Genomic DNA, 71730 nt, shown 5'->3' with positions numbered 1-71730 from the left:
AACTTGTGTAGAAACAATGTCTGAAGAAATAGAAGTGAAAACTTTCCAAATTTTGTGAAATTCGTGTATTTAAAAACTTTAAAATCTCAGTGAATGCTGAGAGATAAACTGAATTTTACAAAAAAATCATACTCAAACTGATCAAAACCCAAATGAAGCAAATAAAAAAAAAATCTTGAAAATAGCCAAGGAGAAATGACATATGAGACATCGATTCCAATGATTGCAGATTTCTCTCCCAGTCCCATGGAGGCCTGGAGACAATGGAATAAGATCTCCAACATGCTAAAAAGAGTAGTCAATCAAGACTTCTGTGTCCATTTAATATGCTCCTCAAGAATAAAGGCAAAATAGAAACACTTTTAGATGAAAGGAAATAAGACATGGGAGAAGGCATCAGATCTGCTGGAACCTTGATCCTCAACTTCCCAGCCTTCAGAATAGTGTGAAATAGATTTCTGTTGTTTACAAGCTATCCGGTTTATGGTGGTTTTGTGATGGTAGCCTGAATGGATCAAGACTATTATCTGATGGTTTGCTTTAAAATAAATGCAAAGGAAAATTCCTTGGTCTGAAGGGATATGATATCAGAGAGAAACCTAGAACTTTAGGGACAAAGAAAAATAAGAGCCAACATTTAAAAAAATAGATTAAAATTATAGGCTATTTTTATTTTCTTCGATTATTTTAACTATGTAATATTATTGAAAGCAACAACTATAATTACATTGTGTGATAGAGTTTTCAATGTATATACTGAAATGCTGGATTATATAGTGGCAGGAATACAAATGACACAGCCATTGTAGAAAAGTATTTGACCATTTCTTATAAAGTTAAACTCACTATAAAATCTAATAATCTCACTCCTAATCTTTTACCCCAGAGAAATTAAATTTATGTTGACACAAAGCCTTATATGTAGATGATAATATCAGCTTTATTCCTAATCATCCCGAACTAGAAACAATCCAAATATTTTTTAACTGGTAAATGGATAAACTTTTGAACACCCATACAATAGATACTAGCCTGCAATTTATATGACATTCTGGGAAAGGAAAAACTACAGCAATGGAGAACAGTTTGCCAATGGTTAGGAGTAGAAGTACAAGTTGACCACAAAAGGGCAGCACATGGGAATTTGGGAAGGGCTGACACTGTCCTGTGCTTTGATGACTGTCGTGATTATATGACTAGGCAAGTCTCAAAACTCAGAACTGAAAAGCAAAAATTTAAATAATTGTAAAATTTTTTTCAAAGTTAGCAGTCTGCTCACTTTTCAATTTCATGTGTCTGTATACCCAGTACCTAAAAGCTGAATTAATAAATCGACCTTTTAGACTGGGGTTATGGCTCGGCAGTAGAGTGCTCGCCTCGCATGTTCAAGATCCTGGGTTCGACCCTCAGCACCACATAAAAATAAGTGAAATAAAGGTATTGTGTCCAAGTACAACTAAAAAATAAATATAAAAAATTCACCTTTTGTAAATTTAAATATTTAAAAATTCATCAAGGGAGCTCAATTTTTTTTAAAAAAAAATTCTTAGTATGAATTCTTCTTCAGAGTTTGTTAGTGCATCGGATATTCCTTATTATCCATGTAAACAGGAATTTTGGATTTCATCATCAGTGTAAAGTGAGATGCCATGGCCAGAAGCTAGGATCTGCCACTGACCTGTTTGCTGAAGGACCTGCCTGACCCTGTTTACTGAGGGACAGGTAGAATGGGGGCGAGTGCAGTACCTGATGGGCAAGACAACATTCCTAGGAAAAGTTTCCTAGGGGTCCTGTTCCTAGGACCTGCCATGGAGAAACCCAACATGCTTGACTCGATGAAGAGGCTACCTGAAATTGGGCCTAGGGAGTCCAGGTGTGCAGTGACTCACCCTTTTCTAGACTGTGCCCACAGGCAAAGGTCGTGGGGGCCTGAGCCCCAACAAGTCAGAGCATGGCCACATCCCTCCTCCCGCCCTGCCAGCCTCAGAACACCCTGATGTCCAATGCAAACAGCAACCCCATGAGAAGGAGGAAATCACATCTGTCTCAGCTCTGTGTTTAGTGACGGATGTCAGAGACGACACCTGTTCAGTAAGCCAGGTAAACTTTACTCTCCTTGTTCTTGGCTCCTCTCTAGCCCTGCAGTTAGCTCAGGTGCTACCTTCGGCCAATTTGCACATCCTGGTCACATTTCCTCAGGCCTCACTTTCCCAAGCTGCGTTTCAGGTTCAGTAGTCTTTCAAAAACTCAGAGGATTCTACCTTGGCCCCTCCTAGGAGGCTGTTCCTTGCTTTGCTTAGTAACTTCCTGAAAAAACAATGGATGCAAATCTCATTGTTACCAATCACGGAGCATAATAAATGCCTAAGGGAGTTCCTTATACAGCAAGCCCAGTGTGGTTCCTTCTACAAATTGAAGACTCCTTTTGTAAAGGAGCAAATCCAATCCAACCCCCTCCCAAGCCACATGCAGCTATGCACGCACACACTTGCCAATTTCTCTACCTACTAAATCCACGTTGGCACATCATGTTTTATTGTCTGGTAGACACTCTTAAAAAATAAATATAAATAAATTTCTTAAAATCCTTAAATTCCTCAAAATCACCTGTGCAGAGATTGCTGGATATCAGAATCACTTCTGGAAGCCCCGAGTTCCTGACAGGCATTTCGTCTTCTTTCTAAACCATATGCGGCCTCTGCTCTTCTCTCTCTCCCACCCAGATCTGCCCGCTGCCCAGCTCCCTCCAGTACTGCCCACTGACAGGATGCATCTTTCACAGAAGAAGAAAAGGGCCGTAATTCAACACGGAAGGTTGATAGACTCAAAATACGCATTTAGTAAATAAGACGATTTTTAGGTTGTAAGATGAATGTCCTCTCATATTGCCAGAATGCTGCGAGAGTTTTTCTTTTTCTAGGGATCTCACTGCAACTGGAAGGGATCAGTGGATACTGTTAAATGTTCCAAATAAAATTAAGTCAAATTTAAATATTAATGGCCTTACTTTGAAAAGCCAAGGATATCCACTTACAAGAAAGAGCCCAGGAACCCCAGGTCCTATCACTGCTGTCTCTTCAGGCTCCCTGCAATGGCCTGAATGTTTGCAAATTCATGTATTGACACCTAAACCACAGGTGAACGCATTAAGAGGTGGGGCTTTGGAAGGTGATTACATCCTGAGGGCAGAGTCCTCATGAATGGGATTAGTGCCCTTCCAAAGAGTCCTGAAAGAGACCCGTATGTGAGGATACAGGGAGGAATCACCATGTGTATGGCGCCTCACCAGACATAAGATCTGCTGGAACCTTGATCCTCAACTTCCCAGCCTTCAGAGTAGTGTGAAATAGATTTCTGTTGTTCACAAGCCATCCGGTTTAGGGTGGTTTTGTGATGGTAGCCTGAATGGATCAAGACTATTATCTCACATTTTCTACTGGCCTATGCAGAGAAACAGTTCAGGGGGACCAATATATTCCCCTTAGACTCACTCTCATCTGGTGGCTCATTCCTTAAGGATTTCAAAACACACCCGCCAAAGAAGCAGAGTTGTTTTCCTGAGGACCTCGTACTATGGGAGTCTGTATCTCAAATCAAATAAAAAAATTTTAAATTTAGTACATACACATTAAATATGATTTTTATGTGGCTATATGATAACCAGAAGCAATTATTTAATGGGTAGAATATTTCATAGACATTCAATATTAAATGTTCATGAATTTTTATTTTTTAAAATTCTCGTACTTTAAAACCAATCCATTTATTTTTGGTTTTCAGACTGTCCTCTGTGAAGTTGTCATACCTAAGGCACTGCATCTTCTAGTGCATAATGGGACAGTGGCCCTGCACAGAGGAGCACAGGAATGGTCCAAAGCCATGGCACATGCAGCTCATGACACTTTTGCCAGAAAGGCTCATGGAGAGAGGAATTCAGACTTTTGACACCCACCGTCACCACTCTGAGATCTTAGAGGACTTTCAAGCCAGCTTTCCTAGAAACAAGTGTAAACATTTTTTAGTTTGAGCTGCTCAAAAAAAAAAAAAAATCAAAAACAGAACCTGAATCAAGGACTTAAATGCATTGAATTTACTTGGAAGAGGCAGAAGTGAGGGAGAAGAGTCAACCAAGGATGCAGCCTAAGCTGGTTCCACCCTGAGCAACAGGGCCTCAACCCTATTGGGATCCTCCGAGGAATGTTCTTGGGAACAGCACCAGCTGGAGAAGGAGGCTGGGGCCTGTGGCCAAGGAGTCCTGACCCCATTGTTGGGTTGCCCTTGGAGGCTTTAACCTCTTTGTGCTTTCAGGTCACACCTGACACATTTGTGTATGTGACTTCTTCAGTGTGACACAACTTCTTCAGCTTCAGAGAAAGTCCCAAGGAGGCAAAGCTATGAGGATTGGTGAGGCCACCTCAAGCCACTGCAAGATCTGCTGTAGAGAGCATGCGTGTGCTTTCTCCTCAAAACTCCTGGAAGCATCTGTAGTGCAAAGATCGTAGAAGGAGAAAGAAAGAGAGATGCTGCGGGTTTCAACACAGATCAGCCTAAGTTGAGTGGAAACTCTGAGATAATTTGCTCTGGTTTCCTTGACTGATGGCATCTTCTCAGTCCCTAATCCCTAGCTCCACATTGAGAAATAAGACCCTCATACCAGGACCTGGAAGAAACATCTTTAAGGCAACAATCCAAGAGAGACAATACCTCTGTTTATGGTGCAGCAGCCATGTCCACCACCACGTTTGGGCTGTGATAATATTCAGAAAAAGTGGGGGGAAACTTGCCTTGTCCATCAGGTACTTCACTGACCCCCATTCTACCTGTCCTGCAGGAAACAGGGTCAGCCCAGAGGGCCAGGCCCACCTTGGGCATGTCAAGCCACTTAACCTTCCTGAGCCTCAGCTTCCCCATCTGACAAACAGAAACAGTAACTGTGCTGACTCCACAGGGACTCTGTGACATTAAAGAAGCTAGTGTTTGAAAAGACACTTTGTAAACTGTAAAGGCCCATTCAGATCCCAGCCATTATCATAGCAGGCCTGGCTCAGAGGCCGCCTGCCAGCCAGCAAGCCCTGCCGTGCCCAGCCTGATTGCTTCCTTCTCAGAAAGACTCCACTCATGTGCAAACCACCTGAAGGCTAATGTCCCATATTATTTGCCTAGTACGGTGTGTGCTTTGGGTGTCCCTCCTGACCACAGTGTCCTGCACTCTGCTCTTCTGCAGTCTGTTAGGATGGTTCTCAGCTCCCCCCTTGGAAAACAAGCATCAGGTCCAGAAGAGTACTTGACCTCAAGGTCCTACACAAGTGAGATCTGGCCGTGCCAGCAGAGACGGGACCCTGTCCTCCTGGCGTCCTCCAGTCTACTCGCGCTGCTCCCTGTCTCCCCCATGCAGTCTCTCCAAGTGGCAATGCCCTCCCCTCCTTGACTTTCTTCATCCAACTCACATCCCTCATTTTAGAGTTAGCTTCGCCACCCCCACCCCCATCTTGCTTGAAACCCTTTTCGGGCCCCTTCTCTGGTGTAGCACAATGGTATTTTTTTGAGCAGCTATTATGAACTGTACCGTGCAAAGTGCCAGGGGCACAATAATGAACCCATCCATCTTAATCCCTTCCTTTGCCAAACTAGACACTTTACTCATAATACTGTCTTGAACTCACACAGCTTGATTTGTGAACTCCTTTTATGGTTACTTCATGCATATACCTTGTATGTATAAACAACTTGAAAGCTAGACTTAGGAGGAGACTCCATGATAGGCATTTGTAAAAAATAGCACATGCCTGCATTCTGGCCTGTAAGGCAAAGAAATGCATGGGTGAAATTATGATAGATATTCAACACAATGATGGATTAAAAATATTGAAAATGTACAGATCTTGATACAGATACTGATTATCAAAATACAAGGCTCCTAAGTGTATATAAGTTAATACAATTCCATTTAGGAATTTTTCCATTTGTAAAAAAAATAAATCTGGTATAATAGGGTCTAGAAGGCTCGACAGATATGAATGAGCTTCCAGGTTGAGGGGCAAGAGTATGAGGTGTGCTGACTTGAGGATTAATGACAATCAGATGCCACCTTGTGGCCAGAAATAGAAATTCAGGGATTTAGCTGAGCAAAATCAAATGCAAAATTGCATTCCACAAGTAACACACCAGTCCAGTAGGGACAGTGTGTTCTCACATTAACCCTAGAGATATTTCTTAGCCCTAATCTATGACCTTACACCTTTAGTCCCCTATTCCTATACATACAACATTGATAAACCTCCTGTCACTTCCACTTAAATCAGTGTTGCTTTACCCCTGATAAACTCTCAGGGAAATTTTGCTCACGAAAGTGGAGATGTCATTGTAGATAATTTCAAGAAAATTAGATGAAACATAATTTTCTCTTAAAAACAAAAAGAGGCAAGGGAATGACCATTTTGCAAAAAGTTGACTATTTTGCAAAAAAGTAACTCTTTAACTGCCATTATACCTTCACATGTAAATGACCAATTTTGGTAGTAATGGAAAGTTCAGGAGTCCTCTCAATCCAAGAGCTATTCAATATAAAAGGTCAATATAAACATAATTATGCCTTACTGCATATTTTTTTAAAAGTTTAGATGTGCACCAATCCAAAGATAGAGATTGTCAGAACAAAACCCAGGACCTAATTATAGATTTTTTTTTTTTACAAGAAATCCACTTTAAATATAAAAATAGATGTAGATGAAAGCAAATGAATGAAGAAAAATATTCTATGGAAACACTAATCCAAAGGAAGAAGAAGCTATATTCATTTCATAAAGAGCTGAATTCAGAAGAAAGATATTAGAGATAAGTAGAGATAAGAAGAGATCACTCCTCCAAGAAGAAAACATAATCCTTAATGTGTACTCACACTTAATAACAGAGTATAAAGGTTTATAAGGCAAAAATGATAGAACTGCAAGGAGAAATCCACTGTACCTGGAGACATGGACAAGCAGAAAACCAATAAGAACACAGTTGAACTCAATAGCACAATCATTCAAGTGGACATAATGGTCACCTATAGATTACATCATCCAATGACAGCAGAGTACACATTTCTTGTCAAGCTCATAAGGAATATTCAGCAAGACCAACAATACTCTGAGCCTTAACATAAGCCTTAACAAATTCAAAAGAACAGAAATCAAACAATGTCTGCTCTCATACCACAATGGAATTAAACTAGAATTAAACGACAGAAACAACTGGAAAGTCTAAAATGCTTGGAGATTAAACAACACACCTCTAACTACAATATAGGTCAAAGAAGAAATCTCAAGAGAAATTTTAAAATAGAACTTAAACAAAAACTGAAAACAATTCATCCAAATTTGTGAAATGCAGCAAAAAATGATGCTTTAATACTAAAGAAAGAAATTGAAGAAAACCTCAGAAGGTGGAAAGATCTCCCATGCTCCTGGATAGGCAGAATTAATATTGTCAAAATGACCACACTACCAAAAGTGTTATACAGATTTAATGCAATTCCTATTAAACTCCCAATGGCATTCTTCACAGAAATAGAAAAAGCAATCATGAAATTTATCTGGAAAAATAAGAGACCCAGAATAGCTAAAGAAAGCCTTAGCTAGAAAAGCGAAGCAGGAAGCATCACAATACCAGACCTTAAACTATACTACAGAGCTATAGTAACAAAAACAGCATGGTATTGGCACCAAAATTGACTTGTAGACCAATGGTACAGAATAGAGGACACAGAGGCAAACCCACACAAATACAGTTATCTTGTACTCGACAAGGTTGCCAAAAACATTCCCTGGAGAGAAGATAGCCTATTCAACAAATGGTGCTGGCAAAACTGGAAATCCATACGTAGCAAAATGAAATTAAACCCCTATCTCTCACCCTCACAAAAATCAACTCAAAGTGGATCAAAGACTTAGGCACTAGAACAGAGACCCTGGGCCTAATGGAAGAAAAAATAGGCCCAAATCTTCACCGCGTCAGCCTAGGATCTGACTTCCTTAACAAGACCCCTAAAATGCAAGAAGTAAAATCAAGAATCAATAAATGGGATGGATTCAAATTAAAAAGCTTCTTCTCAGCAAAGGAAACAATAACGTGAGGAGAGAGACCACAGATTGGGAGAAAATCCTTACCACATGCACCTCTGATAAAGCATTAATCTCTAGGATATATAAAAACTCAACAAACTTAACAGCAAAAAAATACCCAATCAATAAATGGGCTAAGGAACTGAACAGACACTTCACAGAAGAAATACAATTGATCTACAAATACATGAAAAAGTGTGCAACATCTCTAGCAATTAGAGAAATGCAAATCAAAACTGCTCTAAGATTTCATCTCACTCCTGTCAGAATGGCAATCATCAAGAATACAGGCAACAATAAATGTTAGCGAGGATGTGGTAAAAAAGGTACACTGTGCAATACATTCCCCACAATTTGCTGGTGGGACTGTAAATTGGTAAACCACTATGGAAATCAGTGTGAAGATTCCTCAGAAAACGGGAATGGAAACCACCATTTGACCCAGCTTTCCCACTCCTGGGTTTATACCCAAAGGACTTAAAGTCAGCATACTACAGTGATGCAGCCACATCGATGTTTATAGCAGCTCCATTCACAATAGCTAAACTATGGAACCAATCTAGGTGTCCCTCAATAGATGAATGGATAAAGAAAATGTGGTATATATACTCAATGGAATATTACTCAGCTTTAAAGAAGAGTGAAATTATGGCATTTGCCAGTAAATGTTTGGAGTTGGAGAACATCATGCTAAGTGAAATAAACCAATCTCACAAAAACCAAAGGCCGAATGATTTTTCTAATATGCGGATGCTAATTCACAATAAGGAGCGGGGCACTAGGGAAGAACAGTGTTACCTTAGATTAGGTAGAAGGAAGTAATGGGAGGGGAGGGGAGGGGATGTGGGGATAGGAAAGATAGTAGAATGAAACAGACATTATTACTGTATGTATATATGTGACTACATGACCAATATGATTCTACAACATGTACACTCAGAAAAATGAGAAATTATATCCCATCTATGTGTGATCTATCAAAGTGCATAAATGCATTCTACTGTCATAACTAATTAAAGCAAATAAAAAATTCTAAGAATGATGCTTTAAGAGAAATTAATACCATTGGATACACATATTAAAAAAGAAGAAAGGTCTCAAATCAATCATTTAGCTTCCACCTTAAGAAACCAAAAAAAGAAAAGCAAGTTGAGTCCAGTTCAATAGAGGGTTTGGATAAAGATGACAGCAGGAATCAATGAAGTTGAAAAACAGAAATCAACAGAGAAAAATCAGTGAAACCAAAAGCTGATTGCTTAAAAACTGAGAAGCAGATAGCCAGTAAACTAAAAAAAAAAAAAAAAAAAAAAAAGAGGGAGCAGATAAATTACAAATATGAGAAATTTAAGAATGGCGATCACTCCAGATCCCATGGAAATTAAAAGGATAATAAAGGGCTGCTTTGAAAAACTGTATGCCCCAAAATGTGATAAATGGATGAGTACCTTGAAGACACAATCTACCAAAACTCACACAGGAAGAAACAGATAATAAATAGACCTCAGTCTAATAAAGAACTTGAGTCAATAATTAACCACCTTCTAAAATTGGAAGCACTAGGCCCTGAGGAATTCACTGGTGAATTCTACCAAATGTTTAAGGAAGAAGCTATATTAATTTTCTATAAAATCTTCCAGAAGTAGAAACAGAGGGAATACTTCCAATTACATTTATAAGGCCAGAATTACTCTAACACAAGAACCAGAACAAAAGAGAAAAAAAGAAGAAAACTACATTCCAATATGTTTCATAAACACAAGTGCAAAAACCCAAACAAACTATTAGCAAATGAAATGCAACATTGTATAAAATGGATACCTTGACCAAGCATGTAAGACTGCTCTCAAAAGTCATTAATGGAATCAAACACATCAAAGTCCAAAGAAAAAAAAAGCACATGATCACATCAAAAGATGCAGAAAATGCATTTGATAAAATCCAACAATTATTCATGATAAAAATTCTCATCAAACTAAGAATACAAGGTAGGTTCTTTAACTTGATAAAGAAAATACTCATAAAAAAGTTACAGCTAACATCATGCATAATGTTGGAAAACTAAAAGCTTTCCTGATAAGATCAAGAGAAAGGCAAGCACTTCCCCCTTTCTCTACTTCTTTTAGCATTCCACTGGAAGGACTCAGCTAATGCAACAAGATGAGAGAAGGAAACAAAAGCTACAGTGGGAAGAAAGACAAAACTGTTTTCATTTACAGATGACATGTAAAAAAAAATCCATAGATTTTTGTCTATGTGAAAAAATCCAAAAGAACTGAAAAAACATACTCAAAAAGACCGTCCTGGAACTAATAGCAAGGTTGCAGGATATAAGGCTAATATACAGAACTCAATCATCTTTCTATAAACCAGCAAAGAACAAGTGGAATTTGAAATTAAATACATGAGGAAATTTACATTAATTACATTTAGTTCATCCAAAATAAAATATTTAAATAAATAAAATACTTAGGTATAAGTCTATCAAAATACATATAAGATCTTGATGAGAAAAAACACAAAAATGTGAGTAAATAAATCAAAAAAGAACTAAGGGAAAAATTTAATGGAAAAAAATTAATAGAAAGCTATTCTATGTTCATGGATAAGAAGATCTAACATTGTCAAGATGTCAATTTATTTCCCACTTGAACTATAGAGTCAATGCAATCCCCCCAAAAATCCCAACAAATTATTTTGTTGATATGAACAAACTGACCCTTAAGTTTATTTGGAGTGAGAAAAGGTATAGAATATCCAACTCAATATTAAAGGGAAAAAATAAAGAGAACTGATACTACCTGACTCCAAGACTTACCATAAAGCAACAATAATCAGGACAGTGTGGTACTGGTAGAAGAAACAACAAATAGAATCAATGGAACAGAATAGAGAGTCCCACCATAGACCTGTATAAATTAGTCAATTGATCATTGACACAGGAGCAAGGCAATACAGTGGAAGAAAGATGATCTTTACAACAAATAATGGAACAACTGGACATACACACACACACACACACACAAAAAAAAAAAAACCAAGAATCTAGCACAGACCTTACAGCCTTTACAAAAACTAACCCAAAGTGGATCTAAGTCCTTAATGTAATATGCAAATTATAAAACAGCAAGAAAATAACATAGAAAATCTAAATGACCTTGGGTTTGGAAATAACATTTTAAATGTGACACCAAAGATACGATCCAAGTAAAAAAAAATAAGTTGGACTTCATTAAAGTTAGAATTTCTGCTGTGCGGAAGACATTGTCAAGAGATTGAATAGACAAAGCCACAAACGATTAAAACTCAACAAGATGAAAGTGAACAATTTTAAAATGGACTAGCACTTAAGAGACACCTTACCAAGAAGATCTACAGATCGCAATAGACACGTGGAAAAACGCTTTGCCTCATATGTCCTCAGGGAAATGCCAATTAAAACAACAGTGAGATACCACTACACGCCTCTTAGAGTGGCCCATGTCCAGAATGCTGGCGACATTGAATGCTTGTGAGGCTGTGAGGCAACAAGAATTCTCATCCATTGCTGGTGGTGATGAAAATAAATGGTGCACACTTTGGAAGATATTTTTCCAGTTTTTTACAAAACTAAACATACTCTCACCATCAAATCCAGCAATTGCACTCCCTGGTATTTACCAAAGAAATTAAAAACTTGTATCTACACAAAGAGCTGTACACAAATGTTTTCAGCAGCTTTATTTATAATCACTAGAACTCAGAAGCAACCAAGGTGTACTTCAGTAGGCAAATGGAGAAACTGTGATTACATCCAGACCAGGGAATGTTACACAGCTCTAAAAAGGAATGAGTCATCAGGCCACAAAAAGACATAGAGGCATCATCAATGAAAGAAGCCAATCTGAAAAGGCTGTCTACTGTAAGATTCCAATTATATAGTATTCTGGAAAGATAAAACTATGGAGAAAAAAAAAATCATCAGTGGTTGCTAGGGGTTGAGGGTTTGGAGGAAGAATAGATGGAGCATAGAGAATTTTTAGGACAGTGTTAGATATTCTGTGCAATACTATGACAGTGGATACCCGCAATTATACTCTTACATGAACTCTCAGAATGTACACCAAGAGTGAACACTAATGTAAACCATGCAATCTGGGTGACAATGATGTGTGGGTGTAGGTTCATTGATTGTAGTCAGTGTGCCAATCTTTTGGGGAATTTTGATAATGGGGGAGGCTACGCACATATGGGGACAGGAGTTGATGGGAAATCTCTGTGCCTTCCTCTCAATTTTGCTGTGAACAAAACTGCTCCAAAAGAGAAAAGTACATATATTGTAAAGTTTAGACGTGTGGATCTGTGTTAGCTTAGCATTGCTGTGAACAAAATATCCGACTTAACAACAGAAAAAAAGTCTATTGGGGGCTCACGGTTTCAGAGGTCTCAGTCCGTAGACGGCCAGCTCCATTGCTCTGGGCCTGAGGCAAGGCAGAACATCATGGCAGGAGGGTGTGGTGGAGGGAAGCTGCTCTACTGAGGGCAGCCAGCAAGCAGGGGTTGGGGAGGAAGAGGCCACAGGGAAGATGCACCCTTCCAGGGCAGCCCCCAGTCACCCCCACCTCCCTCCCTCCCCACAGTTACCACCCAGTGGGGCCATTCAAACTAGACGGACTGATTGGGTGGTAACTAGATGAACCTAACCAGGTTACAGTTCTCTCAATCCAATCATTTCACATTCCTGCATTAGCAGGAGATTTGGGAGGACACCTCAAATCCAAACCACAGTAAGATTCTATGATAAAAAGTTGCCATGGAGAAAAGAAATTGTCTTCCTTTAATAACAGACTACGTGAACATGAGAGCATGGCATTCCTCAAGCTGCAGAAATGAGCTTGGCCCGTCCTGCTCTGGTGCTGTTCTTGAGGGCCTCAAGTGCACAGGACAGCAATGGTTCCCATTCTGAATTCAGACAGAAGCACAGGCAAATTAATGAATTATAATTGCACACAGGAGTGGAGCAATTAGGAACATATGAAAGAGGAGGCTCTGAAACACATCCACCACCTTCCTATGCCAAGTTCATGGATTTTTCTATTTGTAGAATAGTCTGAGAAGTAAGGAGTAAAGCAAAATGATAATGTGTGATTCTTTATGGCAGGTAGGCTAAAAGGCCTGCAGGACTTTCCTTCTAATCTCATATAGAAAGCATATAATCACACTGTAATTACAGACTTAGGCTGGATAGAGCCTGCATTATCTGGACATTATCATAGCCTGTGGCAGCTGGAGGAGCTAATACCTGTCATCTGGCCCAACCCTTTCATTTTGTAGATAAGGAAACTGGAGACCAGAGAGGTTAAATGATACACCCAAGGTCATTCAGGACCGCCCAGTCAGTGACCTCCAGGACTAGCTCCCAGGCCTCTGAACCTAGTGACCCATCCCATGTGCTCAATGGTTAAAATGGGCCACAGCATATAAATATCCTCATTTTATCAAAAAATGAAAGTCTTCCTGAATTGGAATTCACTAGCAGGTAATTGCATGGTTTTCAAAATTGGGTTTTAGAAACTTGCTGATCTTAAATACTAAAATTATAGCGGCAAGGTGGAAATTCAAGATAGTATCAATCAGCAAACATTGTGATCTAAATCAACCATCAAAATAATCTCTTCACGATAGGAAGTTGGATCAGTGAGGCATGACAGCAGGATCCAGGAACCCTCTGCCACAGGATGCTGTGCACCTCCCTGCTTCATGGGAGCACCAGGAGCCTAGGAATCCCGTGTTCTATTTAGTGTGAAGGAAGTTTTCCTACCAGCTCCAGGTTTGGTTCACTCTTCATCTGAAGATCATTCATTTCCTCCTGGCTGCTCTCCTCATGACACCCTGATTGGGCCATTTATCCACATTTCATGATGCCATAGGCCTGGGGGGACCCAGAAGAGGGAATCGTGTGTGACTGTTTGTCCTCAGACCCTCGGCCCTGCCTGAAGATGGCCAAATGATCACAAGGGTTTTGTGGTTACAAACACTGAACATAGATAAGATCGCTAGAACTGTTACATAATAAGAAGGACTACAGGAAATTTCTCACACTCAGGCACTACCAGTTTCCAGGCTGGCGATGTTTTTCTTGGACCAAGACCATTGAAGCAGGAGCTCCGCCTGCAGTCCTTGGGTATTTCTGCTGTCATCAAGGACCTTTAATGTTTGCGGAAAGCAACACCCTTGGAAACCTCAGGAAGCCCAGAGCTGTGGCAGAGGAGTGGTGGATAACCATAATCATTTTTATTAAAATCTGCACGATTTTATTTCAAACTTTACACAGGTACAGGCAGAGAAAGGGAGAGGATATGCTGCAATTTCTCAGCTGGTGACACTAGACTCCAATCATGATTTTGGGGATAGGTATTTATCACCTGGAGCCCAAGCTAAAGGCATCCACCAAGGGAGTATTTTCCCACATACACACCCACAAACAGGTGAGAACACCCTGGAACCACTTTCTACTTCTTCATTAACGGTGTCTCCCCTCATGAGGGCCAGAGTGACAGGGACAGGGAACCCAGGTGTCCACATTCCTTTCTGCAGCTCTGGGCTTCACCAGGTTTCCGAGGCTGCTGAGCCTCTTCAATCTGTGTCCTAACAGCAGAAATACACAAGGTCTCCTCAGCAACACCCAGGCTTCAACTGTCCCAGCTTGAAGACCGAGTGTCATCAGTGTGGTCTTGATGGACAGTTTTTCTTCTCACAGAGGAGTTTCCAATGACCGTGGACATAGGCTGAGCTGGCCCTGGTGTCCTCTCAGCTGCAGTGCTGGTGGCTCTTCCCAGAGGTACCACTCACTATGGAAAGTGACACCTTGTGACCACCATAGGTAAATAAGGAGACAGTGAAGGAGCCATCTTTTTAAAAAATATTTTTAAAATATTAAATATCTTTATTCTGCCTTTATTTATTTTTTTATGTGGTGCTGAGGATCGAACAGGGTCTCACACGTGAGAGGCGAGAGCCACAACCCCAGCCCCTGAAGGAGCCGTCTTAAAGGAGCCATGCCAACAGGAACCTGGAATTCCAGAATGTTCTATCCACGGCTCACAAGAGCGAGCTCAGGTGTTCCCCAGGGCAATGTTACCTTTAGGAGTCAAGGCTAGAGGAACAGGCAAGCTTGGACATATTCTCAAATTTGGTAAATGCATGAAGTCCAGATTTTAAACATGAAATCTGGCTGGAGACGCTGATGAAACTTCTTCCTTTCTGCGAAGTTCCAGGAGAGCTTTAACTTCTTGATAGATACCAAGTTTATTTTCCAGCTGTCCACTTTCAAGCCTGATATGGGCCTTCACGAGGACTTGCCCACTTACTCCCTTTGCGTGACTCCTAGAATCTCCTGTTGTGTTAGGAGGGTGCAGGAGGAAGGCCACTGAACTTGATGATGGTGGGATTTAAAAGGGAATTAAAAAAGAGAGAGAGAGAAAGAAAGCCAAGGACAAGGGGAGAAAACACAAACCAGGGACAGAACACAGCATCCAGGAGAGACAACCTAGGACTTTTAAAAAACAGCTCAAGTTTCTTTGACTTTCCACCCATGCCGATGGGACTGACACCACCTTCTCCATTAAGCCTCGGCCCCTGGCTTCCTTCACCATTCTCTGGCCTTTCTCTTCGCTACTAGGTGGAAGCATTCCACAAGGTTCTCTCTCTCTCCTGGGACTCTCACCTGTGCCCTGGCTTTACCCATTACACCCCAGAGAGAACGGCTAACCCTTAGGTGGGCCCCAGACTTTTCTTCTGAGCACCAACCTGACTTTCCTTTTAGGTACATGCACCTGCACATCCCACAGGGTTTCAGGAATTTTCTAAATACAATTAATGACTGTCGCCCTTATGCAGAGGGGGAGATGTTAAGCTGAGGAGGCTGAACCAAGTCGTCCCTTTCTTCACTGGGCAGACATTGTAGGTGGAAGGCAGCAAAACCGCAGAGAGGCCCCCACGCAAGGAGAACACATCTGGTGGGAGTCAGGAAGACGTGCCTTCCTCAGGGTGGCCTTGAAGACAGGACTTTGGTGGGCAGCCAGGGAAGATGGAGAGGAGGAAGGAGAGGGAGAAAGACATTCCAGTGAGAACAAAGGTCCAGAAGGAATGTGGCACTACCCACTCGGAAGACTCTGCACCTCTCCTGGTTTCTCTTCCCTTATGCAGGAAGCTGGGCGGCACCATGTGTAACAGAGCCTGTTCTTAAACTCAGTAAGCAATCGGAGCCCTTGAAGGTTTTGAGCAAGTGGATAACATGGTAGGTCTCGGCCAGCAAGGACAGGCACAGACTCTGGAATGTGGAGGACAAGTTTAAATCTGGGAGATCTCCTGCAGGCCACGGGGCACTTAGATGTGGTGCTTAGGAGAAGAGTGCGGGGTGCTACGTGCCCACATCTGAGAACCATCTCCCCAGAGGTGGGCAGATTGGCACCTAGAGGTTGTGGAGAGACAAGGCAAAACCTTTCCGAGCAGAGGAAGCAGCTGAAGCTAGAGGGGGACCAGAGAAAGTAGTCACAAAGGCAAGGATTGGGAGAAGGGCAGGGAATTGGAAGCCAAGAGTGAAGCAGCCCTCCAGCCTTGAGACGTGGGGCAGGGAAAGGAAGGAGACAGGTGCAGGGCATGAGATGGGCACCTGTCACCACCTGCTGGTCCTCCCACCAGGTCTTCCTCCCTCTCAAATGTGGATTCCAAGTCTACCCTCTCCTCTGTGCAGCCTCTCCCATTTGAACGGGTCTCCGTTGCTGTCTCCTAGTCATTCTTCAGGACAACCTCACCGTGACACCAAAGCAACCACCTCAGTCTCCCCTGGTGCTCCTCCCCCACAGGGTCCTGTGCGCCTCTGCTGGGTGACTTTTCCCAATCATGGTATGCTCTCATGAAAGACCCTGGATGACTCCCCATAATCGACGACTAAAAGGTCAGGCTTCTTATTATAAAGGCAGGCAAGGCTCTTACACAATTGCAGCTTCCTGTGAAAGTATCTCCCGCAAAACTCTTAGGGCTGCAAACAAGCTGTGTTCCTCAAACTGCACTGATTACTCTTAAGCCACTCCCTATATTCAGCCTTAGACCAGAGACACTGCTTTCTTCCCCCATAAGCAATAATCCTCCACCTTGGTTCCCCCCTACCGGTGTCTCTCCCTCTTCTACAACACTGCGGTTATTATATTCTTTCCAAGATGCTACTATTAAGGCCACTCCTATGGGCCAGAGGGAGGTCTTTCCTGAGAAGGGTGGCTAATCTACCACCGGCCCTGGGGACTCAGGACAGTAGGGAGAGATCGCCTTTATTCATGGATTTTCTAGGGCTGGAATTGAGTTTGAAGACTCTGAAGAGGGCTCCAGAGAGGAGGTGGCAGGCCGGGAACTAAGGGGGCAGCAGGAAGCAGGCTCCCAGGCTGAAGATGAGCTGCCACATCTGCTTCCCAGCAGACCTTCACTGAACACCTGGACACACCAAGCACTATGCAACGCCGTGTGGCTACTCTTAGAGAAGCAATGGCCTTGATTACTAGGTGCGCACCTGTTTCTGTGGTGTAAATATCCTCACTGTTGTCAATTTCAAGTCACCCATGTGACATTACCCAACGTGAAGCTGGGAAGAAATGCACACGGTCAGCACCAAAGAGCTGAGGCAGGGGCAGCTCCAGCCCCCAGCTGATGGGGATAAAGCAGTGACCTGGAGGACAAGGGGACCTAAAGGAGCCTGGGCCAACAGGCAGGATGCTGCTGTTTGAACTTCACTGCCAACTTGCGGGGAAGGGGCCAAGATGTGACTGTAAAGAAAAGCCGTGTAGGCGTCAGACAACCCCTCACCTCCACCAAGGGCTTCAGTGGCTGTGCTGACAGGAGGTCTCTGACCTTGACTGTTGACTTTTCTCCAAGGGGCTCCCCAACTCCTACCTCCAGTTTATATTTTCCAGCTTAAACTGTAATCTTTGGGGAACATGGCCTCTGGTTATTCTCAGGGACCACTCCGTACAGAGGGTCCTTACAATCTTTGCGGAGGGGTGTGCGAGAGAGGAAATGAGGCAACACAGGCATCTTGCCATACTCAGGCTCCCTCAAGAAAAGCCACCACCCTCCCAAGATGGGGAATGAGGTGAGCAGGAAGCTCCCAGCTGCTGCCCTGCTGGGACACCCCAAGTGCCCTGGTGCTGGCCAGTTGGGGCCCTGCTTCCGATCTGGGAAGAGGGCAGTTCCCATCCAACCTGGTGATGCCCGTCCTTCGTGAGTCAGATGGAACATGCACAAGCTCTGCCCACACCATCTCTCCTGGCCGCCTACCTCTGTCACCTCGCTATTCCCACTACAGAGCCCACAACACTTCCAGGATCAATGCTTTATTTTCTGTAGCTCCAGTGATACAACTGTAGCAGCATGTCAGCAACATTCCCATACATGAGTGCACATTTCTCCACTTCTTTAAAGAGTTGGCGGCAACTATGAAGCAGAGACCATCTTGACTGCCAAAGACACTTAAGTAACACCTTGTCCCCTCTTATCACATACACATACACCATGCATCTTGCAGGTAGGAAGCAGCAGTACATTTCTATTTCATAGACACAACCATCCTTAAATAAAAAAATAAAATCTCAAGGCATAACAATGTGTTGGAGATGCAGCTTTAGGGGCCATTGGAGGATGGCGGTTAGACCAAGACATCAAGCATCAGAAAACAAAGAAACAGAATAGCTAGATTCAATCCAAAGAAAAAAAAGTCCTGGATGGATGATTCTCCCATTTGGAAAAAAAAAAATGTTTTATTCTAAAACTCTGATGTACAAGTGATTGAACCTCCAATCAGGGTCTGAGCAACAGCTAATGCACGTGACACACACACACACACACACACACACAGTTAAAGTATGAGTACTGCACATTTTGCCAGGCTGCGACGTCACTCCAAAGATGCTCGTGACCAAGAATATGCCGTGAGGAAGGTGGTCACTGGGAGGGGGCAGCATTCTCCTATTTCACACTTTACTATGTCAATCACAATCAGCACATGGGCTACAGTCTGCATGGGCAAAAATAATAAACAATTTTCAAGCTTAGGGTAAGAGGGAAAAATTAATTGCTACAAAATTAACAAACACTTTTATCTGTTTAGTGCTTCATGACTTGAAAAGGCATCTACTCACTCCATGACGACCTGGTGGGGCAGGTGGGATAGGAGACTAACCTCTGACAACCCCCATCCACCATTACAGTCAGGGCAGGGCCAGGACAAGAGCCTTGGATCACCAACCCACAGAGAGTCAAGTCCCATTCCTGCCTCTCCCACCTACATCCCCTAAACAAAGAGGCTCTCTGGGAAGTCAAGAGCTTCTGTTGTCAATGTATCACTGAGAACAAAATCCTATAGGAAGTAGGGAGTACTTTGCAACAAGGTGGTGTACTGAGTGGATGAAAGGGGTGGTTGCAAGCATTTGTTAAGGATTTGATTTAAATTCTACTTTAGGATCTACCATCTGATTTCCTCCTTCACCTGCAGCACTGAGCACTACTTCACACTAACCCAAGGCAGCCCCAGAGGACAGATGTGCTCATTTCCGGCAGCAGCCCTATGAGCACAGAACACTGCTGCAAGGGGTTTCTATGGAGGTCAGGGGTGTCACCTCAAAGAGGGGGCAGGTCAGCAGCCAACGTGCTCATGGGCTACACATGGAAGGTCACCAAAGTGGCTGTCTCTCCTCCTTGATTTGAAAAAGGAAGTCAATTCTTGTATTATACAACTTCTCATAGCTACTGGGACAAAACCTACACCCAGAGGCACTATGTGCACGGTCCCAAGGTGACGCTTCTCCAAGTGCAACCTGATTCCCAGACAGTCACGCCACTCCAAAGGAGCCCAGGCAGAGCCTCCCCAGCGAGAGGCACCGCACTGGCCATTGCCAGAGCAGCAGGTGAAGACCTGGTCCTCCAAAATGAAGACACACATGCTTCTTGCTCACTTGTAGTCAGGCTGAAGAGTGCTAAAGAGAACCGCGAGGCCGTCTAGTCTTCCCATGAGAGTGGTCTGGAAGCATGTGGAGTGCTGTGGCCAGAGGAAACAGGCTTGTATTTTCTCTTAGCAACAATCTGACTCCATTTCAGAAAACAAGGTAGCAAGGCCTGGTGTTCTCAGGTGCCAGGAACCAGTCCATGCTGAAGAATGGATCTGGGAAAATCCTTTAGCTTGCGCGTGAGGGTCCAGGTCAGGGTTCAGCAGTAGGGTCCCTTATGGATGGCCGGTCTTGTCACTGTGCATTGAGAGGCTGTGACAGGGGAATTGATGGTTGGAACAGGGCAGGTGGGTGGACAAGGGCCAGAGATATGCTGCCTCTGTTTTTTTTTAAAAAACAGATTAGGAGGAGACTTGATCAAAACACACTGAGACCAAGTGACCTGATGTGCCTGAGAAAAATGGCTGACATAGAAATAAGTCTGGGATAAAGGTAGGATTTGTCCCAATGACCTGCTCAACCTAGCCAAATGCCGGCTTGTCAAGGGCTTCTAAGTGCTGACCCAGGGAGGCAGAGCCACACCACTCACAAGGGAGGACCAGTCTCAGCAGGTTTAAGACTAGTCAACCTAATGCTACTGAAGCCACCAACCTGCAGTGTGAGCAGCCCACTGCCCCATATGTGTGCGTGTTTGTACACAGCGGGAGAAAACGTGCCAGGGCCTGATTTTGGTCCTGGAATTTTTAGGAAAAACAAAGAAAAAGGCACATGAAGGTGATTGATTAGGTTTAAAAAAAAAAAAAAACTGCAAGTAATATACATCATTATTTTGATCTTTTTTTTAACGTACCTTTTTTTTCCCCCAGTAAAAGAGAAATTCAAAATATTAACTTAATATTTATTATTTTACATTCAAGTGAAACTTCTATCTGAGGGTGCTATACAGTTTCAGGCTGCACTCAGCCATTTATTACTTTGGTGCCTCTGAACTGAGCAGGATGGAAGAATTCAGCACTCTTTTTTTAAAAAAAAAAAAACAACAGGATCATCCCAGCTGTAACACTATTTATGGACACGCACAAGCACACACACAAATTCAAAAACTTCTACGTAGAAAAATAAAGGATAAACATTATCCACCTATTTTAGACTGTAATGGAACCTTTATATACATAAACTCTTCCTTTAATGTGACTGGTCACTGCGCTTCCTCTTCCCTGCTGTGTGATCTAAGGATCTACGGAGGAGACTGTCACAGTGAAGCAGAAAAGCTACATTCCTTTCGGGGCAGGAGGAGAAAGTCTTTTCTCGCTCCCCTTCCAAAAGTCCTTCCCAACCACTGCCTCCTTGGATGTCCCCAAGGATGTCCCCATGGACAGCCATCAGGTCAGCGGGTGTCCGGTCCTCCCCTATTTCTAAGGGCCTGCCGGGAGCACCCTGCAAGAAAGGACCTGGGTGTGAGGGCGAGGGGACTGAGGCAGGCAGGAGAAGCCTTCTGAGAACAAAAAGATTCTGGAACCACTTCCCACAGCCTGTTCCTTTAGTATGGAGTTCGAGTCTCCAGCTGGCGCTTGGTGAGGAAGTACTTGAAGAACTCGTAGACGGACCAGGAGATGGCAGTGGAGGGGATCTGGTAGATGACGCGTGCCTGGATGCCTTTGAAGTAGCCTGCCAGCCCGTTGAGCTGGTACACCGTCCGGAAGGCATTGACCATGCCCGACAGCCGGCCGCTGACATTGGCCAGGGAGAGTGCCATGTTCTCCTGCGTGTTGAGGAGGGTCTTACAGACGTCCAGGGGGGTTGTGGCGGCCGCGGCCAGGGCCCCGGCCAGCCCTCCTGAGATGATGTGCGACTGTGGGTTGTAGTCCCGGCGAGGGTTGACCTGCTCCTGCAGGAACTCGTAGGTGATAAAGTGGATGGACTGGAAGGGAATGTTCATGGTCAGCTGCGTGGTATAACTTCGGTAGAAGGCCCCCAACCCCTCGGTCCTCCACACGGTCCGGATGCAGCTGAGGGCTGACTGGTGCTGTGAGTTGTACATCTGCAAGCGCTGTTTCACCACTGTGTTGAGGCAGGGCGGGCCAGACGGGCAGCAGTGGACAGGTGGTTGGTTTGGCCCCACCCCACGTCGGAGTGAAATGGGAAGCCAAGCCAATAAAGAGAAACAAGCATATTAGACTTATTTCTAAGGAAGAACGAGCACTCACAGCCCAGCCCGAGAAGCCTTAGAGGGTGGATCCTGGTGTAACACTTTATCTCCAGGACCCAGGGCCAGGAAGACTAGTTCCTTAAGTGTCTCCTGCCAGAATCTTGAGTAAGGTGGTCCCCAACCCAGGCAGCTGCTTTAGGCCAGATGAGCCAAGCTGAGCTGCCAGGTCCTGGCTTCTAGTACCTCCTGCACCCACCACAGATCTAAAGCCTTCCCCGAGCTCACTCCAATGGTCATTTTAGCTTCTATGTCATGGTGCACTTGGGACAACACGGAATTACATCTGCCCAAGTTCAGTGACAATCTCCAGGACAGACCCTGGCTTTATTAATACAAAAGTAATCAGTTGGGTCACAGGCCAAGAGTGAATGAGGCCGTGCTCCCAGGACTTCAGAGTTTTAACAATGTCCTCCCACTGCCAAATGAACACATATGACTCGCTTCACTTTAAAAGAAATAAAGACCCTAAATCAACAGTAATGACAAGGGGAAGGGCAAGAGTTGAGCCTCACTTTTTTCTCCTTTAGAAAGGATAAATCCTCCCTTAGTTAACACAGGCTGACTGGTTATTGGCCAGGTTCCTTCATGAATCGTCTCAAAATTTTTTTAAAAGGAAGGATAAGACATACAGTTGGCCCTCCACACTACCTAGATTAACATCTGCAGACTCAACCAACTGTGTACCAAAACATTCAAGGAAAAAAACTGTACTGAACACGTACCAACTGTTTTCCTGTCATTATTCCCTAAACCATACAGTACTACAACTATTGACATAGCCTCTACATTGAATTAAGTCTTATAAGTGATTCTAGAGATGATTTTAAATGTGGGAGGACACTCGCGAATACTCCACCATTTTATATAAAGGACTTCAGCATCTGTGAACACTAAGGAGTGACTGTAGTAGTATTTATCTATTTGAAGATTTGGAGTTGCCTCTAAACTACTTCCTGCCTGCCCAAGAAGACCTCTTTCTTGACCTCAGAGGATGTGCCTTGAACAAATTACAGGATAAGCCATAAGGACAGGTAAATGGACTTAAGGATATTCCACCTCTGGAGAAAGTGTGTGAGAGATAAACTGGACACAGGCCACCTTTGGAGCTCTCTGCTTTCCAAATACACGTGAGACCAGTGCCTGTCACTCAGCATGCCTCCCGCTTGCTCACCCAGGAGGGAACCAGCATAAAAGGAGCCTGCATCATTACTCCCACACCTGTTGCCCTCAGCAGGGTTGAAAGACTCCTGCCCCACCTCCCACTGTGACCCAGCCTAGCCCTAGGGTAGGAACAAGCCCCTGTCTGCTAAGACATGAGAAGCAGCTGAGAGGAAATGAGAGATTCCTTCAAAGACAAAAAACAAACTCATCACCTAAGACTCAAATTGCTAAACTTCTCTCTCAATTCTCCCTTCTGGCAAGGGATCATTCTCAGGTGTGCAGTATGGGGGGAGATCCGTATGTCACCTGAGGCCACCACCAAGTAGGGAATGACCCAGCTGAAGACACAGCCAGTATCAGGCCCCAAACTTCCTCACTATTCTGACTGCAGTTGGCCGAGGACATAGGGATATATAAAGAGCTAACAGAACTCATGTCTGTATGGCTGTTTACTTTAGAATACTCCAAAACCCAAATGAAAAAAATAGAGCCCAAACAAAATGGCTGACTGCTAATTTTTGAAGCAGAAGCAACGGATACACAGGGATTCATAATACCATTCCCTCTTCAGTCACCCATGCCTGAAATCCTCCATCATCAATTCAAATTCTTCAAAAAGCAAATTGGACAAAAGGCCTAATAGATACCCCCCTAAAATTTGTCTAGGTTAACAGGAGCCAGGTGGGTGTGAGCATGCACCTTTGCACACACCGGTAGCCACACGTGCATGTGTGGAGTCCCTGGGGCACTTATTCCGATAGACGCTCAGTCCCTTCCAAGGGGCTGGCTTCAGTGGGCCTGAGGTAGGTCCTGAGAATCATCATTTCTAATACCTCCCGGGTGGCTGCGGGTCTGGGGACCACACCTCCAGTATTTCCACAACAGGAAGACCACAGAGCTCCAACACTCCTGCTCCTTCTTGAAGTCTGATGTGCACTCTCTACACCCCCGTTCCCACCCACCTGTTCTCCTGCCCTCTGTACATCCCCTACTGTCCCTCTGTGGAACCATGGAACATTACCTTCTGCCGGATTCATTACCGCATCGTGGAGCAGGGTGGCCATACTCCCAGCTATCCCTGCAAAACAAACTCCAGAAAATTACACTCTGGCACCAAGTGTTCCGAGGAAGTCCCTGGAACCTAAGTCAAAGGAGCAAAATCTGCTGACTCCACTCAGTGAGCACCGAGGCTTCACACCCTGAGCCAATACCAAGGTAACTGGCGATTTCCAATTACTTGGAAATGCTGAGTACAATGGGGAAGGGTGACACAGGCAGAGGTTCCCCCTTGCAGAAACCTCATTCCTTTTCTTGTCCTCAACCCTGGGAAAAGGCTAGACCTGCTCACGTTGTTGGTGTTCAGAAGCCACACCTCATAGTTTTCTCCATTGTCTGATTTTCAGTTTCTCTTGTCCCTCGCCTCCGTCTGCATTCTGGCTGACTGTACCCTCAAGCTAAGCTCATCAAAGGGGATAATATGTCTATGGTTGACGGGGGGAAGACAGCAGAAGAGAAATCACTTAGGAAAATTTTTTAGTGATGCCCAGGTATTTTTAGGCAAATGAGTAAGAGAAGAAGTTAGAAGACTGGCATTTAACAGAGTTCCAGGGTCTCCTGAATGACCAACCCTACCTGAGGGTCTCCTCTGGTCAGGCTTCAAGAACCAGTAATTTCAAAAGTCTAGACTCATGCCTGCAATTTTGCTTTTGGCTTTGCATTTCTTCCCTCTGCAGGGCCACTGCCCAGTAATTAAAATTACCCCTGGAAGCTGGGGGGCTGAGGGACGGACAGCAGGCTCCCTCCTTAGAAATGCACATAACAAGCCCCTTCCCCTGCGTACACACTTCTAATTATCCCCCAGAAAAGCCAAAATGCCACCACAGCGTAAACCATGATGCTTTGGGGACAGCGCAGGGCAGACATGGGTCTTACCAAACCTCCCTCAAGGAGCTAAACCATTCCATAAGGCACCTAGGGTCAAAGGAGGGCCCAGCTTCCTAGGCTCAGGGGAGAACCAGGGCGTGGCTCTTAGTGACCTTCTCAACAAATGCAATGGAGGGTCAGTCATTTACAAGCCAAAGAAATGATTGCAAATCAACCAGTGCCCTTATTTCCAAGGCTTGCTGATGGGAGGAATGCATTTTGGGTCTCTAAGAACAAAAAGAAGGAGGGAAAAAAAACCACATTATTACTGGCCCTGTCTCACTCTCTACTGCTGAAAAATGAACTGTCAAAACAAGCACACTTTAAATTGATATTCACGGTGCCCCTTCTACACCCAAGCAAAAAAACAATGGAAGGTGACACCACGCGACAGGAGCAGGAGCCTGTCGAGCGGCACAGTACCGCGTGCCCTGCATAAGAGCTGCCCACCACCATGTCACCCCACCCCGCCTGTCTCCCTGGGATCAACCACGCAAAACCATCTCGCTCGCAGAGATGCAACTCGGACACACGGAAGGGTGGGGGCAGAAGTCCCCAAGTCTCCCGAAGCTCAGAGTGGGAAAGGCCCTCCGCAGGGGCACAAGTCCTTTGTCAGCCATAAAACTTCTTGACCTTTTAAAGCTTAGTTAGATCTTGGCGCTGTGGAGACCTGCAGTACCAGTTTTTAAACAGTCTCAAAGGAGCTGTCCACATAACATTTGTTTTTTTGAATCCAGCATTCAAAGGTTTTGTTTCTATTCGGGTTTTTTTTTTTCCTAGGTCTGATCATTAATTGGTTTTGGAAAAAAAAAAAAAAAAAGCCAAAAACCAAAAAGAGCCCACAACAACAGGCTCCCTAGAGTCCTGTGCTGCACCAGCCGCTGGAGACGAAGGCTGCTGGGTCCCGGGAGGAAGGCCCGGAGGAAGGCCCCGGGGAGCATGTTCAGTAGAGAGCTAACTCCACACAAATGCTTTCAAAATACCATTGGCTAGGTGGCTGTTTCCTTGGTGGTTGAAAACATCATTTAAAGTCCTTTTCATGTTCTCATAGCAGGCAAAATACATGGCGTGGGCCGGCCCTGCGCCCGTCATCATCACATTGAGGCCCCGCAGGGGCCTCCAAAAGCCTTCCGTCTGCATGATTTTCTTGAGGGCTCCGTAAATACTTGTGTACTGGGCTTTGGGATCTGGATACAAACTCTGCATTCGGGTCTGTGGAGGACAAGAAAACAAAAACGCGCACGTTAATAAGGAGGCTGAGAGAAGAGGACCCGGGGACCCAAAGCCGCGGGAGAAAACGGCATCACTGGGCTCCTGGTAGGAGATGCCTTTACTCTCTCCCTCCTAAAGTGCCCCCCGCGCCTCTCCCTGCCGCACAGCCACAGCCTTCATGGTGCCCAGTCATGGGGGCAAAGGACAAGGGAAGGGCACGGGATGTGGGGGAGGGAGAGCCTACCAAGCCCGCCACTGGCCGGCTGCAGGACTGCTGACAAGTCCCTTTGCCTCTCTGGACCTCCGACAGTCCATGAAAAACTCCTTTGTGGCATGTGGCAGTGAAATAATGCGTGTGAAGACCTTCATAAAATCGGAGTCCCAGATAAACAGAAGTTCAGCTGGCCCCCATATTTGTGGGGACTGGTTCCAGGACCCTGGGATACCCCAAATCTGAGAATGTTCCAGTCCCTTCTGTAAAAGGTGTAGCATTTGTGTATAATGTAGGTACATCCTTCTGTAAAAATCATCTCTAGATCACCTAACACACTACAAAGGCCATGGACAAGGCTATGCTGTATTGGACCCTAGGGAAGAGTGACAATAAGTCGGTACACTCCACACAGACGAGGTTTTGACAGTTTTTGCCGAGGACCTCCGCGGCGCGGCTGGCATGGAGAGCGGCGGGCTGTGGGCTCCCATCCTGGGCTCCCACTCTGGCTTTGTCGTCTTCTGCACTCTCACATCTCTGAGATGTCCTGAAAACTTCGCATCAGGCCCTGCCTGGAAATCTCCCAGAACCCCCTGGGTCTCACCTACCTCATCTCCGCTAAACACTTCACATCCTTTCATTTTTACAAGGTAACACCTAAATATAAAAGGTCTTGCTCTTAATGTACCCCTGCGCACAGTCTTGCCTGTTGGAGGCCAAGACCTGGCTTTGGTTTTACTGACTGCTGCTCAGGCGTCAAACGCACCCGAGCAGGTAGGAAGATCAACTTCCTGTTTCAACCTGGCTAGCCCAGGGTACCCAGGTCAAACATCAGTCTAGATGATTCTGTGAAGGTAGTTTTAGATAAGATTCACATTTAAGCAATGACTTGGTTTAATTAAGGGCTGCTTTTGAGGCATTTTCTCTACTGGATGCCTCCATTTTTATAAATTACTGAGCTCTTGTGGGTGGGCCTGATCTAATCAGTTAGAGGCCCTCAAGAAGGAAGAAATTCTGCTTCTGGACTATCTTTGGACATGGACTGCAGCATTAGCTCTTCCCTAGGAGTCTGCTGCCCGCCCTCAAGATTTTGGACTTGCCAGCTCACACAGTGGTGTGAGCCAATTCCTCAAAATAAACTGGGGACGCACACACACACACACCCCCTATTGTCTCTGCTTGTCTAGAGAGCCCCGACTAGCACAGAGGTAAGAGGTACTTGCCAAGTGGAAGACCCAAGTAGGCTGCACTCTGCCACACAGTGGGATTCTTCTCTCCTTTCCTCTTTCCCTCCCCACCCCCCCCTCATCCTCCAGCCTAGAGGCGGGGCGCTCCAAGTTTTGGTAGGGGAATCCTTTAATCTCCACACAGATCCGTACAGAACACCTAATATATAAAAAGGAAAAAGGGCTTCTCTGATTAAACACAGGGCAAAGAACTCTGGACCCCCAACAGCAGGGCTCCCTGCAGGTCCCAAAGACAGAGACCCCCGACACCCAGGGCTGGAGAAACAATGTGAACACGAGTGATCTACCTTTGTGGTCATTTCCAGATTTCAGGTTTTGCCAGCTATTAAAAGCACAAAGAAAACGGGCATGTTCTTGCCAACTTGTTGTTTTGCCAAGAGAGGACATAAAAATAATAACATAAGCAACGATCACCAACACCTGGCTACCATCACCACTTCCTCAAAAAAAGGGCATTTCTTAATGCGTAAAAAAAAAAAGGAAGATTGTCTCTGCTTATAAATCTGTTCTTTAAGTTGGGTCCAGCCTTATTAGAAGCTCAGTACTTGGCCACCTATGGCAAGTGGAAGACCCAAGTAGGGGTAGACCTCCCCAGCCCAGCCCTGAAGGAGGGAGGCTTTAAGTTTCAGGAACTCACGGGACCTGGCTTCTCTTATCCCAGGGGTTTAATCGAGTCCTGGCCTAACCCCACAACCCACCTGACTCCCCCTTCCCCCCATTCATTCATTCAACATAGTCCTGAGCCCTGCTCTGAGCCACACCTATAGCGGGTGACACCGAAGACACAGAGATGCCTCAGGCCTAGACTGACCCACAGTGAAAACAGAGACAGACAAGAACAGAGAAATCACTGCCCAAGGGGATCAGGGTCCTGGGGGGGCCTCCGGGAGTGAGCGTGTCAGCATCCCTAAACCTTTATGTTTCTTCAAGAGGATACAGAATGAGCAAAGGAGATCAAGAGAAAGAGAGGCAACGGAGTGCGCCAGCCCAGAAGCTGCTAGGCCTCAGTCAGACACCTGGGCTCAGTGCTGGGTGGGCTGCCGGCGACCCCTGAAGGGGAGGGAATGCAGAGTGCTCTCGGGGGGAAGTGGGGGTGTCTGTCCCTGGGAGAGCCGGCGCTCTAGCACTGATTTCTAAAGGATGCTTGAAATTGCTCAAGGTTTCAGGCAAATAAGGCCTTGCATTCACTGGGCTTTGTCTTACGACCATCCCTGATAGCAAGCAAGAGCCTAACCGGCCAGTGTGGGGTCAAGAGCCTGGGCTCTGGCATCAGAGAGCCAGGGTGAATTCAGAGCCGGTGGCTCCTGGTGTGACCCTGGACGTGTGGGCTGATCTCTCTTGGCCTGGGTCTCTTCACTGATGGGATGACCAATGGAGAGCATTAAATAAGACACGTGGCTATTTCCATCCTTGTTAGTAATAAAGGACTCACAGAGGGGCCTCACAGAATCTAACATGGTCTGGTATATGGTCTTCCAGGGTACGAGTGTCTGTCTCATTCACAGATCCCCAGTGCCTGCTAAGATGGACTAATCCTGGGGCCCCAACAAATGTTTGCTGAAGAACGAAGGCACCGACCACCCGGGGTGGAGGGCACCGTGCCTCAGCCTATCTCCCCCAGTAGGAACCACATTTCACAGTCTGCGCTCGCTTGCTGGTCACTGTTCATCTAGATCTTTCCTTATCGCTGTAAAGGAAAGATCTCACTGCATTTCTCAAGCCAGGGCATGACCTGCCGACTCAAGCAGAGCAGAGGCAGCAGCCCGTCCCTGGGGACTATCCTGGGACTGTGGACAAGCAGTGTCTCTGCCAGGCCCAGTCCAGGGCAGAGGTCCCATGCCTTGGGGAAGGGCTGCTGCAGTGCCTCTTTTCAGGTAGGAAGGCCCTGGCTTCACTCGGAATTTACAAGGACAGGTCTCGGAGGGCTGGTAGTGGGCACAGAGGTGGGCGGGGCCAGAGGCAGTGTGGAGCCGACCTGAGGTAGAGCACTCACAGTCCTGGGGTGTGGCTGTCCCCATCTGTCTTAATCCCTAGAGCACTAGGAAACATGAGTCCAGGCTGACAGGTGACAAGTGCCATCCCTCCTCTACAGATGTGACATGGCCAGGAAGGTCTCCTTCACAAACCTGGCATTACACCGAGACTCACAAGGAAATTTGAGACTGATTTAGCACCTCCAGACCCTCTTTTTAAGTTACACAAATGCACTGAACCCAATCGCACCAACCTCAAACCAAAAAGGAAAGGCCTGGGCGTCTCTGCACTCGGGATTTCCCCGTCCTCAGGGTGCTCAGGGGCACTGATATTTAATGACACTTGCCTGGGACAGAGGCAAGTCGGCCGTGAGCAGGGCGCCCGCGGCCACAGCTTTGCAAAGAGCCTCCTTCCTCTTGAGCACCTTTGAGTCTCCACCTGCCTGCACCGAGCACCCGCCCAGGTCGGCAGCAGGACAGAGGGAAGGATGGACGGTGGGAAAAACAACACAAGTGGGTGATAAGAGGGGGGAGAACGGCCCACCCGGGGGCCAAAAAGGAGCATAGAAAAGAGCAGAGGGCGGAGCAAGGCGCACCAGCAGCAGAAAAGAGCAAAGGCAAGCACGTGGGAAGTGAGGCACAGCAGCCCACTGGAGGTACGACAGTCAATCTGGACTTGTGGACCAGAGGAGAAAAAGCGAGGGAGGGAGCAGAAGAAACCCAAATGTCCACGAGGGGTGGAGGGTGGTCTATCCATACTGAGGAATATTACTCAGCCTTAAAAAGGAAGGAAATTCTGACATATGCCGTAACATGTGTGAACCTGACATTGTGCTGAGTGAAATAAACCAGTCATGAAAAGACCAGTGCTTCCCGAGTCCACTGAGGGGACATAGCAGAAGTCAGATTCAGAGACAGAGCAGAACGGGCTGTTGGAGGCTGGGGTGGAGGTATGGGAAGGTTCGTGTTTAATGGGTGCAGGGTTTGGGTTCTGCAAGATAAAGAGGTCTTTGGCTGAATGGTGGCAAGAGCTAAGTAACAACCTAAGTGTAGCCAATGCCCCTGAACTGTATGCTCAAAAAAGGCTGAGACAGGGCTGGGTTTGGGGCTCAACGGTACAGCCATCGCCTAGCCATCGCCTAGGCATTGGGTTCGATCCTCAGCACCACATAAAAATAAATATATAAAATAAAGGTACTGTATTCAACTACAACGAAAGAGAAATATTTAAAAAAGGGCTAAGACAACAAATTTTGTTATTTCACTTCCGTTTTTTAAAACACAAAAAAAAAAAGGAGTGAGGATAAAGAGGAGGAAAATGGAAATTAATGCAGAGAGAGGAAACAGCACGCACCCCCAGAGACAGACTCCCACCAACCACTTTTCCCATCTGGGCTGTCCCAGCCTCGCAGCAGGGCTCTCCTCCCCGGTTCCAGCTCTTTCCATCTGCAGAGATCCGCGCTGCTTGGAAATTCGCAGTGCGATTATCGTGCTGAAGGCCGGTGGAGTCCTTCAAGAAAGAAACCTGTTTAACTGGGTTGAACAAAGCCCTTCCTAAACGCGAGCCTGCTGGCCCGGCAGGCCTTTCTTCATTTGCCCATCAGTCACACTCTGCTGAACACACTTGTGAAAGTGCAGCTGGAGCCAAGGGGCGAGCAGAACCCTGAGGCAGGAAGTGCAGCGACCAAGCAGGTGCCCAGCTGACTCCGGCAGTGCCAGGGAGCAGGCTGAAGCCTAGGAGCTGGGCCCAGGCAAAGGAGGTCCCCTCGTCTCTGCCTGGGCACTGTCCCCCTTCTCCACACACCACCTGCACTACTGCAGCCCACTCTCAGGGGCGGAAAGGAGAAGAATGTGCTGGCCCATAAATCGGGGGACCTGGTCTCTGGCTTGGCTCTGCCACTCGCTATGTGACCCGTGGAAGTTCTCAGCAGCCCCAGAACCATGACTCTACAGGAGGACCTAGGTACAAACCCAACTCCACGCCTGCATTGCCCCGGCTCTGGGCACTGCCAGCAAGGGACCGATGGGTCGGCCTCTACTCAGATTCTCCCCAAGATGACAGACAGGAAAGGCCACCTCCTCGGCCTGCTCTCGCTGAGGAGAAGAGGGAGGAGGGAGGAGAGTGGAAAATGCATTTCTGTCCCAAGTGAGATCAAGGATCATATAACGGGAGGTATGAGGTCCCTGAAGAGGGACGGCATGCAGCCCAGTCTCTGTCTCTTCAGATGGGAAACTGGGACGGCAAGAAGGAAAGCCACTTGTCAGGGTCCCATGGATGGGGAACCTGGGGTCCAGGCCTGGGCAAGCTGAGTCCAGCAGGGTGTCGTTAGCTGTCCCTAAAGATCCTGCCAAGGACCTGGCCCAGGCCAGGCCCCACAGTACCCATCACCGGGCCACTGACTCTCTGCCTGCTAGGGAGCAGCTGGTGACTCCCAACCCTTCCTTCTCAATTTCTCATGAATAAAACACCTCCGTGTTCAAAGCACATGCACTTTTAGGATCAGGGAAGATAATGTAGAATCCGCTCATGTGGAGCCAGGTACTCTGGGGTGCAGGGCAAAGAGGGGACGCACGGGCTCCCGGGTCATGGTGTCAAGAAGAAGCACCCAGCGATGAGCACGCACAGCTCCCGCGAGGAGTCAGGCCAAGCCATCTCTGCTCCTGGCCTCCTCCCAAAGACAGGAAGCAAGGCTTAGGCACCCAGGAAGCACCAGAGAACTGCCAAACAGTGGTAGCCTCTGCCTCCAAGGTCTTGCATCCTATCCTGCCTGATCCCGAGCAGCACTGACGCTTATGAAATCCAAGCCTGGGAAAGCGCCTGACCGTGGGCCCAAGCCCCAGCCACGCCCCGAGCCCAGCCAGCTCTCCCACCTGCCCCCTCAGCCCAGCCACAGCGCTGTGTTCCACTGCACTTGGGAGCCCACCAAGGAGATGACCAGCCAAGGAGCCAGGCCTCCCCTGAAACACCATGCTGCAGATCACAGCGCAGGCCAGCGGGAAGAGAGACCTCTGGCACAGTGCGCAGTGGAGAGATTCCCTTCTGCAGCAACCTTCACCCAGGGTGTGGACAGCCCTGTCCCACCTTCTAGAATCCTTGAGAGGCCCACACTGCAAATGCAGAAGCCCAAGCCACATCAAGGAACACTGAACACAGTGAGCCCCTGGCACTCACCCATCAAAGCTACCCGCGCCCTGACTCAGAACCCACTCCCTGGTTACGCTCTGGGCAGGAGAGAGGCTCGTAATAGGGCTCTCAACGGTCACGCCCTGGTCCTTTGAAATGCTGTGTAGAAGCTCACCACAGTGAAGCACCGGGCACCATCCGGCAGCCTTCCACATGCTGCTCACCAAGAGAGAGGCTACGCAAAGGACCCTGAGGGGAACCGCGACACCCCAGCAGGCTCAGGCACATCTGAGTTTAGTCAGAAGGTCAAAATTCCAAATCATGCCTTTAAAAAGAAATCTTCCAAAAGACAGACAGATAGACACACACACACACATACACACACACAAAGCCAAAAGGAAAATTGGGCCTTTTAAAATGTGGACAGTGGCTAGAGAAAATACTATCCCCAAATTAGTCCCCGCTCTGCAAAGAGCAGGTGGGGGGAGGACGGCTACTTACTGTGCTGTCGCCGGGAGGTGCGCTGGAAGACGCTCCCCCACGCGCTCCGGAGATTTGCTACTGAGGACCTCCACGTGTCAACATAGAGGCCAGCTCACTGGAAAGAGCCAGAAAGGGATTCAAGAAGGAAGGAAGACATGCTGCCCCCTCAGGCCACGCCGGGTCAATGTCCCTGCTCACCCACAGAAGCCACGGCCCTCCCTCAGCACTCGGGTCCTGCTGCTGGGGGTGGTGGGAGGAAACGGTTCTCCTGCGGGCTCTTCTGCCTTTCACTTACATCCCTCAGGGGTCCCAACTTCAGAAGGGTCACATTCGCCATTCACAGCCAGGCCTTCCTGGTCACCTGCTGTCTCTGACTTATGGGGCAGGGACCACAAAGGATCAGTGGCACCTGTCACTCATGCTCTCCAGACAAAATTCCTGCAACTTCCAGGGCCCGCTGGGGCAGGTTTTGAGAGACACTGCTGTTTGGGGAGGCAAAAGGACTAAGTGAAGAGTTCCCATCGTGTGTTTGGTGGAAAATGGTAATTCCACATGATGAGGATAGCCAGGTTCCTTGGGCTCCCACGGAGGAAGCCCCACAGCACCAACCCCACCTCCTCTGGACACTGGCCTCAGCGGTGGCCATGGTGTAGGGGTTCAGAGCCTAGATCATGCCCAAGAGAGAGGGTGGCCAGAAAAAGAGCCATGTAAACTGCCCCTATGAAGAGGGACAGTATGTGGACCTATAAGAAAACAAAGAGTTGTCACTATGGTCCCTTCTGTTCTCTTTGATTCTTTGGACTATTTTACTTTGGGGCGGGGGGGGGGAGGCAAACATGGCCTGGAGGGGAAGAGAACAATTCTGGCTGTGGGGTGTGTGGACACTGGATGATTCTCGGCAACAGGGCCTGGTGGCTGGGCGTGGTGCACAGGGGAACGTCACACCAAGGTAAGGCAGCACCACCCAGGCTCAGGAGGCTGCCGGGGCATTCGATGGTCGCCACGTGTCTACTAGAAGAGGGGCAGGTTGGGGCCAGACTCCAGGAGGCCCTGAATTCCTTGCTGAGGAGTCTGGAATTTAGTGTCGGTCAGGTGTTTTCCGTGGCTACATACAGCTCACGAGAGCGATGGGACAGGAGCTACAAGACGCCGACAGTAAGCAAGACAGGCCTTCCAACACCTGGCAGGGGGTGGCCCAGGCAACAGAGGCCCTGCCAGAGGGGCCACTGGACGGGCTGGCCACTCTCTCGGAAGCTGAAGCCACTCACGAGGTCCTGGTAACATCACAGGCCACTTGGGCCTCGCTCTGTACAGAGGGCAACAGCTCAGCAGCCTCGCCTGTGGCTGGGAGGATGCCATTCCTACATTCCTGGCCCAGGAGCCAGACTGGCTCCTCCCCCTCTCTAGAGAATCTACAGCAGAAGCCGAGAGGATGACAGAGCCCATACCTGGCCCAGGCCCGCACACCCAGGATACTCTCAGAACATCCTGTTTATGGCCTGCCCCAAAGGGTTAAATGATCTCTGCCCTACAGGTGGGGTAAATTCCCAGGATTCCAAGTAAAAGGGCTGGGATTTCATGGGTGAAATTGGTGACCTCACCAAAGGGAGAGTGGGCACTGGGCTGGAGGAAAACCTGAGCTGCAGGTTCACTCCTACCTACCTGCCCGGCTCTGGTAAGAAGAACAGGGGGTTGGGTCACAGGTCCTGCAGCTGCACTAACAGATTATGTGCCCTCAGGCAGGTTGCTTGCTTTTCTGAGCCCTCAATGTCTCCACTTATAAAATAATAATAGTAATACTAGCAGCATTTTACAAACGTTAAAACTGAGGCACAGAGTTGCTAAGCAACTTGCTCCAAGGGCACAAAGTAGAGAAGCAGGACTGGAAGCCAGGTGACGTGGCTCTAGAGCCTTGCACCTAACCATTAGGCTACCCGACCTCTTACAAAGGGATGGATGCTGAGGGATCACGTGTGATCTCTAACTCCCCTTCTGTCCCCAATATGCTCTGCTCCTATGTTGCCACTTCCTATGTGTCCAGCCTGAGGAAGAGAGAGCTGCCCTGGGTCTGTCACCTAAATCCTCACTTGCTAATGTTCCTGCAGTCCAGGTTAGGGGGGTGGGGCTTCATCTATGCTCAGTCTGCAGGCAGATGCTCAGAGGCAAAGTCAGCAGCTCACTCCCAGAGACCACAGGGCTCCACTCTGTCCCATAATCTCTGCCATCGGTTTGACCACTGGTCCCAAATGGGACTGAGAAATGGTTCAACACAAACCTATTCTGCCTCCTGAAAAAGAGTGTGAACCACTCGCCTGCCGAGGTCACAGGCAGGCAGGGCATCTGGAGGGACGGGAGCCTGGCACTCGTATTTCTCTCAGTGCATTTTCTGCTGCTCTAACAGAAAGTCACCAAGCAGACAGAACAGGAGCAGCCCATCTGAGTCACGCTCTGCAGGCTGGGAAGTACAAGGACGCGGTGCCAGCAGCTGGCAAGGCCTCTGTGCTACATCCTAACATGACGGAAGGCAGAAGGGCAGCGAGCGAGCATGGGGAAGACGCAGAGGGCGGAGCCAAACTCCCACTTTCAACAGGACCCACTCCCACAATGATGGCACCGATCCTCATCACTCGTCACCTCTTAAAGATCCTGCCTCTCCATGCAACTGAATCTCAATGTGTTTAGGATGGGATATTCAAATTCCGAGCAATATTCAAAGGCTAAGACTGAAATGAGCAGTCAGGCTGCTTCCAAGAAGGAATTTAACTCACCGCTAGTAAAGTGGACCACTCAGGGCCTCCCGCTGACTCAGCCAGTCTTGTGGCTGTCACTGGCTTATAAACATCCACTTACTAGTAAGGACAAGATGTCCGAGGAGAACTGGAGAAACGCCTCGCCCTCAAAACTGTTTTATTTTCCTGGCACAGAGGTGGACTCGCTGTGATGAGCAGGAGCCTGTGTTGAAGCCCTGTAGGAGCACACCAACCCAGCCGGGGCAAGTGGCCCCAGTGGCCCTGCCATCATGTTTGGCACAGTGGTGCTCCCTGTGGGCTTGCACTTGCTTTCAGAGTTCTGAACCCCTTTGTTTCACTAATGAGAAAACAGTAATGTGACTGGCCCAGGGTCCCAAAGCCAGTCAGTGAGGGACCCTGCCCCTCTGTCAATCATCCAACCACACTTGGCTAAAACTTCCAAACACAGAATCTTATACAATCTAGCTCAACCACCACACAGGGCCTGGTGTTAGGGAACTTGCATCCTGGCTGGGAAAACCAGATTAATAGAGAGATGCCACAGAGACGCCACAGAGATGGGGGTGGGAGGAGGGAGATATTTCAGGGCCTATTTCAGGGCACTGGGCACACGGCTGGGGCAGCTGGGCGTAAGAGGACAGGCCTGAGGTTCACCCATTCACTAATCCAATCACATGGGAACTGTGCAGTCATAGTTAGGCCACATGTCATGATTAAGACCTGAGGACACAGGATGGTCCCAGTCTTCAAGATCCTGTGATGGAAATCCTACTCTATTTTTTAGCTGCATAAACTTGGGTAAATTACTTCATCTCTCTGAACTTGAGTTCCCTGACTACAGAAACCCCAATTCCATGTGTTCCCTGGGATGAAGAAACAGGAAGCACAAGCACGTACATTACCTTGAACAGTAGGTGCTCGATAAATGCTTATATTCACTGCAATTACCCTTGGAAAGGCTCCAGTGTGTTCCTTGCCTGGGAGAGGGAACCACCACCTCCTCTGTTGACACACACAGCCCAGACTCTCACACTAAGAGGACTGTCACTGTGTGCCTGAGTGGATATGTTTTCTTTGCTTGCTGGTAACACACAAAGGACCTCACTGCAGGTTTAGAATGAATCCTGTTTGATAACAGAATAGGATCAGGGCTCCAGAGGACAGATACCAGCCACAGGGCACTGTTTTAGGGATTCCAGGCCACAGTGTGAATTTCACAGGAATGAAACCCTGATCTAATCCCCTCTGACGAGCAAAGCTCACAGGGTGCGGTGACCTGAGTACAGGCCCAGCAAGGCCGAGGGCCAGCAGGACAGGCTCTGGAGCTGTGCATGCATCTGAAGCCAGCTCCGGCTGCTTCCTTCTCCTCCTTCTCCAAGTGTGACCTTAGGCAAGGGACTTATCTTGGAGTGACTTATCTGTAGAGGGGCTCACAGTAGCGCCTACCTTCCAAGGTCTTGGTGAAGATTAAAGGCCCTAAGCCTGGGATCTGGCCTGCATCTGCCCGTTGCTTTTGTTTCTGGTTGTTTTGTTTTTGATAAATAGCACATTCCTAGAAAGGGGCCATTTTTACTCATTCCTTCATGAGTAAGGAATTCCCTCACTGCTTATTGCTTAGCAAGAAGATGCCCTCAGAGCCCGCCCTGCGGGGGAGCGAGCCCACCATAGACACTGCTCACCACACCAGCTCACACTACCATGGCCCAGGCGGCCACTCCACTCTGCTCTTTCACTTAACAAGAAGTCGTCCAAGGTCAGGAGGGGCCCACTGCTGCCCGAGGGACTCTGAGGCTCCTGCATTCACCCTTCCCTCATACTTTCTAAATGAATGGGCAGGCCTGCTTCAATCAAGCCTGATTATGTAACAAAGGAAACTTGGTTAGCTAATGGGGAGGGCACTCACTGGTGTTAGTTTACACAGGCACAGAGAATCCCAAACAAAAGTGCTGTGGGCAGCTCGCTCACCTGGCCTGGCTGCTTGGGGCCAGGGGCCATTCTGGGGACCTCTGACAAGTTCTAATCAGGCCAGGCTGACCCTGAGGACCGAGGTTCCCTGGCATTGCTGTTGGGTCTGGTGCAGCCAAGCTCACCACCATGGACAAGGCCCTCACCCTGCTCAGGGCTCCCTGCCCTCTGAACCCTCAGGAAAGAGCCCTGGAGCAACAGCCAGGTGAGGGCTAAGGTCAACTGCAGGACCTGGCACAGGGGAGCCCTCAGTGGGCTCGGCCTCCCTCATCCATGCCTCACAGTAACCCTGGAGGACCCGGGCCTCCCCGGCTCAGGGATTGGGTGCAAGGGGTAAGGGGCAGGCTCCCTGAATTCTGGAAGAGGTCCATCACAGTCCACAGGTGTTACACCACACATCTCACTCTATCAGACAGGGGTGATCCTCCAAAATGTGTGCCTAAACAGGGAGAACCATTCTGAGAGTCAAAGACTAAATTCCTGCCCACTTCAGCCACCAAATCCCAGAGGGACTCTGTGCCATCATCTCACCTCTCTGGACACCTACTTCCCCCAGCACACAGTCCGATGGGATGGGAGGTTTCTTATATTTTATTCACCATCTATTGCAACTGCAAATACATGTTGAAAGAATAATAAATGGTGCTAATAGATTGTCTCTAAGGAGGTTCTTTCCTGTCTTGAACATTCTGAATCTATGACTCTGGTGGAGCCTTTGAAAAACAAACGTGCCTCAGTGTGCATTTCATTTAGGGGAGTACGTCACTGTGCATCAGGCCTACTCAAGGCTTAAAAACACCTGTGTCAAGACACAAAACCTGGAAGCCTTGTGCACTGTCAGGAAAGGGGTGCAGCTGCTGTGGAAAACAGCAATGCAATTCTCAAAAAATTAAAAACAGAATGATCTCAGAGTCCAGCAAGTCCATTTGTAGGTCCATACCCCAAAGAGCTGACAGCACAGTCTCAGAGATGTTTGCAACCCCACGTTCACAGCAGGATCATACCCAACAGCCAATAGGAAGAAGTGATCCGGGTATCCATCAACAGATGAATAAAGGCAATATGGTCTATCCATGCAATGGAATGCGATGCAGCCTTAAAAAACAACACGCCACAACATGTACCAACCCCAAGTACCTGATGCAAAGTGAAATAAGCTGGTCCCCAAAGGACAAATATCATGTGGTTCCAATTTTATGAGGTATCTAGCTCCAAGAATCAAATTCAAAAAGTCAGAAAGTGATATGGGGGCTGCTAGGGCCTGGGGGTGGTGAAAATAGGCACTTGGCTTTTAAGGGGTAGAGCTTTAACTGTGCAAGATGAAGAGACTTCTAAGATTGGTTGTGTTAACAATGGAAGAATTTAACATTACCAAACTGTATACTTTAAAAAGGGAAGAGCATTAAATTTCACCACAATTTTTAAAAATCCTAAGTCTAATCTACAGCTCACTCCAGATATTCCTCAGGATCTGAAATCCCAGCACAACCAAACAGTCCCCTGGGGTTGTCTGTCTCAGGTGAAGGCCGCCAGGGGTCTCAAATGCACAGTGTAATCTATGGACACAGCAGCACTTAGCTGCAGAGCCTGTTATGGAAGGAAGCTTCTGGAAGGTCAGCCCAAGGGCTCTTGGGCAGAAGGCAAGCTTTAACGGAAGACAAAATGCTGAGGACACAGCTGATCCTCTTCCTTCCTGCACCCCACCCACCCAAGGGTGCAGCACTTCCCTCCCCAGCATATGCTGGCCACGCCACCCAGAGAGGTAGCACCCAGGAACTAGCACACCAGTGCTCAGGCGTAGGGGAGCTAACGAAAACCAGTCAGCTGTGTGTGTGAGAGACAATGGGCAGCACGGCCAGTGGCTGTAGACACTGCCCTTGGCGTTGGCAGAGCAGCAGGGCCTGCAGCCGCATGAGCTGGGCGGGGTGCTGGGCCCTCAAAGCATGTCTCCAAGCCAGGCGTGGCTCTGCCAGCTTCTACAAGACCAGCTTCCACGCCCTTGACAGACACCACGCCTCTGAAGCCTGCCCATGACGAGTCTATCATCCATTGAGAAAAGGATTTTACAAAGCAACCCCGTCGCCAGCTGTCTTGCTCATTCCTCTACTCATAATTGTATCCGGTGATGCGCCTGTGTGTCTGTCTCCCGTGAGAGCTGGGAGAGAACCAGGAAGGAAGGGCAGCACACTGCTCACCGCTGGCACCTTGGATCCCAGGACGCAGCTCGCTAAAACACCCACTCGATAAACCACACGAAAATCTCAAGACCAGGTATGTGTCGCCCACAGGCACCACAAAGCAGGACCTTCAGCCCTCCCCACACTCCAGCTGCCTGCTGCGGATCTGTGTCACCCCGGCAGAGCACACCGGGAACCATCTGGGGCCTGGCACACAGGGAAATGGCTGAGGATGTGACCACCATCAAATCTGCACCCCAGAGTTCAGGGAGTGCTAGAGGCCTAACCAGGGGTCCAGATGTTTCCAAAGCCAGATTTCCTACAGTCACTACCATCATGTTATGTGTATGACACAGGCTGACATAGGGAGCGTCAGGGACAGTTGCAGCTCACAGGGACAGGCATTCTTTCTTCACATGCTTTCTACCTTTCACACCAGACAAAGGTGACAACATATCAGAAACACCAGCAGGAGCACCCGGGAGACAGCATTCAGCCTCTGACCCACCTGCTAAATTTAAGCTAGATGACGTGTACAAATGACTCACTATGATTTAGGGAGAGTCATTTTTAGGTTTTCCTGGATGCTAGAGTGAATGTCAGGAACCTTCCACTGTGGGTAGGATCTCAGGTTGTCAAAAACTCTCTCCTGGAAAGTAATTTAAAACAAAGCCACCTAACAGCAGGGTTCCCAAAGAGAAAGAGAGAGGAACCAGAAGCAGAAGTCTCAGCGGTAAAATGGTAGGCTCCTTCTGCCCCCAAAGACCCACCTACCACCTACATGTCAGGGTGCTGCTGGAGGCTGGAGGTGATGGCCTAGGGGAGCCCTGGCCCGGGGGTGCTCAGAGTCTAGCTGGGGAAGAAAAAGGAAACCAAATTCATACAAAGAAAAAACTTCAAGCTCTGAATGGCATGAGGCAGAAGCAAAGGTGCAGGGGACCTACTTTAGACCTGGAGGTCCTGGAAGGGACATCAAAGTGGACACCTAGGCTGGGCAGGCCACGAAGCACAGGAGAAAGAAAAGGGCTTGGGGCAGGAGGCAGCAGGTGGGGTGAGGACCAGCCCTGAGAGGCCCCTGGGTACAGCACAAGGACATGGAGCCTTTCTGGCATCACAAGAGGACTCATTTCACCCCGGACACTGTGCTTATTTGGCTCTGACCTTGGCCTTGAATTTAGGAACAAAGGGAAGAAATGAGGTGAATGAAGCAGGAGATGGTTTCTTGCTGGGAAACCCCCAGGGAGGGCACACCCCCATGTGGGGAGACCTGCCAGGAACCTCTGCAGCTCCTCCACCCTGCTGCTCCCCCCAAATGCCCGGCCAACCCATCTGTGTCCGTGTCTCTGCTGCTGGCAGCACCAGATGACCTTTGGCCATGCCGGCTGACCCCTCAATGACTCAGCTTCCTGGTGGTGAACTTGTGAAAGGTCCCAGCAGGAAGGACTCAGAGAGCTATAAACAGGGCTTTCCAGAAGCATCTGCCACATTCTCCCCTGGGTTCCAGGTCAGGGCTGTGGCCTCAATATTCAGCATTTCTGAAATTGCCTGAATGAAAGGTCTGAAGTCTTAAAAGTGTTGGTGGCGGTGGTTTCAAGTAGAATAAACTATCATTTCTAGGCAGGCAACTTGGAATTCAGGGACAAGCAGGGCCCCAAATGGGACACGGGCAGCTGGCTCCTCTCCCCACGTCTTGGTCCCCCCCACAGAATCCACACAGATGTCTCCTTGGCTTCCTCTTCAATGCAGAAGTGCTTCTGTCTGTGAGTCCATACTTCATCCCCCAAGTTCAGACAGCACCCCAAAGGAATAAGGAGTAGAAATTTTACAACAGGAAACTTCCCAGGACACCACTGAGTTTGACTCAATCTTGCCATTTCACAGATGTGGACAATGAAGCTCAGGTAAGCCACCTGCTCTTCCCAGGGCCACTCAGTGGACGGGCCCTGATTATCTCAATCCAATCACAATGTACCCTAAAAAGCAAGGATCTGCGTGTGTATACAGAAAGGCCCACGCAGCCCACCTCCCCTCCTTTCCTTCCCTATCTCCAGGGCCAGGCACAACCCAGCGCCGGCCAGCTCAGGGTGGAAAGAGGCTCCCGATGCTCTCTGGTCCCTTCAACTCTGGCTGCTCCAAGAGATCAAAAATCAGCTTCCAATTTGAAGCAGCTTCTGCTGAAAGCCCAGCTTTCAGGGACTGAGAGAGAATTCCAGAAACTTTCTCATGATTGGATCATCAGAAAACACAAAGATCCTTGAAAGGAAGCTCAAAACAGGAATGCTTACTCAAGGCCAGGCAAAGTGTCATCGTCACCTCTCAGCAGTCAAGAGAGGGAATGAGCTAGCTCCAATGGTGAATGGAACCTGCCGCCCCTACAGCTGTGGCGATGTGTACCCCACAGTGACAAATGGCACCTTCACTTCTCTACCCGTTTCAGACTTTAGATTTGGGTGGAAGAAAAGAAGGAGCGAGGAGTCATTCCAACTTGCAAATGTGTTTTTTATTGTTATCCCATCACAGCTACAATAAAAACTCAGATGTTCCTGATGCTCTGAGAGCCAGCTATAAATCTTCAATTATTTCAGAGAAGTGAGCTGAACACTCCCCCTTCCTGGGTACATGAAGACTCAGGTGTGGCCCGAGAAGTCAAGGTTCAAGAGAAAAAAATTTTGCTGTTGTAATAATACTTTCACCCCCTAAACATCTGGGAGTAAACCTCTGTGGAAGCTCAGAGTTTGCTGCAGCAAATGTTTCTTGGCTGTACCAGAAACAGGCCTGGGCTCCATTCAAAAGGGTGTAGACACACAGTTCATGCAGAAAAGAACATTTTGAGTACAGTCCCATTAAAAGAGAGCTCCCCAGCCTCACCCACACTCTAGGCTTTGACCCTTTCCAGACTCTTCTCCTTCTCCAGGGCATTTTCTTTAGCTGCACGTCCGCCAGGCCCAGTCTTCACTTTCTCCTGCCAAACACTGCCAGCCCCTAGAGAAGGCCCCAGCCTGCCCTCCTTCAGAGCTCCCAGGGAACAGACTGCAGAACAGAGGCGTCCTGTCCTATCCTGGGGACTCCATGAAGACAGACATGCAGAAGTAGTGTCAGGGTCGGCAGGCTGTGCCTGTGTCCCTGGACTGGCCTCTTGGAGGAACTGGACTGGGTCTCTAGAAGCCGTTAGGTGCGGGAGCTTCTGTCTGATAGTGGCCATGTAGAGACAAGGGCAAAGTCCTCACACCCTGGTCTTCACAGAAGCCTCCACACTCTGAGAAGAAGGCTGAAAGCAGATAGAGAGGACAGGAGGATTTGTCCAGCTATACCACTAGCGTCCAAAAATGACGAAGAACCCACATACACTGAGCTCATGGTTCCAGATCAGTCTCTGTCCTTTGAAAGACACAGCTGTCACCTACACTGTCTCTCTCAAGTGTCTTTTCACCCTACAAGGTGTGACCTGGCTGGTAAAGGCCACTCGGGCAAACCCTAAACCACCATGCATCACATGACCGTGTTTAATTTTTAGCCGCTTATCCAAACGCGGCTGTAGCTGACATTTGTCACTCCTGCTACCCATTAAATATGAACCATTATGTGCAGAAGAGCTCGGTGTGACAGCCTGTCCTCCTTCCCTTCTTCGTCTCGGCCCTCCTCAGCTCTCAGTCTCTGAGGGGGCTGGCTTCCTTGCGAGCCACCAGGCAGTCCTGAACGGGGGTTCGCGACAAGGAAGAAAAGAGGGGCTGCCGCTGCAGATCCCTCCTGGAAACCCCAAGCCACGAGAGCTTTCTCAGGTGGCACCCCCAAAGCAGAGTGCCAGGGGTGCAGGCATCCCAAAGATGGTCAGGTGTCTCAGGACCCACTGTGACACTCGCAGAGAAGTCTAGACACAGACACTGAGACATTACTGTACTTGTCAGGCCTTTCTGACCCCTCCCCACAAGCATCAGGATGGTGTGTCACCCTCAGAGGAATGATTCACTGACACATCTGTCCTCCCTGCCGGGGGATCCACGTGGTCATAACCCCCCATCCCCGACTTTGTGATCAGCATGGTCATCTGGTGATGGCCAGGGGAACAAGTTCCATCTCCACAAATGCCTTTCCACTCCTCTGAGGCAGGGGCATTGCCGAGACTCCGCGCGGCAGCACGGGCAAGCCAACAGTTAGACACCACAAGGACAGTGACTAAGGGAAGCAGCTCGGGACCTTCAGCTGGAAACACCCTCCACCCCCCCACGTGCAGGGCTCGGGCAGCATCTCTCGTTTGCAAAGGCTCCGACTCTGTGGAGCTGGTCATCTGGCCACCCAGCAACTTTAATCCAGGCTCCTGACAGTCTGGGGACACCCACAATCCTCACTCCTGGGCTGGGGCAGAGAACAGGGAAGTGGGCACCCCACACCCAGGATGCAGCGGGAGTCAGAGGCTCACCCTCCACCCAGTCAGCCAAGCTCCCACCCTCTACCTTACACTCCCAGCACCCGGCCCCAGGAAGGCAGGGCACCTGCAAAACCTTCAACCTGGTCACGGGGGAAGAGGAGGGCCAGGTGAGTGGGAGGGGGGTGGGGGACACAAAGGCACCTACATCCCCACAGAGAAGCCCGCAAGGGAAACAAACAAGAGCGCAAGCAAGGAAAGAGCCCAGGCACCCACAACACACGCAGACGCTTCAGGGCAGAGGCTCGGTCACCTTTGTGCTCCAGGGACCCTCCCCACAATGACATCCCCAGACTCATCTGCAGAGCCCTCAAAGGGATAGAGATTCTCACAAAAAATGAGTGAACCTGTAGGCTGGGGTTGTGGCTCAGTGAGCGCTCACGTAGCCTGTGTGAGGCCCTGAGTTCAATTCTCAGCACCACATAAACGTAAATAAATAAAGGTATTGTGTCTATTTACAACTGAAAAAAATATTTTAAAAAAAGAGTGAATACGTAAAACAATGATCCCAGAAGCTCTGCCCCAGCCCCAGGGCACACTTCTGCCCTTTGGTCCCTGGCTTCCTCCTCCCCAGCACTCTTGGGTTGAGGAACCTCCTCTCCTGGTCCCCAGCTGAAAAGACCGGGAAGGGACAGAGGAGATGGGAGACCCTGGGTAAGGAGAAGCGCAGAGGCCTCACGGAGCCTCCAGTCCTGTGGGGGGAGGCAGAATCTGGATTTTCCATTCCAATGAGCTAACCTACGCCTTTACCAGCGAGATGACAATACCATGCCCCGAATCGCAGTGGCTTTTGTACTTTTTAAACTATTTTCCCTGCAAACAGTTGGCGATATTCTTCCCCAAGATGCAGTAAGTGCACTTGAAAGGCAGGTGGGGGACAGTGTTCCTCTTCCTGATTTCTGATGAGGATCTGCAGCCCTACGCTGCCGTGTTCTTCCCAGTAGGCCACCTTCATGCTGTCATCTGGATAGGAATCCGCAGACAGCCCCGAGTTCAAATCTCCACATTCAGTGCATCTTCAGCTCCCTGCTGTAATAAGAAGGGACCAAGGAAAAGCAATGTGTCCCCTAGAGAGAAGCCAGAGCCGAAAACATTCTGCAGCAGCAACCATTCGTCATGGTCCCCTTGTCCTCCTTACTGGAGGATGTGACTGAAAAACTCCTAACCACACATCAGAGCCCTGCTGACGCGTTCAGGATGCCATGATTAACTGCTAGAACTCCCTCCCAGAATGCAGCTAGGCCCACCGGCAAGCCCAGCCCTTACCACTCATCCCCAGGCCCAGCTTGAGGTCCGCCGGTCACTTAATCTGCCCGAACCCTGCACCTGCTCGCACCCACAGATGCCCTTCCTCACACCTCCACTCCAGCCACTGTGCTGCAGCAGGCCTGCGACCCGGGTGTGTCACTTTCCTGAAGCTCAGTTTCCTCATCTATGAAATAAGAAATAGCCCAAGCTTTTTCCTGTCTTCCAGGGAGAGCTTAGGGGATCAAATGACAGAGTGCAGATTAAAATGTTCCAAAAATACTGTGCCATGCAATCTCAGCAGCAATAGACAACGCACCCAGGCAGTCCAGTCCGGGAATGACACTTTGGGAAATGACAGCAGGAGCTGATATTAACTAAGCATTTGCATGTTCCTGGAACTGCTGTCAACACTGGCCGCACCATCTCAACGAGTTCTCCCAACAACACTCTGGGTATGAGTACCATTATCCCCATTTTACAGATGAGAGAGAGAAGGCACAAGAAGGTTCCAGCAAGTTGACCCAAACCCCAACCCCAGCAGACTGGCCCTAGAGCCTATGCTGTGAGCCCGAATAGCTCCGTTTGTTAAACACGTTGCCTCTGATACAACCTGTCATTCGTTTAGTGTGTTAAGATTTACAAAAGCCATTTGCGAACATGATCTTACCTAAGTTTCCCAACAGCCCTGTCACAAAAGTAAAGCAGAGTCAATTCATGTAGTTGCACGAGGAGAAAACCAGCCTGAGAAAGGATTGGCCCAAGATTTCCAAGCTGGCTAGTGGCAGGACCAGGACTTAACGACATAGGGCCTGCCCCCTGGTGTGGTGAGAAGCCTCAACTCCAGCACAAGCCTGACAGGCACACAGCCCTTCCATCCCCTGAGCACAGCAGCATCTCAAATGGACCCTCCTGGTCCTGCCAGGGGGCCACAGCCGTCCAGCCCAGCAAGCCACAGGGGCTGGCCTTCCACCAGCAGCAGGCTCCCCAGGCTCCCCAGGCTGCACAGCCAGCCTCCAGTCCCCATCCTCCGGTCCCCGGTTTCAGTCTCTGCTGTCTTTATGGGATGGATCCAGAGGCTCAGAGGATGCAGAGGAAGTCCTCTTAGTGACACAGGCTCAGGCCCTGGGCTCGACCCTCAGGGGCCAGACATTTCCTAAGCCTGTTATGCAACTTGCTTCAACCAGGCCACGGCTGGGGTTTCTCCTTATTTCAACATGTTCTGTTTTCTCTACAGAGAAAAGCATGAATGTGAAACCGCAACACCTCTTAGTGACCAGACAACGACCCTCCTGGCCTGTCTGGGGTTACAAGCAAGGTGAGGGACATCTTCTAAGGCCCCCATGTGAGCCAACCTGAGCTCCCAGAAGGACCAACAACCTCAGGAGGAAGAAGACGGGGTGCACTGGTGAGGATCACTGACTCCTCCGGCAGAAGGAGCCCCACACTCCAAGAGGCACGGTGCCACGGCTCCAGGAGCTGTCTTTCTAGCCCAGATGAAGCCCAGCAGCCCCCCCCTTTCTGCCGTCTCACTTTCCATGGTTTCTTACCTGCAGTCAGACATGGTCTGAAAATGCTAAATGGAAAATGCCAGAAATCATTCATGAATTTTACATAACTTACTACAGCCCATTGTTACGACTGTTCTCTTTACTATGAGTTGCTAACCTCCTGCTGCACCTGAGGTGTACGTTAAGTGCCATCATAAGCGTGATGTACAGGAGAAAGCACAGTGTGTGCAGGGTTCCTTAACGTTTGGGCTTTCAGGCACCTGCAGAGTGTTCTGGAATGTGCTGCCTGAGCATCAGAGGGCACCACTGTGCAGATCCACTCAGGCAGTTCTCTCAATTCTCTCTCCTAGGGGAGCCAGCCCTGCGGCCTGAGCTCAGGGTCTAATTTTAGGGAGCATGCTTGCTTTGGAAATGTGGGCCAGGAACTCTTATTTTTGTAGCTCAGTGACTAGCACAGGGCCTGGCAAAGAGGGGACTAAATAAATGAGGAATGAAATGAGTGGCTGAATCAAGACATGGTTTCATCTCGGGTAGCTGCTGCTTTCCGGGTCCTGCTGGAGAAAAAAAGAAAGACAAATCAAAGAGCAGAGGTGGTCTTTTTTGTGGCCAAGATACATTATAGACTAAAAAGAATTCAAAATAACAAGAAAAAAAGACAAAATAAAAACCAGCCCTTGGTCTGTTTGGTTTGGTTTAGTCTGCTGGTGTCTTGCGTCTCACTAAAACAGCCCCGTCTTCGCTCACTCAGACACCAGTGGAGGATGAACTGCAGAAGGAACTGCAGTGGTGTATACTCCCCGTGCACTTTCTGAGCACCTACTGTTTGCTGGGTACTCCTCCACCTGGAGAGGACATGCTGGTCATGTAAAGCAGTGGAAGATTATCGGGTGGAGAAAGCACCAGCTATGAGCCGCGGAGACCAGAAAGGCAGGCCGCTGCTCCCCACGGAGGATGAGCTGGGTCTCCCAGGCCAAAGAGCTGACCTTAGCTCTAGAGAAGGATCGAAGTCTGATCATCAACACCGTGACCTCACACCTGCACACAGAGCTTTCTACAGTGGCAGTGGTGCACACTGCAAACCTGGGCGGTGTGGTCTAACTAGATGCAGTACACAGACCTGTACAGAAGGCCGGGCTGTCACTCCCATCAATTCAGACGGGGAAACTACTGCCCACCAGGAAGCTGGAGGGCTCTGAGACTACAGTGAGCAGGACCAGCTATGAATGATCCGCAGAATGAACTGCAGTGGTGTATACTCCCCCTGCACCTACTGAGCACCTACTATTCGCTGGGTACCTTTTCTGGCAATGGGTATACAGAGAATAAAAGAGCAAAAGACCTCTGCCCGCTTGATGATTACATTCTAAGGAGGAGAAAGAGTCCATAAGCAATATAAATAATATAAATAAAATACAAACAGCCTAAATAAGCAGACCATAGTGCAGGCTAGAAGGGAATAAATGCTACAGAGAAAAACAAGGCAGAGCAGACAAGGAAAGTGCAGTGGGGGGCGGTGCTTACTTTCAATCTGAGTGATCAAGGAAAGCCCCCAAGGTAAAGGACAAATCTGAGTCCCCCTAACCAAGATGGGGGGCCGGGATTAGGAAACAAATGCAAGAGGTGTTGCAGACACACAGGGACCTTCTGTGCTCTGGGGCAAGGGTAGGGAAAAGCCCCAGGTGATGCCCAGGTGCTGAGGGGGGGCACAGTCCAGGGACAGCCTGAGGGAAAGGTTGAGATGTCCATCTGGCCCTGCTCCCTCTGGAGAAGACTGTGAGGCAGCCCAGGGGACACCTAGCAGAGCCACTGGAGCTTCACTCCCCAGAGAGCACGCACCCCAGATATGGATCTGGGAGTTATCAGGACCCAGGAGGAAACTGAGACGCAGACACTCAGGGAAGACAAGAGACTAGAGGACAGAACTGTGAGGACCCAGGAGGGACAACGGGAACAAAGGAAGGGCCAGACTCACAGAGGGAAACCAGCGAAGGGAGCAGACCCTATCCAAGGTGCCCTGGGGAGGGTCAGCAGTGGTAGGCCAGGAGACTAGTGGTTGGGCTCAGCAAGATCACTAGGGGCTTCCTTGTCCTCGAGGTTTGGAGGGGGAACAGCAGAGACCATGTGCCCATCGTCCTTTCTGGTTATTTTAAGGAGGAAACAAAGGAACACACAAGTTTACTTACAGGAGGAAGAGCTGGGGTGGCCTCTGGACGTGGAGACCAGGTAAGAAGCTGGTGGTTTGCTGGGACAGGCTCAGACCTGTAGAAATACTTTTAAGAAACCAATGGAAGGGAGTGGCTAAGGACATTGGAACTGCATCACCCAAGAGAGGGGTGACAAGAATGACCACCACTGTCCCCACTTATTGACAACTTAGGTGCCAGGCTCTACAGCAAGAGCTTTATAGATTAAATGAAATCTTTTCGTTCTTTCAACAGCCCTATGAGGCAAGTGCTGGTGTTAATGTCCCCACTTTGCAGAGAAGGAGCCTGAGCTTGCAGGGGTTAATCCTGTGTCCCATGGGTAGAGCCACAGCTCCAATTAAGGTGTGTCAGGGTGGTTTGTACACATCACCCTGCCTCTGCTGATTCACCTTAGAGGAAGGAAGGACACCTGTTCCCTTGTGATGGGGGCAGGAGACAAGACAGCTTGGAAGGGCAATGATGGGAAGACGAATTTGCTTAGGGCCCAGGTCTCTCTGGGAAACAGGAAGGGAGACGTCCGCTGAGGCTGAAGACAGTGAGGGCTGGGAAGGCTGAGGAGCAAGACAGCCATAGGGGACAAAAGCAGCTGACCAAGCCATGTGGAAGGACAGACAGCAGAGCTCAGGGCCTCTGGCACACCAACAGAGGAAGAGTATGAGCTGTTCCTAAAGGGCTTGGCTGCCCAACGAACAGATGGGGTATTCAGGGTCAAGGTCAAGGCTAGCTGGCGTTGAAGAAGCAAAGGGCAGAGGAACTGAGGACCCAAGAGCAGCTGCAGCAAAGGACCATGGGGTCCAGACTATGAGGCATCTAAATTGAAGATCCTAGAGCTGGGAAGGTTCTGGGTTAGGACAAGACCACATGGAGGCAAAGGCCATGGTTAGGGACATCATCTGGTGGTGACCAAGAGGGACCCTCAGTCTGCAGTGGAGAAGGAATCTGTTGCAGCAGTCGTCAAAGTCCCAGAGAGTGAGGGGACATAACTATGACCACCCTGTTGACAGGAGGAGGAGGAGAAGGAAGAGCAGATCCCTGGAGAGCAAGCTGGGGAGGCAGGCTGCAGGCACGGGAGGCCTCCTGGAGAGGCTGCAACCCCACGTGCCGGCCTAGGAGTGGTGCAGGCCGAACCCTCCAGCCACCTAGAGAACAGTACCCTCTTTCCCCTTCCACAGGTAGGCCCAGAGAGGTCAAGAGACTTGCCCATGGTAAAACATGGGTGGGAACTAGGGCCCAGTCCCAGGCAGCTGGCACTAGGGTCCATGCTCCTAACCATTAAGAAGAGGAGCCAGTCTCCTTTCAGGATGGGAGGTAGAAGGAACATTCTGTGACTAGGGGAGGATATTCACAAGGGAAAAAGGAAAGGAGCAACAGAGAGTGGGGTCAGCAAGAGAAAGCAAGAACCCCCATTTTGCAGATAAGGAAATTAAAACTCCGAAGAGCTAAGTGACTCCTGCCCAGCCAGGTAAGCCAAACACTGAGATGTGGAACACAGCACGGGAGGAATCTGGCTCAGTGGGAGACCTGGGGTGTGTGCAGTTCAAGGAGGAGGAAGTAACTGGACCCATCCCGCCTATGCAGTCGGAGGATCGCAGGCCAGGTGGGCAGGCTGTGGGCCAAGGAGGCCTCCTGAAGAGGATCGCAAACCCTGCAGCTGGCACTGACACACATTAGAACAAAAACGAAAAAATTCTCCAAGAAGGAACTGAGTGTTATGGGAGCTAGGAAAACAGCCAGAAAGTTCTGGGTTCCAGAGAGACTGCCACGGGCTGCGAGACACACAGGTAAGTTCACTGGAGAGGTCAGAGAGGACAACTGCACCAGAAACCATAAATCAGGACCAGTGGGACTGAAGCCCAGGGATGGGTCACTGCTACAAACGGCAGATGGGACAAAAGCCCTCTTCAATGACATGGCCACAGGTAAAAAGAAAGGACCCAAATGAAAGTTAAAAAAGATTTAGGAAATGCTCCCCTCCTGGTCAGGCACGGTGGCACACATCTGTAATCCCAGCAGCAGGGGAGACTGAGGCAGGAGGATCAATCATGAGTTCGATGTCAAACTCATCAATTTAGCAAGGTCCTCAGCAACTTAGCAAGATCCTGTCTCAAAATAAAAAATAATAATAGCTGGGGATATGGCTCAGTGGTTAAGTGTCCCTAGGTTCAAACCCCAGTACCAAAAAAAAAAAAAGAAATATACCCCTTCCTTCCATGCCACACAGGTCCCCAATCCCTAGGCACATTATCTATGTAGTTAAGCAGCATAGCCCATTAAATCTCTCCACTGAATGCCATTTCCTTTTCAGAAGCTGAGGCTTATGTATCAGTTAAGAGAATAAATTAAATTTAAATTTAAAAAAAATGCTGAGGCCCCCTCCGTTGTTCACTTTAGTCTCGAACACCATCTTCCAACTGTCGTGCCCCACCCAGCCTGACCCACCCACACATCTGGGCAGAAGAAATGGACACCTGGAGGCCAAGTGGCGACTCTGGGATGGGGTGCATATGTTGAAGATGGGCACTGCATGCACCTGGGAAGTCAGGAGAGAAGGGCTAGGTCTGAATTCAAAACTGCCTGTTTTTACTCCATGTCACCCTCCCAATTCACCTTTTAAAAAAAGCACTTTCCAGTGAAGAAGGACAGAAAAGAAAGGAGGAGAGGAATTCAGAGGAGAGAAGACAAGGGAAGGGAAAGGGAGAAATCACTATAATTTTGTTCCAGGAACTAGAGCAATTTGGGATTTCACGCCCTCTTAAAGTTGAATGGTGTCGTCTGGATTGTACTTTGTTTGGAAAGCTCCGAGGTGGGTGGGAGGGGGCTCTGGCAGCTGCTGGCACCCCAGGGATTCCTACCAGTCAGCCTGCTGCACTGCAGAGGCCTCAAGCAGAGAACACACAAGTTGAGGAGGGCCCTGGCACCAGCCTCTCCCAGTGATGCCCCAAGCTTGGCTCAGCAACCCCTGTGGACATCATGAGGTCACCGAGGAGTCCAGTGTCTCTCGGCAGCCACCAGTACCAGAGTGAACGTTGTTAGCTCAGCCGTGCGCCCTCTACACCCTGCCTGGAGGGAGGGTCATCCTAGGAGAGTTAAAGGGCAGGGCCGCCCCAGGAGCTGAGCAGAAGAGCCGCCGAGAAAGGGTCAGGGAAGTCCCCATTTCAAATCTTTCCTGTTTCCTTTTGCCCCTGCTTTCACCAGGCAGACTCCACATGGTCCACAGCGCTGTACCTAATGTGGTTGGAATTTCCTCCTCCACCCACCTGGCATGCTCCCCACAGACTTGAGCACTCCTGACCAGGCCAGGGGTTCTCACTTCCACCCCAAATGCCACCATACCAACTGCCACTTTGGAACACCGGTTAGAACCTGCTGCTCAGTCCCAGCTGGAGAGTGAGTCACGACCACCACTGAGCAAGTGACCCACAGAGACCTTGCACTCCCTGTCTTGGTATCCCTTTGCTGCCCACTATAATCCTGGGGGCAGCCAAAGGGCCCAGCAGCCTGGCCCTTGACAAATGAATGAGTACTCATGTCCTCCACCTGGTGTGGGGACTCAAGGAGGAGAAGACACAGGAAGGGGGAGGAAAACTGCCTCAAGTCTTCTAAATAACCACAATCCAAGGCTGTGGACTGTGGGAGCAACAGAGACACTGGAGCATGAGGCTCACATGCTTCTGACCATAGCCCCCAGCCAGGAGTGCAATTCACACTGCAGCCAGGGACACACACACAGCCCAAATGGAATTTCACCAAGCAGCATTTCTTACTGCATGCCATGCCTGCTCGTATTTGTGCTCTCACCAAACTGTCTTTTTTAAAAACGCTGAGCCCACTACTGAACCACAGTTTCAAAAACATGGGTCATTAAAGTGACAATGGGAGGTGAGAGGGATCTCATGAAAAAGCAACTTTAATATCAAAACCTTAAGCATTAGTGAGGCTGCCTTTCTGCACTCAGGACAAAACAAGCAGCTCAGCAGACTCAGGGTTCAATAGGACGAGGGCTGGGTTCCACGACCCACACTTCCAAGAACAGAAAAATGGAAGAAAGCAGGCCTACTTAACACACTCATTTAACAATGACAAGATTAAAGGGGAAGCCAGGAGCAGTAGTGCACACCTATAATCCCAGCGGCTTGGGAGGCTGAGGCAGGAGGATAGTGAGTTCAAAGCCAGCCTCAGCAATGGCAAGGTGCTAAGCAACTCATGAGACCCTGTCTCTAAATAAAATACAAAATAGGGCTGCGATGTAGCTCAGTGAGTGCCCCTAGGTTCAATCCCTAGTACCAAAAAAAAAAAAAAAAAAAAAATTAAAGGGGAAAAACAAGCCTTTCAAAACTCAAGGAAAATTTTTCTTCCTTCCAAAATACAATTTGCACTGATTCTTTCAGTTTAATAATTTATTTTGAAATTTCAAAACATTAAAGGACAACGGGCACTCTGTATCCAGAGAAAGCAGTCATGAATCAAAGAGGCACAAATGCTGAACTTGTCCACAGCTCCCACTGTACCCATGACAAAGCTAAGGCACAGAACCATACCTAAGGCAAGAAACAGGTCGGAAGCTGGACTGGCAGTCCAACACAGGTCTCCTGACTCGATTACTCATGGTCTTCCATCCTCCAGAATATCTAAGAGAAACGAGCTGTGTCTCCCAAGTGAAGCTTTTCCATCACTGAATCACAGATGTCCCTGCCACCTCGTGCTGGTCTGGTTAGACCCTGGCACTCAGCTGCCCCCCTGCCTAAGATCATGCCACTTTTGCTTGTGCCACTTACCTCTCTGTGCCTTTTGTCTCTGCAAAAAAAACTAATGAATAAAAGAATTCTTTCTACCCTTCCCAAGAAAGTTGCAGGGGAAAACAAGAGACTCTTTACAACCAACCCTACGTGCTCAGGAACGGCAGAGCCCCCAGAGTCACTATTTGGAGTCAAAGTCAGAAAGCCATAATGAGAAGATTTTATCACCTCACTAGCCGGAGACCTTACTTTATGACAAGCCCTATACAGCAAGAGACAGTGACGAGTCTCTGACAGAACAGCACCTACCACACACACCATGCTAAGCCATCCACCGGTGAAACTGCTGGGAAAGCAGCGCCAGGAACACAGGCAAGGTCTGAATCAAAACACTAAGGTCTCCAGGCAGAAGAAGGAGCAGGGAGAACCAAACCCAGACCACATAAGTCAAACAGAGACAGATGCCTCCAGTGTCAAATGGAGCTCAAGCGCATGACTATTTCTAACCCTCAAAATATGCTAAAATGAAGCTCTGAACTGACTCAAGGCAAAAGAGATCACGGGCCAAAAAAGGTGGCAGGATTCCTTTGACAGAGCTTTTGTCTCCAAGACACCAGTGGGTCTGGAGCCTGCTCAGATTACATCTCCTGGCTCCTAATTTTCCCCAGACTCTGCCCAAGGTTCTTGAAACTACAGTTTCAAATACTGGAAGTTTTACTTCATTTGAGGGGTTCTTTCCACACCGGTGCCAGCTGGCATCTATCCTAAATCTTTCCTGGAAAATCTTGGTAAATTTAACAGACAAGGTCTTCCCCCATCCCCTTGGTAACAGTGGCAGGAAAAGTCATCCCTCCAATTCCCCACTGGGACACTGGAGGGACAGAAGGGTTGATGACTCAGACCACTCAGTGCACTGGATGTAGGCCTCTTACTTACTATGAGTGCAGGACCAGCCACTGACTGCCACCTTTGAGAAAACCCTGAGTTAGACCTCTGGTCTTCAAACTTGCTCCTGTAGGGCCAGCATCCACTACAGGGCACAGGTGCTGGTGAGAGCGCTCTACCTTGAAAGATACCTGACCACTTGAGAAGGTCCCAAGTTCCCCAAAGCACACTGGAGCTGCAACCAGGGGACTCGGTGGCTGTGAGTCAGGGAAAGCTAACCAGTTCTTCTCTCTGTGCCTGCATTGCTTCATCTGTTAACTTCCAAAATTGCTTTACACATGAGATGAGCTATGCCTCTAAAAGTGCAATGTGTAAGAGTCAGCACTAGTATTACTCGCCGTACCTCTCTCCTGGCCATTCAGTTACCTGGACAGACAGCTCTCAGGATAACAGGCAAATCCCACCTGTTGAAGTTGCCTTCTTACAAATAAATGCATATAAAACCACCCGGGGAAGTGACCAGGTCAAACTCGGCGCCCATGACACAATCCACAGTACAGGATGTATAGAACAAGTTCTTCCCCCACTCCTCATCTGCCCACCTGCCAGCAAGCAAAAGAAGGCAAATGTCAACTGCAGGTCTCATTGCCTCCCAGTTGCTCAACTGCCAGAACTCTGGGGAAGAGGCACAGGGGGATCACACAGGGCGTCAATGAACCAGTACCCTCCCTCAAAGAGCTGCCACGAACCAACCAAGAGCACCCCTGCCACCCGCTGGTCCCCCAAACCAGCTGGGGCGCAACAGGCACACTCTGGGGCCAGCGGGCGCGCGACCCGACTGGGGCCACGTTTCTTCTGCTACCGTGGTTGTGGTTAAAGCTTCCCATCGTGAGCTCTTAGGATCAGAAACCGCGCACGTGAGGGCAGGCTCAGCCACCGCGCACCGCAGGCGTGGTAAGACAGTGCAGGGCTGCAGCACCCGCCTCCCTGGAGCCCCATCGCCGCCACCACCCAGGCCAGCGGCACTCGCCACTTGTCCTACCCGGCCTCAGCGCCGCCACAGTGGGGCCGGGCACGCGGCGGGAGTGGCGGTGCCTGGCGCCGACTGCGGCTCCCTGGCGGGGTCGTGGGCGCCCCCGGTGCCCGAGTGAGCCGCAGAAGGAGCGGCGGCGCGCTCCCCGGAGCTCGGGCTGCGCGTGCCCACTCCGGGAGAGACCCCAGCCCGGCCCCGGCCCCGGCCGACAGCGTGGTTTCGGGGCGCTGCCCCAGGCTGGTCATGCGCGGGATGCAAACGTGCGCGCGCGCTCCTCCTCTGCTCTCTGGGTCCCTAAAGTTTGCGGGCGCCTCACCTTCACCGAGTCCACCGGGTACATGACCGTATGCTCCAGGATCCCGGCCATCGCTCCGGCTGTCATGTGGGTGGATACGGAGGCGCTGGTCGGCAGGTTCTCATAGTCCTCCGACCCGGCGTCCTTGCAGCAGCCGCCGCCGCCATCTCGGCTGTCCCCATCCATCCTCCGCCCTACAGGCTGGCTGCCCACGCCGCCACTGCGTAACTCCATCCGCCAGCCCCGCGCGCCGCGGGAGGCTGCAGAGGTGGGCAGGAAAGGGGAGGGGGCGGAAAACTTCACTTCTTAAAGTGGGAACCACCTCCCCGGCGCTGAGGCTGCTGACGCCATGGCGGGCTGGGGTGGAGCCATCGGGCCGGAGACACCAATCACTGGAAAAGAAGAGGCCGGCCACGGCCGAGCTATTGGTGCGCCGTGCAGTGGGCACCGCCTCCCTGTGTGACGTCACTGTCCAGTGCAAATTTCCAAGCAACCGGACGGGGGCGAGAGCAGGCGTTGGGGTGTCCCGGGAAGTTGTGCTGCCCAAGGGTCTGCTAGGGGCGGGTAGGGGAGTGGACCCTGAGGAGGCTCAACCAGGCCTCAGGGGAATATGCCCAGAGATGGAGGGAGATCAGCAACAGAGTCGGGGGGGGGGGGGGGGACCCGCCTCCAGAGCCGGTTTTGCAAACTGCGTTACTTAGCAAGCTTTGGCATTCCGAAGGCCAGACGCAGGATGGCGGGGAGTTGCTGGGAATGTCAGTTATGAAGCAGTTATGGTGGTTGGATGGGGAGTGGTATTGGGAGGGGGGTTCTATAATTGAAGACAGGTCTCCATATCAGTGGGTACACCAAGAGGGAACAAGTTTAAAAGTTCAAGGTCCCTTCCTAGTTGACTTTGTGGAAAGAACCCCGTTTATTTGAAATTGTTTCTCTCACTGAATACATACAATGAAGAGCTGTGTATGTTACACCTCTTGTTCTCCTGAATAGGCCCAGTCTACCCTTCTCTGGATTGACTGAGACTTTGGTAACCTTTGGGTTAGGTGTCACCCCCACATTTTCTTTGGATTAAGAAGGGCTTTAGACACCTGATTTCACAGGAGGAGTGCCAACTGGCTGAGAGTAAAATCTTGCAATCTGGGTCTGCCTGTCTGTTTTAAGACTGGTTTCCTCACTTTTAAAAGTCATCTTACACTGTAGATAGGGCAAGGGGAAAAGGGAAGGGAGGGGGCATGGGGGTAGGAAAGACTGTGGAAAATGGTGGTCATCATTATCCTAAGTTCATGTGTGAAGACACAAAGGATATGACTCTACTTTGTGTACAACCAGAGATATGAAATTGTGCTCTATATGTATAATATGAATTGTAATGCATTCTGTTGTCATCTATAACAAATTCAAATCTTAAATTTAAAAAGTCATCTCACTGGCTTCTTCTATAAAGTCTGCTTTATCTTAACTTAATATTGTCTTGCTCCATCTGGGAAAAAAGAAATCCATCTACATGTGCATGAGAACTGCTGGGGTTGATCAGCTTCTGCAGCACCAGGGCCTCCTTGCCTTATCTAGACAAGGCTTCTGGTTAGGAAAGCTGGACATTGAGATATGCAAGGGTGGAGGAAACTCTGAAGATGCTGTTCCTGCCAAGGTCCAGGTCGTGGTGTCATAGGCAGCTCATAGGGATTTGATATACAGTGATGTGTGCATCAATAGAGATCAACAGGCATCGGGATCAAGGGCACAATTTTCCCATTTTTGGTAACTACCCATAGTAGGTCCTATGATGAGGGCTAAGGTAGAATACCTTAGTGATAGGTAAGAACATGTTCACATGTGATGGCTAAAGAAAAATGTCTGTGCTTTTGTCAAAGGTGATTTGTAAGAGGCTTTGATCAGAAATTGTGGACACTCCTTTAAAAATGGCTGCCCTTTAACTAGTATATTTGAATCCCTTGTCTTGCTTCTGGGAATGTGACATCAAAACCCTAATATTTGTAAAGATCTTTATCAAAGCGTTATTTACAGTAGTAAATAATTAGAAGTAAACTATTTAATCAGGGGAGACTGGCTAGGTAAATTATGACATGAGTATTAATGAAATCTTAGGTAGCCATTAAATATCGTGGTTCTGTTTATGATAACATAGGAAATTATTTAATGCTTGAAAAAGCAAAACAAAATTCTATAGCCTTTACATTCACAAAGATGTAAATATGCACAGGAAAAATGAAATGGCTATTGTGGTGGTGACAAAGTATTATAGGCAACTATTTTGATTCTACTTTCAGATTTTAAACAGAACTGGTATTATTTCTAATTTAAAAATTAGAAGAATGAGTCATTCTATTAAAAAATATATCTATACATATATCTCCTAATGAATGAGAAATCCTTCAAACTTTTCAACAGTGATACTGGTAGAAAGAATTCATCTTTTGGATGGTGAGGCAAATGGTGATCCTGATTGTCACAAACACACATATTTAAATTTATTTCATTAAGTAAACGTTAAGTCAGAACCAACTGAAAATTTTTGGATTATTTATTGTAAGTATCAATTTCTCTCCCTCCCTCTCTCCCCCACCCTTACCCTTTCTCTTTTTTTTCCTCCCTCTCCTTCCCACACTCCATATCATATTTATCATGTGTGTGTGTGTGTGTGTGTGTGTATGGGGTTGGGCACTCATCCTTCATCCTACACTCCTTGTACTGCAGTAGCCAGAGCATTTAAAGCCACATTTCTCAGACCCCCTTGTAGCCAAGGGACTAGATGCAAGTTATTTTCTTCCAGTAGATGAATTAGTGACTGGAAGGTAGAATTCAGAAGGAAACTATTTTCCTGCTATTTTGATGTTTTCTGCTGCCCAGGAAGATCATAGACACTTGGGGTAGGAGCATTTGGGAAGGACAGTGGCTTCTTTTACAAAGTCACAGTGTCTTCATCAGATTCATTGGTGTTAAGAGTGCTTGGTGACAGTGGGTGCCAGCGGTGATGGTGGCATCCTCTTTCCTGCACCATAACTCCAGTTAGTGGCCTTCGATTCCTCCCCTTTGAGAGCTGGTCAGAGGAAGCTATTCCCTTGGGAAACCAGCTTGACCTGTGGATCTGAGAGTTATCCCTGGAGTCTGACCCCACCCCTCCCGTCACTATTGTGCAGAGGAGCAGAACCTCATGATAATGGTGGAGCCATTCAGGAAACCCAGCCGCAGGTCTTGTTCCTGGACCTCTGGAGAAGGCCTGTCAGAAGGACAGCATCCCAAACACTGTAACCCAGTGCTGTGGCTATAGGATCAGCAGGGAGGGAGCAGCTCTTTCTTTGAATAGCAAGAACCCAGGGACCAGGAGCACAAGAGTGGGTGCTTATTTGAGTCTTTCCTTTGGAGCAGGCCGGGAGACTCAGGAATGACTGACAAGTTTGGCCAGAGTCTTACACAAAGTTTCTGAAGGTTGAAGTTCTGATGAGGACATCATACTGCCCTTCACCAATTGGAAGCAAAGTTCCACTTAGAAAGGGGAAGTGACTGAGCATGGAGAATGCAGAGCTCGCACCTCTAGACAGGGACCCTTGCAAATCCCCAGTTTCTCCATTTATTAGTTGTGTGACTCTGGCTTTTGGGCTGGCTTGCTTCCTCCTCTGTAGTCCAAGATCATTAATACTTTCCACATGCTGAATGAAATATAGAAAAAAAATAGACCCAAAGTGAAAACTCTGGTGAAATGTATATAATTTAGGGGTGTTTGGAAGACGAGGCTTTCTCCAAAATCTTACTTTTCCACAATAATTACTCAAGCCCTAACATCTGCCAGCTCCCTACCCCCATGCAGTGCACAGATAAGATACATTTCCACCCTCCCCAGAACCTAGCCAATGCTGGGACCATGCACTCCTGCACTCTGTTCCAGAGAGAAGGTCCTTTGCTGGGAACTGAAGCTGGCATCATGTCTCCCAGGACACTGGACAGTGTGGACCCAGGGTGGTGGGCTATACTTCAGGTCTTTGTTTTTAGAATGGATGCTCATTCACATGCTGGTTAATTTTAAGTCAAGTGTTAAATATTGGGAGGGCCACAAAGCCTCTGGACATAAGGTCCCTCGCTCCTGTACATGTCTGGCCCGGTAATCCCAGATTCTTTGCTTTCCCTGGAACAGGATCCTGCTTTTCTTTTTCTTTTCTTTATTTCTGTCTTCCCTTTTTTAAAAAAATTTACTTTTTATTTTTGTAGTACTGGGGATTGAACCCATGCTGAGATACATCCTCCAAGTATTTTTTTTTTTTTTGAGTCAGGGTCTCACTAAGTTGCTTACTTAGAGCCTCACTAAATGGCTGAGACTGGCTTTGAACTTGTCATCCTTCTGCCTCAGCTCCCTGAGCCACGGGGATTACAGGCGGGCACCACCACACCTGGCCAGTACTCTTTCTTAGAGCTCCATCTGTGATTCATATCCAAGGATAAGTCTCTCAATGAGACAGAAGAAGAAATGAAGGTAAAAGCTAGTTGAACCCTATGATAAAGAGAGAAGAGGTAGGAGAGAGCCATCAGATAAAAAGAATGCAGAGCTGCCTCACTTTACCAGGCTTCTTTATACAAAATGTGACCAGTATGTGCAGACCCCAGGGGCAGAAGTTCATCAGTAGGTTGAGATAGAGGTGTTGACCTGCCCTACCCCCAAAGCCTTTCCCCTGCTGGTGATTCAGACTGCTCAAGTCCTCTAGGAATTGTGCCATGTGCCATCAGCTGAGCCCCACTGCAGTTATACAGTCCCCTTGCTCCTCTTCTGGGGACTCCTGCACTATCCTCCATGACCCAAAGATACCAGCTCTCTCCGCACTCTATGGAAGGGTCACTGTCTTTGCACTGCGGTGACCCTCTCACTCCAGAGCCTGCCTCCTAGCAGATGGCCCAAAGCCCAGAGTGGGCCAGAGGGAGTGACAGAGGAAGGCTGAGTCCAAAGAAGCAAAGCACTAGAGAGATACTGGCTGGAGTGTGCTCTATGTGTACATTAGTGTGGGTGGGCGGAAGGCCATTGGTTGTCTGCCCACCACAACAGCTGACATCTGTAATTTTTCCATCACTTCACCTATTTCCACAAATATACTCGGTGCCTCCATCGCCTAATAAAATCCCTCTTCCCTATCCACACCTTATGCTATGGCCTATTTCTCTCCTCCATCCTGAAGTCCCTGGGAGAGTCATCTCCCCACCTCTCCTTACAAACGCTCAGTCTTTAAGCATTTATAGGGTGGTGTCTAACCCCTGTAATTTTCCACAGGCATCCTACAAAGGTCAACAATGACCTCAGTGCCAAATCAGTGGGCAGCTCCCACCCTCCTCCTCTTGAATTCCTCCCTCATCTCGGCTTTTGCTTCCTGCCCTTCTGCCTCCTGCGTCTCTCCATCCTTCCCACACTGTCCTTGGAACTTCTTTCCTCCCTTCCCTGTGCATCCCTCTCTCATTTCCCTGTCCCAGTTACCAAACCCGACCCTGTTTTAAATCCTGGTCTCTCTCTAAGCTCGGTTCCACAGGTTCATATGCATCCACAACAGCACTGTCTGGATATTCTACCAACCAAAACCTTAGAGAATGTATTCACGTCCTGGTGCCACCGTAACAAAATACCATAAGCCAGATAGCTTAAAAAAACAGAAGTGTATTGTCTTGCAGTTCTGTAGGTTAGAAGTCCAGGGTCAAGGTATCAGCAGGGCCACACTCTGAGATCCGTTGTGGAAGGTCTTTCTTGCGTTTTCCAGCTTCTGGTGGCTCCCAGCAGTTCTTGACATTCTTTAGCTTGTGGACACATCTCTCCAATCCCTGCCTGCCTGCCTATGTGCCATTCTCCCTGTGTGTCTGTCTGGATTTCTGCCCCCCTTATAAGAACAACTGTCATATTGGCGTTAGGGCCTGCCAGTGTGAGCAAACCAGTATGGATCTCACTTGAACTTAATTATGTCCAAACAAGATGGCCTCACAGGTTCTGGGTGGGTATGAATTGGGGGGAATACCGATAACTCAGTGCAGTGAGGTGGTGGCAAGGGCTCCTCGTGGCCTGAGTTCCTTTCCTGACCTATCTTTCTTGCCCTCATCCTTTTATCTGTGAAATGATGATCTGGGTTTAGATTCAGTGATGGCAGGGCCCCCTCCAGCTCAGTCTTTCTGATCTAAATTTCTAAGTTTCTCTCACAATCACCAACTCTTCCCAACACCATTTTCTCCTTGAATTTTACTTCCTTTTTACCAACCAGCTGGTAGGCTTGGTTCCTCCTGACTGTCTTTTTCTGCCTTGCAGATTTTATTAGCCATGTGCCATTGCAGCCTCTGCAATAGCCTCACTTAGATCTTCACATCTTAACTATGGATCTTCACGTCTAAAAAGTGAAACACATTTTGAGAGGGATAAGTGGCATTGTCCATACTTATTTCAGGACAGAAGGCATAAGCTGAACTGCCCTAACAAAGTCAGGACATAGGCCCCTAATTCTAGCTAGCCCTTGCTTGGCCTTCCCAAAACCATCTCCTCTTCAATGGGAAGATTTCCAGGTCGAAAGGGAGCTTAAAATTTATTTCCCAGCCCAGATGGCGCCTATCATGTAGTCTGACCCCTTAGAAGGGGGACAAGCCCCGGAGCTCTTCCGGGCCTCTCCACGGCTCTCATGACCTTACACTCTATATTACAGTGCAGGTACCTATGTCTTACAGCTCCCTTTACAAACCAAGTTTCTTAAGGACACATGCTGAATAAGTGTTATTAAATGGCTAGGATCTTCTTCAGAAAAGAGCTCCTTATTCCTGTATAATAGCACTAAAGTATCGCAGACATTCATGATTTCCAGGAAATTTAAAAACATGTTATAACTCAGAATCTGGAAGTTCTGAGCCCAGTTTGTGGAGAAGCAAGGAAAAAAGTGATCTTTTCTTGTATTACAAAGTCTTTATCACAAATACTAATTTGGATGCTAAGTTTTTAGGATAACATGAATTACAAAGCAGGGGACCTGGAAGAGACTTAAAAAATGATATCATCTCTGAGTCCCATCTTACAGGGCAGCAAGAAATTCAAGGTAAAATAATTTGTTCATGGACATCGACATGATTGGTGACAGAACTGAGATAAAAGCCCAGGTGTGACATCCAAACTTTTACTCTCTCACCTTTGACATAAACTCTGAGGCTGATAAGACTCCTCTATTGCCGTCATTAGTCCTAGTTCATATGCCTCTGTGAAAATCAATAGTCATCAGTCCCCCCACTCTGGCCAAGTTCAGTTGGTGCTGCATGTCAGCACATGGCCACACTGGCCAGGTTCTCCTGGTGGCTTTACACAGAGCTTCCACGTCATTTTGAGAGAGCACCATTCCCGGGGAAGCTTGGGTGCCCTATTTTCAGGGCCTCAAGCAGACCATTGAGAGAAGAGATGCTCTTTGGGAGAATGGAGATGATATAGCACAGAAATCAGAAACGTGACTTGGAGACAGAATTGAGTAAATAAATACCTGCTGCTTCCCAGAGTTTCCCTTGTGAGAAAGCAGCTGGCTGGAGGTTTGGAACCCTGGCCATTGTGATTTTCCATGTGAGTTTCATGTTTCCATATGAGTTTCATGTTTGTTTTCTCTGCCCAGAGTATCTAGTTATGAGTGGCATGTCTCTCAGTCAAGGCTGGGTCCCTGTCTCAACAGTGACTGGAGGACAGTTGTGAATTTATAAGGGAAAGATGAGCAAAGAGGCCCTGAGTTACCACGTGACCAAGTTGGGGCTCAGTTGGCACCAGCAAGTGAAGGAGAAAGTTTAGCCACGGACAAATACTGGGTTGTCGGTCTCCAAAGTCCCTTCAGAAATTCAGGATGGTAGGGATGAGCTCTGTCTCAGAGCACAGCCACTTTCTCTTCTCTGGGCTTCCAGACTGAACATTGTTCTGCTGTGCAGGAGGATGGAGGACCAACACTTGAGACTCCCAATAGGACTGTGCTGAATAGACTGGATGGTAACTTTTCCTTAAATAAAAGCTCCAATCACATACCAGCTGTGAAGTTCTAAAATTTCCAGAGTCCCACTTGACATAATAAACTCATCCTTCTCAATTTAGCTGGTATGTGCTAATTCACAAAATTTGTCTAGATAACGGAATTAGCAGATTTTAGTGGAATTGGCACTATGGTAGCAGGTTTTCCTAAGAAATCTACCCACCCAGGAAGTTTTATCAAAAATCAGGGTGTTGGTGAACATAATCAGGAGAAACAATTTTGGTCTGGTTTGGAAAATTGACACTGATACAAGCAATTGGAAAGATTCTCTATCAGTGTTTATTAGAGCTGAACAAACACATGACCCATGGCCCCACAATTCTAGTCCTACCGTACACCCAGCCAAAGTGCATACTTTGTGGGCCAAAAGACATACACAAAAAATGCTCACGGCAGCACAATTGACAATTGCCCCAAGCTGGAAATAACCCAAATGTCCATCCATAGCAGAATGGATCAATAAATTGTAGTATTCATGCAGTGGAATGCTACGTAGCAATAAGAATGAATGACACCCCACTGTAGACAAAAACATCAGGGACTCTCACCAACACAATGTTGACTGAGGAAGTCAGACATGAAATAGTAGGCAATTCTATAAAAATAAAGTTCAAAAACAGGCAAAGCAAATGGGGAGTGTTGGAAATCAGGTAGTAATTACCATTGTGGTAGTAGGGAGGCAAAAGGATCCCATTTGTGTTGTTTCTTACCTGGAAACTGTTTGCACAGGTGTGTGCATGGTGTTAGAAGTTCATTGAGCCAGGCACCTTTGATTTCTACACTTTTATAGCATATATTATATAAGCCAATATATAGCCATGAACCTAGAAATATCTTTATATTTTGGAGGAAAAAATATAATTAACATCTGTTGAATTGACTGAGGAAGGAGAACATGGTAAGAACAGTGACCTCTGAAGTCAACAGCCCTATCTTCCCCCCTTTCTACCTAGTTATAGGTCCTTAGTAAAATCACTTATCATCTGAGCTTAGTTTCTCAACTATAAAATGGACACAGGAATTCTTACACTGAGGAATTGAAAAACGAAGTAACATAAGTTACCTGATTCATACTAGCATATTATATGTCTATGTTCATATGTAGGTATACTCAAAAATGTCAATTTCCTCTGTCAGTATTCCTCAGCTCTTACTGTAAGCATGGACATTTTTCATAGCATGCTATATTCACCTAAAATTTGTCTCTTAATCAGCAGTTAGTTCTGTATTTGAAGTGTTCTTTTTTCCAAAAATCAAAATGTTTTTGATAAATGTAAGTTGGGGCATGAATGTGCCTTGCAAAATTAATAGGCTTGATTTCAATATATAGACCAATTTGAATTCTCACCATCTGGTCACATCCATAAAAGTCACGCGCCTTCTTTCAGCCTGGATGGATGTCCTCTGACCTTCCCTCAGTCGTCTGTTCCAGGACAGCAGTATATTCACTAGTCTCTCTACTCCCAGAAGTTGGTGACTGGATCATAACTAAATAATGGCAACTTGGATCACTCTTTGACAACTTCCAAACATTTTCATGTATCTTATCTCATTCATTGCTCCTTAGGGCTGTTATTAAGGAGTAAGAAGGAGAAATCAGGCCCCATAATACTATCTGATGATTGGAGCAATGTGTGGTTGTTCCCAAGAGGGTTGATTAATGGTGACACTATCAGCAGGAAGCAAAGTATGACAAAGGTCTCTGTCCTTGATCAGGTTCAATTAAACTTTTTTTTAAATCAACTGTTGGATAAAGTTGTAGCATACAGACTTATCAACCTCTTAGAAGAACACAATACCAGCAGGACTTGCTTCTTAGAATGCTAAAATCAAGATGATTATTATTTATTTATTATTTATGGGGGAGGTTACTGGGGATTGGACCCAGGGGTACTTAACCACTGAGCCACATCCCTGGCTCTTTTCATATTTTATGTAGAGACAGGCTTTGAACTCATAATCCTCTTGTCTCAGCCTCCTGAGCTGCTAGAATTACAGGCATGCACCATTGTGTCCAGCTAAGATTATTTTGAAACCTATAAAAATAAGAGATTTTCCCCCTGCATCCTAAACATGAGGGACGCACTGTCCAGGGGGAAGCACCCTGTACTGGAGGGACTTCCTGTAATGCTGCTAATGCCTGCAAGCTTGTACAAGGTCCAGCTCCCAGAACACTTTTCCTGGATCTCTTCACCTGGTTAGCTGCTATTCATCATTCCAGGCCCCATGTAGATGCAACCTCCTCTGGGAAGCCTTTCTGACCTTGCAGGTTTGTTTCTGGTGCTCAAGGAAAAGCCCTAAGAGTCATCCCTAAGTCCCTTCATTAGCACAGAATATCCCATCCAGGAGAAGCAAGCAGGCTTGTCCTTCAAAACATTACCTCCCAAAAGACAATATGTTTTCCCCTTTTATTGATGTATAATTGAATTTGGCTATCTATTATGCATGTCTGTTTATTGTCCAGTCCCCCTCCCATAATAAAATATATGTTTCTCAGGAAAAAGATCTTTGTTTTGTTCACTGATATGTCCCAGAATCTTTACATGGTTGGAAACTAAGAAGGATTTATTTTTAATAAATGAATGAGTGAATAAATTAGAGTGAGTGAGACGCTGCACTTTTGTGCTCCCGGATCACAAATACACACTGTAGTGCAATTAACTGAGGTTTATTTCTCCATGAAAACATGTCTTTTAATTACACATTTGCCCACAAATAAATCCTTGTTGTCAAGCAGTGGTTTGCTTTCTGACCATTTCACTAGACTGAAAACCACACACAGGCTGCAGCTGGTCAGCCTGGCCAACTGCTGCACCCCTAGCACCCGGGGAAGGGCCCAGGTCAGAGAAATGACACATTTATTGACTACCAAACACTCTCCCTACATTTTACATGCATCAGTTCATTCAGTCCTCATAGTAACCCCATGAGGTAGATACTGTAATGTTCCTTATTTTATAGGTAAGGCACCCGAGGCCCTAAGAAACAAGAAATGTGCACCCTGACACATAGTAAGGGGCAGATCATATACTGTGACCTAGGAAGCTGGGTCCAGAAGTCAAGTTCCAAACTCCTACACTGAATTGCCTCTCCTTCAGAAGACACCCAATAAAAATTGTTCAGTGAGTGAATCAATGAAATATGGAAGCCAAAAAGGGAATGCATTGTTAAACTGTTTTATCAAAGTCAAGATAAGAGAGGTTGTAATCCCAGAGCAGGGTTCAGGTCAGCTCAGTTTAGTGTGATTGCATTCCAAAAAGGGATTGGTCAACGGAAACGAGTCTAAAGACCTAAACCACATGGCAAATGGTCTGGAAATTATGAAATAGTCAGTGAAACTTCTGAGCCTTTGAAGAGTGGTGTGGCAATTTAAACGCTCTCTTCAAACCTAGTGATTCTCTGGGAACTGGACTGATGATGCTATGGAGCTCTGAGTACAGAGCTGAAGGATGGGTGTAGTCACAGGAAGATGGATTTCAGTTCACTATGCAGGGGAACTAATAGTTAGAAACATTCATAACCCAAGGCTCCATCAAAAGATGAATGGATAAGCGAAGTGTGATATATACATCTAATGGAGTGTCACCCAGCCTTAAAAAAAAGGGGGGGGGAAGGGTCTGGGTTTGTGGCTCAGTGGTAGAGCTCTTGCCTAGCACGGGTGAGGCCCTGGGTTTGATCCTGAGCACCACATAAAAATAAATAAATAAATAATAAAGGTATTGTGTCCAACTACAACTAAAAAATAAAAAAAAAAATATTTAAGGGGGGGGGGAATTCTGATACATGCTACAACACAGAAGAACCCGGGTAGATTTTATGCTAAATGAATAAAGGCAATCATAAAACACAAATATTGTACAATTCCACCTATATGAGGTACCTAAAGGCATCCAGTTCATACAGAGAAAGGACTGTGGTCAAAAAGGACTGGGAGCAGGGGCAGAGGGGAGTTATTATTTAGTGGATACAGAGTTTTAATTTGGGTTGGAGAAAATGGGAAATTTTGACGATGGTTGCACAACAATGTGAATGTACTTAGTGTCACTGAATTATACACTTAAATGGTTAAAATAGTACATTTTATGTTATTTTACTGCAATAAAAATTTTAATTTTAAAAGTTAAAAATTTGAATGACCATTTATCAAACAAGCAAGGAGCTGCCTCTGAGAAAAAGAAGTTTCTCCCAACTGGCAGCAAATAAGAGAGGCTGGGGAAAATGTGGGACATTTTGGAATTTAGGTGGAAATTGGCCTGGATAACCCTTAAGGTCCTTGCAGTTCTTTTCATTTGTCTCTTTTCCACACTTACTGAGCGCTCACTATGTCAGTAGCTGTCAAGCATGGGAAATCTCGCCGACTGCCCACCATTCACAGACAGCACCTCCACCACCCGCCTTTACAGACAAAGCTCACAGGTCTTGGAGAGTCTGCTCAAGGCCTCCAGCTTAAAGGAAGAAGGACAGGACTCCAGAGAGCACCCTGTGCTTTCTCTGCTGCCACATATGGGATCTCACAGGCTGCCAAGTTCTGTTTCCAAATCACAGCCTCCTCAGCCAGGCCAGATAGTGAGAGAGCAATTTCACCAGTGAGGACACCTAGAAGGTTCCATAACTTACAAAGGTCATGTACAGCCAAGGTAGGACCCAGGTCTTCCCACACTGGCTGGGCTTCTTGGTGACTCCTCACTGCATCCCACTCCTTCTTCTTCTGCTCTGGGCATTAAATGCCCTGCATGTGGGCATCCTCTGTCCTCAGAAAGCACACACCCAGCTTCTAAGGACATCACTATGACCAGGATGCCTCATGAGAGACATAAAGCTCTGACCAACATTGGTCATACCATTCCTGACCTTTTAGGGTCACGTTTCCTAGTTAACAAGAATGGTACCTTGTTATTTTCTTCTTGGTTTCCCATGTCAAAGCTTCCGTGCTCTCTCATTTAGAAGGTGGCTGTAAATGATGGTTTGACAGCACCAGCTTTTTCAGGAAACCAATGCCCATTTTGATTTTATAAGCACTGGGCTTTGTATTTGATATGATCTATAAATGTACTGAAGTCACGTGTGCCATTTCAAATATTCTAGTAGCCACATTAAAGATGCAAAAAGAAAAGTGAAGTAAGGCAGGGATAATAATGTATTTTATTTGCCCCAATATATCCAAAGTTATTATTGATGGGATGTTTTGCATTCTTTATCCCTGTCTTTGAAATGGGTGTGTATTTCATCCTGAATGTCAACATTCACAGTCCAGACTCATCACATTGCCACAGCTACACGGAGCCAGTGACTACCATACTAAACAATGCCACAGACTTTTTTTTTCAAGGAGTCTGAGAAAGCACGAAAGCGAAAGGAGGTGGTGTTCTGAAGGAAGCTGGAGCTGGGGCAGTTGTAGCACGGACCCAGACAAGCTTGGAAGCCAGTGCTGGTTGGTTTCTTTTTCTATAATTTGCACTTATTTCCTCCCTCTCCCCCTGCTCTCCTGCCTCATCCAGTTGCCATCACTTGATATTGGAACCAAAGAGCAGGGACTCTCATCACCTGCAAGTCCCTCCCAAGCAGCCACTGCTCCCTGCAAGGCTCAGAGCAAACCATCCTCCCCCTGACTTCAGTTTCCTTCTTTGTGAAATGAGGTCTTCAGGACTTCAGCCTAGTAAGCACCAAATGCCATTCCGGGCGCTGCCACTCCCTTCGGATCCTCATGTTTGGTGTTCCCCTTGACTTCTGCTGATATTTTCTCTGCTGCCACATATGGGATCTCACAGGCTGCCAAGTTCTGTTTCCAAATCAGAGCCTCCTCAGCCAGGCCAGACAGTGACAGAGCAAGGGAGAGGGAATGATTCCTAACAGGATGGGCTGGAGCTGTGCCCACAGCATGTTCCCCTCGGGGGTTTTCTTGGGACATGGCCTTCAAAGCTGACGTGGGGATGTTCTAACAATGCCCCCTGAGCTCTTCCAACCTGGCACAGTGGAAGAGAGTTTCGGGAGGGTGGGGATCAGCAGAACGGGATCCCTAAATTGATCTTCCTTTCCGGAAGTGTGATTTGAATTTGCTCTTTTGGTCATTGGGGACTGCAGGACAGTGCCCCTGTCTGCAATAGGGTAATTAATCCAGTTCTCCCCTGCATGCTGACTGTGAAGGCTGCACACAGTGCAGGCACCTGCAGGGCCCAGGAGGGTGCCCAGGCCAGTGAAATCTGACTGCTAATGCTACAAGAGGCCATACTTCAACCAGAGGGGGGAAGAATAGGTTAGAGACAAAGGGTTGTGAAGCGTGGAAGTAAAAGGAGAATTGCAGATGGAGACTCTGCGGTGCCTGTTCCTGCAGAGATGGGAAAAGGGGCAGCCCCAGCAAGGCCTTGACGGTCCATCCTCTGACAGCTCCCTGGAGCTCGGGGGCCTCTCGCTGGACAGTTGCATGAAATCCTGTTACTTATCTTGATGTCATGAAATGGCAGATTCATCTTGTTTCCTGGTTCCAGCTCACCATGTGGCCTCTGGGTCACCCTTTGGTTTCCACAAGGATCATCCTCCAGAAGAGGAATGGGAGTTGGCTATGGAGCCCAGTCATTTATTTCTCACTGTATATTTATGGCTAGCTTGACCTTCTAGTTTGACATATGAATCTTGTGAGTTTGATAAACACAAACCAGACCCTGGAAAGTCAAAGTCCTCTTGGGACACCCACCAAAGCAGGTTTATGAATTCAGAAATAACTGGACTGTGTGTAACCAGTCACCCAGGTGCCACCTAGCAAGAAGGGCCACACCTGAAGGGCACACCTACAGAGGGGCCTCTTCATTGATAAATGATGTTTGATCATCTTCCAAGTGATAGGCCTGGGCCTGAGTTTGGGGGACAATAGGCC

The 71730-nt window shown here is 47.8% G+C and overlaps 1 protein-coding gene across 2 annotated transcripts; it reads right to left on the bottom strand.

Moving 5' to 3' along the window:
• Positions 1-18450: 18450 nt before the first annotated feature.
• Positions 18451-57203, bottom strand: Slc25a37 (solute carrier family 25 member 37). Of its 2 annotated transcripts, XM_046447758.1 has the most exons (4): positions 56863-57203; positions 26351-26579; positions 24466-24522; positions 18451-22135 (listed from the first exon to the last, which is right to left on the bottom strand). In XM_046447758.1, exons 1-4 carry the CDS (start codon positions 57073-57075, stop codon positions 21615-21617), a joined length of 1020 nt encoding a protein of 339 aa, XP_046303714.1. In that variant the 5' UTR covers positions 57076-57203; the 3' UTR covers positions 18451-21614. The 2 variants fall into 2 exon arrangements, with proteins under 2 accessions (XP_046303714.1, XP_046303715.1); XM_046447759.2 differs by lacking the exons at positions 26351-26579; positions 56863-57203 and adding an exon at positions 26001-26311.
• Between the last annotated feature and the right edge of the window lie 14527 nt (positions 57204-71730).

Source organism: Marmota monax, unplaced genomic scaffold (assembly GCF_021218885.2).
Source record: "Marmota monax isolate L192 unplaced genomic scaffold, Marmota_monax_Labrador192_F-V1.1 WCK01_AAM20220418_F8-fsc00040, whole genome shotgun sequence".
In the NCBI taxonomy this organism is placed as follows: Eukaryota; Metazoa; Chordata; class Mammalia; order Rodentia; family Sciuridae; genus Marmota; species Marmota monax.
Note: the sequence above shows the minus strand (reverse complement) of the source record. Positions and strands in the feature narration are given on the sequence as shown.

What these genes read in the sequence shown, in the direction of transcription:
- Slc25a37 (XM_046447758.1), bottom strand. Translation starts at nt 57,075, where the DNA reads ATGGAGTTACGCAGTGGCGGCGTGGGCAGCCAGCCTGTAGGGCGGAGG. An exon ending in ACCCGGTGGACTCGGTGAAG is followed by an intron (nt 26,580 to 56,862) that starts GTGAGGCGCCCG and finishes TGTCCTCCACAG; the next exon opens with ACCCGAATGCAGAGTTTGTA. An exon ending in GGTAATGAATCCGGCAGAAG is followed by an intron (nt 22,136 to 24,465) that starts GTAATGTTCCAT and finishes GCCTCAACACAG; the next exon opens with TGGTGAAACAGCGCTTGCAG.